We start from the raw sequence: 58,313 nt of genomic DNA, 5'->3' as shown, positions 1-58,313 counted from the left end.
TATTCATAATCTTTTGAACTTCGTATTCATAATTATTGAACTCTATATTCATAATTACATAACTCTATATTCGTAATATTACAATTATGCAATATTACCAATTAATAGATTTTATTTAATTTCCATTTGACATTTACTTACCAAATAAGCTTTACTACAAAAGTTTAGGCGGGAAAATGAAATAGGATGATTTTGTTTTTATATAATAATAATAATAACAATATATAATTCACGGAATTGATTTGTTGTAATATATTAAAAATATTTGGATCGATATATAATTATTTAAATTAGAACATCAAATATTATAGAGTGCAATTGAAGATATAGTTTAGATCATTTATATGTTTTGATGTTATCATTGCTTGAATTTGAGAAATAATTGCTCAAATTAATAGCTAATGTGTAGATGTACGCATGCGGTGCTGTAACTTTGAAGATTTTATTTATCATTGTTTAGTATTTTTATAAATTAGGTAAACGCGCTCGTTCTTTAGCAACTCAGTTATAGGAATGAATTTGTGACACCCCATAATCCAAATTCAATTAAGGGATTAATTAAGTAATTAAACCTAAACCAATTGGTAATTTAATTCCTTAAATTCTTGAAAATTCAATAGTCGGGGACTAGTAATTGACTAGTCAACCCCAAAGTCAAGGTTGTACCTTAGGCTTTGTAAGGAGTTCCCTTTTCCCTTACACCTCTTTGTTAGTAAGGGTATTCATGACTTTTCACCTTGTGTTAGTAATGCAAGCTAACCTAGTAGACAATCCTCATTTCTCTCCTTACACTTTCCAAACTTTAGCTCTACCTTCTCTCTAAAAAGGTATATAGCTTTTCTTCCAAGCCAAGTTGAAGCCTTGTCAAATCTTCAAGAGTTGTCTCCAAGATTCTACCTTTCATACATTTGGGCATCTAGGAGGGTAAGATCTATGTTCATCTTGTGTTTTTAGTGTTTTCTTAGGTGTCTTTTCTTAAAGATAGAATCTTTATGATCTTTTGGTGTGTTCTTGAAGTGGGTTTGGAAGGTGAGCCTTATTAGGAGCTTGGTGAAGTGTTAAGTGAAGGTTTTTGTCTACAAGAGGTAACCCATGCTCTACAAAATCTATTTTGCTTACCTATATGATGATTTCTTGGATTCTACATGTGTTTTGCTATGAAATGTGAGTGTTTATGCATTGTCTTATGAAAATGCATATCTAGAGCTTGTGTTTAGGGTTCTTGTATGCCATTGCTTGGCTATTCCTTTGATTCAAGTCATTTTGTTGTATTTGTGAGATTTGGCATGTTTTGGACTTGAATTTGAGCTTGGTGTTGAAAATCCTCGAAGGGACTATTTTGGGCACAGGTGTGTACCCGGGGGCGGAACGACGGGCAGTGGCCTACCCGCCGCCCACCCGCGGGGAACATATGGCTGGTGGGTGTGTACCCGCGGGCGAACCACGGGTGGGGGTCTACCCGTGGGTCTACCCGCGGGGAACATGCTGTTGTTTTGAGGGATTTGTTCCCCGTGATTCTTTTGACTCGGTATTTGGTCTTTTGACTTCACGATGTTCTTTTGTGGAACTATTTGAGTGTCTTCTTGATGTTTCGTATGTCTAGAACTATATGGTAGGATTCCATGTAAGTTTTGGTGTCTTGAATCGTTCTAAGTGTTCAACATTGTGTTTCGTTGAACCGTGAGGAATCTTGTGTGTTCTTCGGAACTACATGTGGGTTACCCGTTTGATAAGCATGCTAGTTCGGCGTTTAAATGCTAGCGTGTGTGTTGTTTGTACCTTCCTATTGTTGATGATAACTTGTGTTATTCATCGTTGTTGTTGGACTGTGATCCATTCCTTGATTGAGTATGGTTTCATATCTTCATTGTGATCCGTTGATTGATTCCTGTTTGTGGTGTGATGTGTGTGTGTGGCTTTACCTAGATTGCACGATTAGTGGTATGAGACACTAGGCACCAAGGTATTGCAGTGGTCCTCTTGGTGGCCATGACGTGATTATGGAGTTTGTGACATGAGTGATGGGTTCACGGTATTTCTTGGGTGGCATGTGTTGGCCGTGTGTTGTGATCGGTACCTCGTGTACTATGAATTGGTGGTCTTGTTGGTGGTTCGTTGGTGGGGACGACGGTCCCAGGAAGTAAAAGGTTGGACTAAGAAGTACAGGGGTCCTGGAGGTAACGGTTGGAACTAGACATAAGGTTGGGGGTAGCCATAAGGTTGGAACCGGGGCATAAGGAAGGCATATCAACTCGTGATGGGTGATGTCACGAGGGCTTGTGTAGCCGTTGTTGTGACGTGTGTAGTCACAAAGGCATGGGTTGCCTTGGCATGTATTGCCGTTGGGTGTGTCCTTATTCTCTTGAGTTGTGCATGTCAGGTGTTAATCTATTGTGGGATGATAGATTATACCTTGAAGTCGTCCTGTGAGTCGTTGTTGTCTTTTGTGGTATTGGGATGTGTTCCCTTATCTTCTTGTGAGTGCTTCGAGTCTTATGTTGACCTTTGCACTTGGTTTTGAACTTATATATATGTATTCCGTTTCGCAAATGACTTTACAAGCGTATATCTTATCTATGTATGATATTTCACATGTATTGGTGGGTTACCAGCATCATTCGCTAAACCGGGTGTCGTTCCATCTTTTATGTGTTTCTTTCAGGTGATGTTTAGAACGAGAGCGCGGTTTAGTGCCAGCTAGTGTAGCTCCTTCTTGTGTTTTGTGGCCTGTGAGCCCAATTTAAGACTTAGTACTTGAATATGTTGTAAGCACACAATCCACGTAACAATTAATAGATACGTGGCTATTGAAACAGAGTTTAGATTACCAACCTCCAGCCATAGCTTTAGATCTTGATCACCAGGGACTCGTGGTCTGATGAGCAGAAGTTCCTCAGGCTGCTGTAAAATCTCCGTAGGTTTTAGTTATGTTTCTCTCACTTCTCTCAGTGACTTTAGATGGTGTATGATACGTCAACCGAGCAGTGAGAGGACTTGGGAGTCTAAATAACCTACATCCCATCAATGTAGGTAACTAATTACCTAATGCTGACTAAGTTCTAATACTTAGTCAGCCTATTGATTTGCACCACTTAAATATTATTGTTATTATATAATAAACTTAATAATAATAATAATTATAATACATAAGGAAAACGTTACATATGTATGGTTTTAGATGTTGAATTATGAAGATATTAGCCTGTGCGTTCATTCCCTGGATGAGCGTGGCATAGCACCCCTTTGACTTCCAGTTTATATATTCCTCTTTCAGTCTTCCACTGAGTTTAATGTTTTGTTTAAGATATCTGCATGTTTAAGGCTTTAAATAACTTGGTTTTTAGGGGGTGTTACAGTGGGTATCACAGCCTAGGTTTTGAGCCTAGGAGGGTAAAGTACGTCTAGACTTCTAAGTGGCTAAGTATGGTTTGAAACCTTAAAGCGACCTTAAGAATATAAGTGTTAGGCTTAGGACTCTAGGTTGCGCGATGAGCTGAGTGTTGCTTTCAGTTATTTGCTTGTTTGTTGTCTTTTGGTAATCGTGTTGTTGTTATAGAAGTTTGCGATGCCTCCTCGTCCACGAGCACGTACCCCGGAGACCCCGACGAACGAGCGCTTGCTCAGAACCTCCAGCAGTTGACACAGACGATGCAGACTCTTAGTGAGGCTTTGCTGAACAACAACAATCCCGTGCCGCCTCCTCAACCTGCTGGGCATAGGGACATGGGTAGTTTGGTGTCGGGTCACAGGCCGCCGACCTTCGCGGGTGAAGAAGACCCGGTTGTTTTGGAGGAACGGATGAGAGTGTTCGACAAGATCTTCGCGGTTGTGGGTTGTCCCGAGGAGAGAAGGGTAGAACTGGCAACGTTCTACTTCTGTCATGAGGCTGATCTGTGGTGGATTCATGAGGGTCCGACTTTCCCTTGAGGAACTTGAGTTCGATTGGTCCGCGCTTAAGGATAGGATGCGCGAGAGGTTTTACCCGGCACATGTGCGAGCCGCCATGTATGAGGAATTCCTCCACTTGCAGCAAGGATCTCTGTCTGTGGTCAAGTACCACAAGAAGTTTTTGGAGTTGGCGCGCTTTGCTCGGATACTCGTGCCTACGGAGCTCGCTAAGGTCGGGAAATTCGTTGCCGGCTTGAATTATGAGGCACGAAAAGCTTTGACTGTGAGCAGGTCGAGTTCTCTTAAAGATGCTTATGTGAGTGCCGCAGATCTGTACCGTGTTTAGCAGCTTCAGCGAGGATCTTTTGAGCTAGCGAGGAAGAGGACCGAGAGCGGAGGTTCTTCCACCTTTAAGAAGCCACGACCGAGTTTTCAAGCTAAGAATGTGTCATCTTCAAACCATGGACCCAACCGGACGGAGCAAGGGAATCAAGCTAGGACGTTTGTTTGCCGTAGATGTGGGAAGGTGCACGCGAGCCAAGATTTTCATGGCCAAGCGTTTAGGTGCTTTCGTTGCGGAGATAGGGGCCACAAAGTTGCCGAGTGCCCTCACCAAGCCAATCAAAGGGTGCTGCCGCCACCCCCTGGAGCCGGAGGAGCAGCGGGAGGTAGCTCGAGCCGCAGAGCAGCTGGGGCCAGGCTATCAGGGAGAGTCTTTGTGATGGGGCGTTCGCAGGCGGAGACCGAGGGCTTAGTGGAGGAGGAGCTAGCAGGTAATTCTTTTCTAGCCTACCCTTGTCTTTAGAATGCATCTCATTCCTTGTTTGCCTTGTGTTTCTTCATTGTCTACTTGAGTTATTTCCCTATCCTTGACATGTTGTTTCCTTGATAATGATTCCTTTGGAATTAAGTGTAAGTCTTTCTTGATGAATGATTCTCGTAGTTTTATGAGTATGCCTCGTGATGGAGTTAGTTATTCAATCTTAGAACGAGTCATGCTTGGGTTAATTTTTATAACCTTTGCACTTGGATATTCTTGCAACCTTTCTTTTTGAGAACCACCAAAATCTCTCCAAGTATTCTTTGAACTTGGGAATAGAAAAACCCATACCAAAATTCTATCTTGTGTAGCCTAAAAGTCAAGTAAAATGTTTATTTGCAAGCCTTGAGTTTCAAGAACCTAGGTATACTCTTTGCCCACCCAACTCCTAAACCACTTGAGCTAATTATCTTTCTTGAAACCCACTCAATTTTAATTCCATCTAAACCATAAAATTTTCACTTTACCCAAATCCCCAAATTAAATCATCTTTTCCCCAATTTTTCCCCAAAATCCCTAAATTCCCAAACCTTTCTTTCTCTTCCCTTCCCACCCGTGAGCAGCCGAAAAACACCCCCCACCCGTCGCCTCACCTGCAACCCGCCACCACCACCTGCAACCCGTCGACACACCATCTTCCGCACCACCGCCGTCCACCGGTTTAGCCGCCGCCGGAGCTTCGCCGCCGATCTGCTGCGTTGTCGCGACGCCGAGAGAGCAGCGAGAGGGTGAGAGGCAGCGAGAGTGAAGAGGAAAAGAGGAGGAAAGCTGTGGGCTTCTTTTGTTGAGCTTTGGGTCATATCCTACCAAGCCTAGAAGATCAAGTTTGGCTAGGAAAGCGGAATGGGTGGATGCCCATTACCTTGTTCTTTAAGGTAAAGCCTTTGACCCAGAATCTTTTACTAATTCCTTGTTGGATATGCTTAGGTTCCAAGGTTTGTTGGATGGGTTCCTCGCCTTGGGGTTCGTCTTCAATACGGTTTACTTAGTCTCCCATACGGTGCTCCTTAGTCTCTCATACGGTGGTACCTAGTCTCCCATACGGTGCTCCTTAGTCTCCCAAGTAAGGTAAAAATGCTTAACTTGAGATTCGAACTTAAAACTATTTGACATAACTTACACGCATATCATCCAACTCTTCTAAAATGATTCTTAGTGACTTATCCGCATCATAATTCTGTTAAGCCATAATGTGACACCCCAAAAATCCACACTCCAATCCATGAATTAATTGAGTAACTAATTCTATTTCTTTTGAGGAATTGATTCCTAAAATCCTGATTTTTGATACTCAAGGACTAATATTTGACTAGTCAATCTTTAAGTTGTGTTGTACCTTGTGCTTTGAGAGGAGTTCCCTTGTTCCTTACACTTTCTAAGAGTTAGTAAGGGTATCCTTGTCTTTTCACCAAGAGTTAGTTTTGTAACCTAAACCTAGAAGACTTCTTCATTTTCATCCCTTACAATTCCTAGAAAATATCTCTATCTTCTCTCTAGAAAAGAAGAGTAGCTTGTTCTCCAAGCATAGTGAGACCTTTGTCAAGATTCCAAGTTTTGCTTCCCTTACAAGTTTTGCTTCCAAGGTAGGATCTTTATGATCTTTTGGTTTGATCTTGAAGTGGGTTTGGCTAGTGAGCTTAGTGGAGAGCTTGTTGTGGTGTAAGAGGAGTCTTTTGGTCTTCAAGAGGTAACCCATGCTCTACAAAACCTATTTTTCTTACCTATATATGATTTCTTGGCTTCTATTTGTGTTTTGCTAGGAAATGTGAGAGTTTACGCATTTATCTTGTGATATTGCATATCTAGAGCTTCTGTTTAGGGTTCCTTTGTGCCATTGCTTGGCATGTTCCTTGGTTCAAGTCATTTTGTTGTGTTTGGTGAGATTTGGTGTGTTTTGGACTTGAATTTGTGTTTGGAGGAGAAAATCCCCGAAGGGTTTTATTGTGGTACAGGGACGTACCCGCGGGCGGAACGGTGGGTCCACCCACGGGGAACACGGTGGAGTTGGTTCGGGACTTGTTCCCCGTGATTTGTTTATCTCGGTGTGTGATCCTTTTGGCTTCCCGTTGTTCTTTGTGGAACTATTTGAGCGTCTTCTCGATGTTTCGTAGGTCTAGAGCTTTATGGTAGGTATCCATGTAGGATCATTGGTGTCTTGAATCGTGCTAAGTGTTCAACTTTGTGTTTCGTTGAACCGAGTGGTGTCTTGTGTGTTCCTCGGAACTATCTTGAGTTTCCCCGTTGTTAAGCATGCTAGTTCGTTGTCTAAATACTAGCGTGTGTGTTGTTCGTACCTTTCGTTTGGTTGATGATAACTTGTGTTATTCATCGTTATTGTTGTTGGGCTGTGACCCGTTCCTTGTTGAGTGTGTTTCATACCTTCGTTGTAATCCGTTGCTTGACTTTCGTATGAGTGGTGGTGCGTGTGTGGCTCTACCTGGATTGCACGATTAGTGGTATGGGACGCTAGTCACCAAGGTATTGCAGCGGTCCTCGTGGTGGCCATGACGTGATTATGGAGTTGTGGCTGAGTCCACGTGATTGGGGGATAACATTGTGTTATTCAGGCATGTGTTGCCGTGATTGGTGGGTTTTCGTTGGTGGTTATAGGTGGGGGACGACGGTCCCGGCGGAATAAGGTTGGACTTGGCTGTATAGGGGATTTCTAGAGGTAATGGTTGGCTTTGAAGGTACAAGGATGGGGGTAGCCATAAGGTTGGAACAGGGCATAAGGAAGGCATATCAACTCGTGATGGGTGATGTCACGAGGGCTTGTGTAGCCGTTGTGGTGAGTTCTCTTCTCTCGTTACGTGTGTAGTCACGGAGGCTTGTGTTGTTTGGCATGTGTTGCCATTGGGTGAGTCTTTATCCTTGTGTGTGGTTAACCTTTGTGGTTGGGATGTGTTCCCGATGTTATCTTTGTGAGTGGTGAGTCTTGTGTTGTCTTCTGATCTTGGCTTTTGACTTATATATATGTATTCCGTTTCAAAAATGGTTTTTATATCTTATATCTACCTATTTATGATACTTAACGGTATTGGTGGGTTACCAGCATCTTTCGCTGACCGGGCGTCGCCCCGATGTTTATCTTTGTGTTCTTTCAGGTGTTGAGTAGTCGAGCGCGATGTCTAGAGCCGGTAGCTTAGCGCCTGTACCTTTAGATTGTGTTCTTGTGGCCTGCGTGCCAAGGGTTTTAGACTGGTTGTAGTTTGATGTTTTGGATAGTGATACACTTGCAGATTGTTCGCCTTAGCGTTTACCGGGTGTGGTAGACGTGGCATAACACCCCTGTTTTGGATTTCTTTTATCCAGTTTCTGTTTTCTTCCGCTGTGCTAGTGTTTGTGTTAAGGCCTATTTTTTGGTATTGTTTTTGGGGGGTGTTACAGTTGGTATCAGAGCCAGGTTTAGAGCCTAGAAAGAGTTGAGTCTAGACTTTCTAAGTGTTTAAGTGTGTTTTGAGACCTCTAAGCGACCTTAAGAAGCTAACTGTTAGGTTTAGGATTCTAGGTTGCGCGGTGAGATGTGCGTTGCTTTCTGTCTTGCTTGCTTGCTTGTTCTTTTGGTAACCTTGTTGTTATAGCAGAAGTCTGTGATGCCTCCTCGCCAGCGAACCGCAGTGTTTGAAGATGTGGGTGAAGTGGTTAAGTAATCTCGGTTGGCCGAATCTAGAAGTGCTTCTGGGGTAGTTGAGTGGTGGATCCGGAGTGGTACGTCCACAAGGGTAAGTCCTAGTGCAACGGCTTTGCCAGCACACTGTGATGTAAGAGAGTATGGGAGGATAGAGGTTCATCATCCGGCGGTAGGGTCATCTCAAGAGAGGGTGCTTACCTTAAATGAAGTCCGAACAAGTGACAGTGATGTAGTAGTGGGAACCTTCCTTGTGCAATCTGTGCCAGCAACAGTCTTGTTTGATTCGGGGGCGTCTAACTCGTTTATATCATCCGACCTCGTGAGAAAGTTGGGCTTATCTGGGGGCGCTGGAATGAGGTTTAACGTGAAGGTAGCATCGGGAGAAGTTAGGGTGTGTGACCGTCTTTTTGAGGACATCAAGATTTGTATCAAAGGAGAAGAGTTTCCGAGTGATCTAATCCAGTACGACTTGGACGGGATGGATGTGGTCCTGGGTATGGACTGGTTGGGGCGGTTTAGAGCCCAAATTTTGTGCAAGGATCAGAAGGTGGTGCTACGAGGACCCAGCGGGAAAAGAGTGTCATACTGTGGAAAGATGGAAGAACCCGGGATTAAGTTGGTGTCTATGGTAAAGATGAAGAGGTACATGGACAAGGGCAATGATGTGTACTTGTGCTCCGTCGAGAACTTGAAGGCAAAAGGAGAGGTAGCTCAATCTATTCCCGTAGTCCGTGAGTTTCTTGATGTTTTTCCCGAAGAAATACCGGGTATGCCGCCTGCTAGGGAAGTGGAATTTTCAGTGGATCTCATGCCGGGCATTGCACCCATCTCTAAAGCCCCGTATCGTTTGGCTCCGCCTGAAATGCAAGAGTTGAAGGCTCAATTGCAAGAACTTCTTGATAAGGGTTATATCCGGGCAAGTGCATCGCCTTGGGGAGCTCCGGTGTTTTTGTAAAGAAGAAGGACAGGAGTATGAGGTTGTGTATCGACTACCGGGAGCTGAATCAGGTTACCATCAAGAACAAATACCCTCTCCCAAGAATAGATGACTTGTTTGATCAACTCCGTGGCGCGGGAGTGTTTTCCAAAGTTGACTTGAGGTCAGGATACCATCAGATAAGGGTAGCAGACAAGGATATTCCTAAGACTGCGTTTCGGACTCGGTACGGTGACTACGAGTTTACAGTTATGCCATTTGGGATGACTAATGCTCCTGCAGTTTTTATGGATCTGATGAACAAAGTGTTCAAACCCCACCTCGACGATTTTGTGATCGTGTTCATCGACGATATCTTGGTTTATTCGAAAGATAAGAGAGAGCATGTTGGACATCTTCGGACGGTACTTCAAATCTTGCGGGAAAAGCAGTTGCACGCTAAGTTTTCTAAGTGCGAGTTTTGGAAGGACAGTGTGACGTTTCTAGGCCACGTGATTGATAGTAGAGGGATCTCTGTGGATCCGGATAAGATACGGGCAGTGAAGGAATGGACTGTACCTTCATCGGTGTCGGAAGTAAGAAGTTTTCTTGGTTTAGCAGGCTATTATCAAAGGTTTGTTTTGGATTTTGCCAAGGTGGCTCAACCGTTGACTAAGTTGTTAAGAAAAGAAGTGCCTTTCGTTTGGAGTCAAGCTTGTGAATCAGCATTTCGAGATTTGAAGGAGAGGCTCACGTCTGCACCAGTTTTGATTTTGCCATCGGGAACGGAAGGGTTTGAGGTATACAGTGATGCGTCCAAGAAAGGACTAGGTTGTGTGTTGATGCAAAACGGGAGGGTGATTGCTTACGCCTCTCGTCAGCTTAAAGTTTACGAAGAGAACTACCCTACCCACGATTTGGAATTGGCCGTTGTGGTGTTTGCTTTGAAAATTTGGAGGCATTATCTCTATGGGGTGCGTTGCAAGATCTTCACGGATCACAAGAGTCTCAAATATATCTTCACCCAAAAGGATCTCAATATGCGGCAGCGAAGGTGGTTAGAACTCATCAAGGACTATGAGTTAGACATTCAGTATCACGAGGGAAAAGCCAATGTGGTAGCGGATGCCTTAAGTCGGAAATCGAAGCATACCGCTAGTTCTATTTGGGTGGTGGCGGATGAGCTTTGTAAGGAGCTTCAACGGATGAGCTTAGAAGTGATGGAACAGGGAAATGTGGAGGCAGAAGTTCGTTGTTATAACTTAAGGATCGTACCTACATTTCTGGGAGAAATCAAGGAAGAGCAGCAAAAGGATATGTTTTTGACCAAGGTAAGGGATGACCTAGCTAAAGGAAAAGGGGGACCGTTTGAGTTATCCGCGGATGGGGTGTTGAGGTACAAAAGCCGTGTATGCATACCCGCGTCATGTGATCAGTGGAAGCGACGGATTTTGGAAGAAGGTCATAATACACCCTATTCGGTTCACCCCGGAGGGGACAAGCTATACAAGGACGTGAAGGGTTTCTTCTGGTGGCCTAATATGAAGAAGGAAGTTGCAGAGTTTGTAGGGAAGTGCCTTAATTGCCAAAAGGTTAAAGCGGAACGTTGTAAGGTTAAGGGGTTGGTACAACCGTTAGAAGTTCCACAAGGGAAATGGGATTCTATATCTATGGATTTCGTGGGAGGATTACCGACGACCCGTTCGGGTAAGGACAAAATCTGGGTGATAGTTGATCATTTGAACAAGACTGCCCACCTCATCGCAATGAAGGAGACCTGGACAATGACACAGTTGGCTCAAGCTTATGTCAACCAAGTGGTAAAGTATCATGGGGTACCGAGGGATATTGTTTCCGACAGAGATCCAAGGTTCTTGTCTCAGTTTTGGAAATCCTTGCAAGCAGCCCTTGGGACTAAGCTAAGTCTCAGTACGGCTTTCCACCCAGCCACCGATGGACAAACAAAAATGACTATACAGACTATCGAGGATTTGTTTAGAGCTTGTATGTTAGATTTTCAAGGGTCTTGGGAGGACCATCTGGATTTGATAGAGTTTTCTTACAACAACAGTTATCATTCGAGTATCCGCATGGCACCATATGAAGCTCTCTATGGACAGAAGTGTCGCAGTCTGCTTTGTTGGGAGGATCTTGTCAATCCGATAGTGTTGGGACCATAGTACTTGTTGGACACATCCGAGAAAGTTAAACAGATACAGGAAAGGATGAAAGTGGCTCAGAATCGTCAAAAGTCTTATGCTGACTTGACTAGAAGACAGGTGGAGTTTTCAGTTGGGGATAAGGTTTGGTTGAAGGTATCTCCCACCCGGGGAGTAATGCGGTTTGGAAAGAAAGGGAAGTTGAGCCCTAGGTTTATAGGCCTATATGAAATCTTGGAGAGGATTGGGAGTTTGGCTTACCGTTTGGCGTTGCCTTTGGAGTTGGATAGAGTGCATAATTTGTTTCATGTATCGCAGCTCAAGAGATATGTTCATGATCCGGCTCATGTTTTACCACCGGAAGTGTTACCGATAGATGAAGATTTGTCTTATGAAGAGAGGCCGCTCAGAATTTTGGACTTCAAGACTCAGGGACACTCGTAGGAAATCTGTTAAGATGGTAAAGGTTTGGTGGTCTCATCATGGAGTTGAAGAAGCTACTTGGGAGCTGGAGGCATCGATGCGGGAGCGGTATCCTGAGTTGTTTGTGGAAGGTACCTTGTTTTCTTAGGTTGTTGTGTGCTTTGTGTGCTTGCTTGTTCTGTTTGTTACCTTGTTGTTTAGCTAGTTTGTTAGTTGGTGTTTGGGCTAGTTGTTGAGTTCTTGGTTGTTGTCTAGAAGTTGGTTGTTGTGTTGAGGTTAGAGTTCTTGATGCTCAATCTATCTGTTTGTTGACCTCTTGCCAATCCTTGAATTCGTAATGTTTTCTTCTTTGCTTTGGAACCTTGTGAGAACTTTTGGAGTTTTGACCAAAAGGGATATTCTTGAAATTTCTTGTCACAATTTTGTTTCCTTGTTACCTTTCGTTCTTAACTCGTTGTACCCAAGTTTCGGGGACGAAACTTCTTTGAAGGGGGAGAGGATGTGACACCCCAAAAATCCACACTCCAATCCATGAATTAATTGAGTAATTAATTCTATTTCTTTTGAGGAATTGATTCCTAAAATCCTGATTTTTGATATTCAAGGACTAGTATTTGACTAGTCAATCTTTAAGTTGTGTTGTACCTTGTGCTTTGAGAGGAGTTCCCTTGTTCCTTACACTTTCTAAGAGTTAGTAAGGGTATCCTTGTCTTTTCACCAAGAGTTAGTTTTGTAACCTAAACCTAGAAGACTTCTTCATTTTCATCCCTTACAATTCCTAGAAAATATCTCTACCTTCTCTCTAGAAAAGAAGAGTAGCTTGTTCTCCAAGCCTAGTGAGACCTTTGTCAAGATTCCAAGTTTTGCTTCCAAGATTCAATCTTTCCTCTATTTGGGCATCTAGAAGGGTAAGATCTAAGCTTGTCAAGTCTTTTTGGTTCCATCTTAGTTGTCTTTTTCTTAAAGGTAGGATCTTTATGATCTTTTGGTTTGATCTTGAAGTGGGTTTGGCTAGTGAGCTTAGTGGAGAGCTTGTTGTGGTGTAAGAGGAGTCTTTTGGTCTTCAATAGGTAACCCATGCTCTACAAAACCTATTTTTCTTACCTATATATGATTTCTTGGCTTCTATTTGTGTTTTGCTATGAAATGTGAGAGTTTATGCATTTATCTTGTGATATTGCATATCTAGAGCTTGTGTTTAGGGTTCCTTTGTGCCATTGCTTGGCATGTTCCTTGGTTCAAGTCATTTTGTTGTGTTTGGTGAGATTTGGTGTGTTTTGGACTTGAATTTGTGTTTGGAGGAGAAAATCCCCGAAGGGATTTGTTGTGGTACAGGGACGTACCCGCGGGCGGAACGGCGGGCGGGGCACCACCCGCCGGCCTACCCGCGGGGAACGTGTTGCCTTGTGGTTGTTGTACCCGCAGGCGGGACCACGGGTGGGGCACTACCCGTGGGTCCACCCGCGGAGAACACGGTGGAGTTGGTTCGGGATTTGTTCCCCGTGATTTGTTTGTCTCGGTGTGTGATCCTTTTGGCTTCCCGTTGTTCTTTGTGGAACTATTTGAGCGTCTTCTTGATGTTTCGTAGGTCTAGAGCTTTATGGTAGGTATCCATGTAGGATCTTTGGTGTCTTGAATCGTGCAAAGTGTTCAACTTTGTGTTTCGTTGAACTGAGTGGTGTCTTGTGTGTTCCTCGAACTATCTTGAGTTTCCCCGTTGTTAAGCATGCTAGTTCGTTGTCTTAATACTAGCGTGTGTGTTGTTCGTACCTTCCGTTTGGTTGATGATAACTTGTGTTATTCATCGTTGTTGTTGTTGGGCTGTGACCCGTTCCTTGTTGAGTGTGTTTCATATCTTCGTTGTAATCCGTTGCTTGACTTTCGTGTGAGAGGTGCTGCGTGTGTGGCTCTACCTGGATTGCACGATTAGTGGTGTGGGACGCTAGTCACCAAGGTATTGCAGCGGTCCTCGTGGTGGCCGTGACGTGATTATGGAGTTGTGGCTGAGCCCACGTGATTGGGGGATAACATTGTGTTATCCGGGCATGTGTTGCCGTGATTGGTGGGTTTTCGTTGGTGGTTATAGGTGGGGGACGACGGTCCCGGCGGAATAAGGTTGGACTTGGCTGTACAGGGGATTTCTGGAGGTAATGGTTGGCTTTGAAGGTACAAGGATGGGGGTAGCAATAAGGTTGGAACAGGGCATAAGGAAGACATATCAACTCGTGATGGGTGATGTCACGAGGGCTTGTGTAGCCGTTGTGGTGAGTTCTCTTCTCTCGTGACGTGTGTAGTCACGGAGGCTTGTGTTGTTTGGCATGTGTTGCCGTTGGGTGAGTCTTTATCCTTGTGTGTGGTTAACCTTTGTGGTTGGGATGTGTTCCCGGTGGTATCTTTGTGAGTGGTGAGTCTTGTGTTGTCTTCTGATCTTGGCTTTTGACTTATATATATGTATTCCATTTCGAAAATGGTTTTTATATCTTATATCTACCTATTTATGATACTTAACGGTATTGGTGGGTTACCAGCATCTTTCGCTGGCCGGGCGGCGCCCCGATGTTTATCTTTGTGTTCTTTCAGGTGTTGAGTAGTCGAGCGCGGTGTCTAGAGCCGGTAGCTTAGCGCCTGTACCTTTAGACTGTGTTCTTGTGCCCTGCGTGCCAAGGGTTTTAAACTGGTTGTAGTTTGATGTTTTGGATAGTGATACACTTGCAGATTGTTCGCCTTAGCGTTTACCGGGTGTGGTAGACGTGGCATAACACCCCTGTTTTGGATTTCTTTTATCCAGTTTCCGTTTTCTTCCGCTGTGCTAGTGTTTGTGTTAATCTGCATGTGTTAAGGCCTATTTTTAGGTATTGTTTTTGGGGGGTGTTTCACATAATCCCGCTTAACTTCTTCAAATAAATTATGATCTTCCAGATTTGTACATGGGTAGCATGATATAGGTGCACCATACTATGTAGACTTAAACTGACTCAAATAAAATAAAATTGGGGACTATTTGATTTTTCAAAAATACATACGGCTCATCAAAATTTACATTTTATTCCTAACACGTATGTCTAGAACTATATGGTAGGAATCCATGTAGGTTTTGGTGTCTTGAATCGTGCTAAGTGTGACACCCCGAAATCCAAATTCAATTAAGGGATTAATTAAGTAATTAATCCTATTTCAATTTGTAATTTAATTCCTTAAATTCCTGAAATTTAATAGTTGGGGACTAGTAATTGACTAGTCAACCCCAAAGTCAAAGTTGTACATTGAGCTTTGTAAGGAGTTCCCTTGTTCCTTACACTTCCTTATGTTAGTAAGGGTATTCTTGACCTTTCACTTGTTGTTGGTATTGTAACCTAACCTAGTAGACCACCTTCATTCTCTCCTTGCACTTTTCTAAAAATCTAGCTCCACCCTCTCTCTAAAAAGTGAGTAGCTTTTCTTCCAAGCCAAGTTGGAGCCTTGCCAAAACTTCAAGAGTTGCTTCCAAGATTCAACCTTTCTTATATTTGGGCATCTAGGAGGGTAAGATCTAAATTCATCTTGTGTTTTTGGTTTTATCTAAGGTGTCGTTTCTTAAACATAGGATCTTTATGATCTTTTGGTATGTTCTTGAAGTGGGTTTGGAAGGTGAGCCTTGTGAGGAGCTTGTTGAGGTGTAAAGTGAAGTCTTTAGTCTACAAGAGGTAACCCATGCTCTACAAAATCTATTTTGCTTACTTATATGTGATTTCTTGGATTCTACATGTGTTTTGCTATGAAATGTGAGTATTTATGCATTATCTTGTGAAAATGCATATCTAGAGCTTGTGTTTAGGGTTCATTTATGCCATTGCTTGGCATTTCCTTTGATTCAAGTCATTTTGTTGTATTTGGTGAGATTTGGTATGTTCTGGACTTGAATTTGAGTTTGGAGATGAAAATCCGCGAAGTGTTGTATTGTGGTACAGGGATGTACCCGCGGGCGGAACGGTGGGTATGCGTCCAACCAGCCGCCCACCCGCGGGGTACATTGGTCGGGCAACCTGTACCCGCAGGCGGAAACGTGGGTATAGGCCTACCCGTGGGCCTACCCGCGGGGTACGTATTGTGGTGATGGCGGGGATTTGTTCCCCTTGATTCTTTTGACTCGGTATTTGGTCTTTGGACTTCCCGTTGTTCTTTTGTGGAACTATTTGAGTGTCTTCTTGATGTTTCGTATGTCTAGAACTATATGGTAGGAATCCATGTAGGTTTTGGTGTCTTGAATCATGCTAAGTGTTCAACATTGTGTTTCGTTGAACCGTGATGAGTCTTGTGTGTTCTTCGAAACTACCTTTGGTTTACCCGTTTGATGAGCATGCTAGTTCGGTGTTTAAATGCTAGCGTGTTTGTTGTTTGTACCTTCCTATTGGTTGATGATAACTTGTGTTATTCATCGTTGTTATTGTTGGGCTGTGACCCATTCCTTGATTGAGTATGGTTTCATATCTTCGTTGTGATCCGTTGATTGATTCTTGTTGTGGTATGATGTGTGCGTGGATTTACCTGGATTGCACGATTAGTGGTTTGGGACACTAGTCACCAAGGTATTGCAGCGGTCCTCGTGGTGGCCGTGACGTGATTATGGAGTTGTGACCTTTGTGTAAGGTTCACGTGATTCTTGGGTGGCATGTGTTGCCGTGTGTGTGTACGGTACCCTCGTGTACTATCAAATTGGTGGTCTCGTTGGTGGTCGTTGGTGGGGGACGACGGTCCCAGGAGGGAAAACGTTGGACTTGGTTGTACAGGGGTCCTGGAGGTAATGGTTGGAAGAAGATACAAGGTTGGCGGTAGCCATAAAGTTGGAACCGGGGATAAGGAAGGCATATCAACTCGTGATGGGAGATGTTACGAGGGCATGTGTAGCCGTTGTTGTGAATTTTCTTCTTGTGACGTGTGTAGTCACATGGGCATGTGTTGCCGTGGGTGAGTCTTATTACTTTGCGTTATGGATGTCGGGTTTAGATCTATTGTGTGATGATAGATCATGCCTTGAGCCGTTCTTGTGAGTCGTGTTGTTCCTTGTGGTCTTGGGATGCGTTCCCGTGTTCTTGTTGAGAGTGGTGAGTCTTGTGTTAACTATTACTCTTGGTTTTGTACTTATATATATGTATTCCATTTCGAAAATGGCTTTACAACTTATACCATATCTATGTTTGTTATTTCACATGTATTGGTGGGTTACCAGCATTATTCGCTGACCGGGCGTCGTCCCATGTTTTATTGTGTTCTTTCAGGTGATGTCTAGACGAGTGCGCGGTCTAGTACTTGCTGGTTTAGCTTCTACCTCTTGTTTTGTGGCCTGTGTGCCAGTTTAGTTGTAGCTCTTTGAGATTATGGATTAGATGTAAACATTGCAGATGTTGCCGTAGCGTTCATCCTTTTAGTGAACGTGGCATAACACCCTGTGTCTTGGATTTATGTTTATTTAGTTATCTTTCAGTCTTCTGCTGTGTGATGTTTAGCTCGGTTATCTGCTGTTTAAGGCTTTTAAATAGCATGTTTTTAGGGGGGTGTTACAGTTGGTATCAGAGCCTAGGTTTGAGCCTAGGAAGGAGTTAAGTCTAGACTTTCTAAGTGGCTAAGTGTGGTTTGAGACCTTTAAGCGACCTTAAGAATCTAAGTGTTAGGCTTAGGACTCTAGGTTTCACGGTGAGCTGATTGTTGCTTTCTTTTCTTTGCTTGTTTGCTATCTTTTGGTGACCGTGTTATTGTTGTAGAAGTTTGCGATGTCTCCTCGTCCCCGAGCACGCATCCCGGAGACCCCAACAAACGAGCAGCTCGCTCAGAATCTCCACCAATTGACGCAGACAATGCAGACGCTCAGTGAAGCCTTGCTGAACAACAACCACGCTGTGCTGCCTCCTCAACCTGCTAGGCACCGCGATATAGGTCGCTTGGTGTCGGGACATCGGCCGCCCACCTTTGCGGGTGAAGAAGACCCGGTGGTCTTGGAAGAATGGTCAAGAGTGTTCGACAAGATCTTCGTAATTGTGGGTTGCCCCGAAGAGAGAAGAGTGGAACTGGCAACGTTTTACTTTTGCCATGAAGCGGAATCTGTAGTGGGTTCATGAGGGTCCGGCTTACCTTGAAGAGCCCGAGTTCGACTGGTCCGCGCTTAAGGATAGGATGCGCGAGAGGTTTTACCCAGCGCATGTGCGAGCCACCATGTTTGATGAGTTCCTTCACCTGCAGCAAGGATCCCTGTCTGTGGTCGAGTACCACAAGAAGTTTTTGGAGTTTGCGCGCTTTGCTCGGGTGCTTGTGCCTACGGAGCTTGCTAAGGTTGAGAGATTCGTTGCTGGTCTGAATTATGAGGCACGAAAAGCGTTGACGGTGAGTAGGCCAAGTTCCCTTAAGGATGCGTATCTGAGCGCCGCAGATCTGTATCGCGTTCAGCAGCTTCAGAAAGGATCTTACGAGCTAGCTAGGAAAAGGGTTGAGAGCGGAGGTTCTTCTACCTTCAAGAAGCCACGACCGGGTTTTCAAGCCAAGAATGTGTCATCCTCATCTCAAGGACCTAATCGGATGGAGCTACGGGATCAAGCTAAGACGGTGGTTTGCCGTAGATGTGGGAAGGTGCACGCGGGCAAAGATTGTCATGGCCAAGTGCTTCGGTGTTTCCGATGTGGAGATCGTGGTCACAAGGTCGTGGAGTGTCCCGATGAGAACTGATTGTATTATATTTTCTGAACTTGATTACAATGAGATCAGATGATGTGAATATATAGAATAGAGAGTCACAGTGTGACAATGATAAAAAGTAGAGAGTCACAGTGTGACAAGGATAAGAAGTTCTAAACAGACTCATATACATAGAGTCCTAATACTCCCCCTCAAGCACAGTGTATACTAGTAACCTGTAGCTTGTCCCTTAAGGAAGAAAATCTAGGTCCAGGCAGAGCTTTGGTGAAGATATCAGCAAGTTGATCCTTTGTGGAGATGAAGTTAACTTGGATATCGCCCGAAGCTACTCGATCACGAACAACATGATAATCAATCTCCACATGCTTGGTGCGCGCATGAAAGATTGGATTGGCACTCATATATGTAGCTCCTAGATTATCACACCATAATTTTGGAATGGAAATACCCGGAATCTGTATCTCACGCAATAATGACATAATCCATAGAACCTCAGCACAAACATCTGCAAGAGCTTTGTATTCAGCCTCAGTGAATGACCTGGCAACAGTTCTCTGTTTCTTGCAAACCCATGATATAAGATTACTCCCCAAGAAAACAGCAAAACCACTCGTGGATTTTCGATCGTCAGGACAACCAGCCCAATCAGAATCAGAGAAAGCATGAATGTCTCTAGATGAGCACCGTCGTATACGTAAACCATGATCAACTGTTCCCTTAACATACCTGAGTACCCGTTTGAGCTGCTCCCAGTGTGATATGGTGGGGGCATGCATATGCTGGCATAATGGATTAACTGCAAAGGATAGGTCAGGTCGTGTGACAGTGAGATATTGCAGTGCTCCAGCTAGACTCCTGTACTGTGTGAGATCATCATATAGATCTGAATTGAAGGGGACAGTTTTCGAGACAGAGATAGGTGTAGAAAGGGGTTTGCATTCAGACATTCCAGCCCGTTTTAAAATATCATTCATATACCGTTGTTGAGATAAAATAATCCCATTGTCACTCTTAACTGTTTCAATACCCAGAAAAAAATTTGGTTCACCAAGATCTCTGATTTTGAATGTAGCAGACAGTTTGGACAAGAGCTGAGACATAATACCTTGATCACTTCCCATTACAAGAATGTCATCCACGTACACCAATAGATAAACCAAAGCAGAGTCTTTAGAGTAATAGAACAGAGAGACATCTGTCTTGGATGCTTGAAAGCCAACCGATAGTAAGAACGTATGTAGTCGATTAAACCAAGCTCTGGGAGCTTGTTTTAACCCATACAGAGATCTTTTTAACAAACAAACATGATTCGGGAAGTTAGCATCAATATAACCAGGGGGTTGCTTCATATAAACTGTTTCAGCCAGATTACCATTCAGAAAAGCATTATGAACATCTAGCTGTTTGATAGACCACCAGATGATAAAGCTAGAGATAGAAGGAGTCTTACAGTCGTAGGCTTTACCACTGGACTAAAAGTGTCGAAGAAGTCCTGACCTGGAACTTGATTAAAACCTTTCGCAACCAGCCTCGCTTTATGCCTTTCAATAGCACCATCAGCCTTTCTCTTCGTACGAAACACCCATTTACAGCCAATAATATTCATACCTGCAGTGGGTGGAACTAGAGACCATGTGTGGTTATGCAGGAGAGCATTGAATTCTTGGTCCATGGCTTCACGCCACTCAGGATATTTGACAGCTTGAGAGTAACATGTGGGTTCCGTGGGATGCACTTGAGCTACTAGAGCAAAAAGAGGAGCATCTGCGTTGCTGCGAGTGGCCATAGAGTGAGTACGGACATTGGGCCTGATGGACCGCCCACGTGGACGGCCTCGCCGGCGAGCAACAGGCTCCACAGGATCACCCGACGAGGCAGCCTGTCCAGGAACCACGGCTGGTTCGAATGAAGCAGGTAGCGGCGGTTCTGGCAGCTCATCATTGGACACGGCAGGAATAGGTGTGTTGTGACTGAGAACAGATTCCGCCCAAGGTCCAGAAAACGGAGTAGATAGATCCTGCAAAGAAGTTTTAGTAGCAAAGGGGAAAACTTCTTCATCAAATCTGACATGCCTGCATGTGTAAATCTTATTAGTATGTAAGTCCATGCATCTGTACCCCCTAAAGGACTTAGGATAACCTAGGAAGACACATGGAGAAGACCTGTTTGACATCTTATGACGATTATAAGGTCGAAGATGAGGGTAGCATAAACACCCAAAGACACGAAGAAAAAGATAGGAAGGAGGGGATTTATGTAACAGGAGATGAGGACTGGAGTTATTTAATACAGAAGATGGCATTCTGTTAATTAAATAGACAACAGTCTCAAAGGCAAAATCCCAAAATTTCAAAGGAACAGAGGCATGAGCTAGAAGAGCCAGACCAGTTTCAACAATGTGACGATGTTTTCGTTTAACACGACCATTCTGTTCATGTGTATAGGCACAGGATTGTCTATGTTGAATTCCTAATTGAACAAACAAAGAATGCAACTTTTTGTACTCAGCACCTAAATCAGACTGAATGGCCTTTATTTTGCAATTAAAGGACCGTTCAACAAGAGTACGAAATTTATCAAAGATGACATAAAGATCAGACTTTAATTTCATAGGAAAGAACCATGTATAACGGGAATAGTCATCCACAAAGATCACAAAATAACGGAAGCCAGAAGTAGATAAAGTGGGCGCAGGACCCCAAATGTCTGTGTAAATAAGATCTAGGACTTGAGAACTAGAGGAAGCAACACGGGGGAGGGGAAAACGGGCAGATTTGCCTAATTGACACGCATTGCATAAAGAATTATGACAACGAATATTATCACGAGACCCACTAACCAAACAAGAACGAAGTATATGGCTAAGAACACGGTTATGAGGATGACCTAGACGATTGTGCCAAGTGGAAGCCGAGGCACGAGCGGAAATAAACGCTGACGGAGACGAACTAGGTAATGAAAGTGTGTATAGTCCCCCCGAACTATTGCCCCGAAGAAGTATTTCCTTGGTATTGATATCTTTTACAACAAAAAATGAGGGGTGAAACTCAAAAAAGACTTTATTATCGGATGCAAACTTCTGAACAGATAATAAAGAATTAGACAAACGCGGAACGTGAAGTATATCAGACAATGTAAATGATCTAGAAGGGGTATTAAAAGAGGCATGGCCAACATGACTAATAGATAAACCCATACCGTCACCGACACGTAAAGTGTCATTACCAGTGTACTTCTCCGATGTAGAAAGAGCAGCGACGTTCGGAGTTGCATGATTTGTGGCTCCAGTGTCCGGAACCCAAGTATGAGAATTTGATGAGGTTTTAGCAACTAAACCATTCTGAAACACCAAATTAGCCTGAGAACCCGGAGCCCCTGAATATCGCCGAAAACAGTTGACTCCCGTGTGACCGAAACTTTTGCAGATTTGACACGGATCATTATAGCGCCAAAAACAATTGGCTCCCGTGTGACCAAAACGTTTACAAATTTGACACGGATCGTCATAGCGCCAAAAACAATTGGCTCCCGTGTGACCAAAACGTTTACAAATTTGACACGGATCATCATAGCGCCAAAAACAATTGACTCCTGTGTGGTTGAAACCTTTACAGATTTGACACGGATCATCGAAGCCACGTTGCTGACCTCCACGGTAATTAAGGTTGCCATCGCAGCGCTGCATCTTCTTAATTTTATGAATCACAAAACCCTAGCTAACTGATACCAGATGAGAACTGATTGTATTATATTTTCTGAACTTGATTACAATGAGATCAGATGATGTGAATATATAGAATAGAGAGTCACAGTGTGACAATGATAAGAAGTAGAGAGTCACAGTGTGACAAGGATAAGAAGTTCTAAACATACTCATATACATAGAGTCCTAATAGGACCCAACAAGCCGGTGTTTTCACGAATATCGTGCTTGTGTTTCGGTGTAACCTCTTCTTGTCACCTATTCTTGTTAAGTGACTTCTTTAGGTTGGCCTATAAGTTTCGTTGGGGAGTTAGCTATCCATCTTTAGAAAGATTGTCATGGCCAAGTGCTTCGGTGTCGTGGTCACAAGGTCGCGGAGTGTCCCAGCAAGCCGGTTTTTTCACGAATATCGTGCTTGTGTTTCGGTGTAACCTCTTCTTGTTAAGTGACTTCTTTAGGTTGTGTTTCGGTGTAACCTCTTCTTGTTAAGTGACTTCATGGCCAAGTGCTTCGGTGTTTCCGATGTGGAGATCGTGGTCACAAGGTCGCGGAGTGTCCCTAGCAAGCCGGTGTTTTCACGAATATCGTGCTTGTGTTTCGGTGTAACCTCTTCTAGAACGAGTTGTGCTTGGGTTAATTTTACAATCCTTATATTTAGTCATTCTTGCAACTTTCCTTAGCCCTTGAGTTTCGAACCCAGGCCTGTTCCTTGCCAACCCAACCTCTAAACCACTTGAGCTAATTGTCTTCCTTGGAACCTACTCAATTTTAATTCCATTTAAAACTATAAAATCCTCACTTTACCCAAATCCCCAAATTAAATCATCTTTACCCCAATTTTTCCCACAATCCCTAATTTCCCAAATTCCCTTCTTCCTTCTTCTACCCTACCTGTAAACCACCGAGCACCCACCCCCACCCGTCGCCACCAGCAACCTGCCACCCCACCGCCAGCGCAGCAGCCTGCCGACGCACCACCGCCGTCGTTCACCATCTGCCGGAGCTTCGCCGCCGTTCTGCTTCGTTGCCGCAACGCCGAGAGAGCAGCGGGATATCGAGAGGCAGCGAGAAGAGAGAAAGAAGAAGAAAAAGATGAGGAAAAGTCTTGGGTCTTTTTTGTTGAGCTTTGGGTCATCTTCAATCATGCCTAGAAGGTCAAGTTTGGCAAGAAAAGCGGAATGGGTGGACACCCATTACCTCGTTCTTGAAGGTAAAGCTTTTGATCCGGAATCTTTTCCTGATTCTTTGTTGGATATGCTTAGATTCCAAGGTTTGTTGGATGGGTTTCTTGCCATAAGGACCGAGACTTACCCGAGTTTAGTAAAGGAATTTTATCGTCACATGGTTGTGACAAAGGAGGGTGATAAGCTTGAGATCACTTCTAAAGTGAAAGGTGTGAAGGTTGTGCTTTCTGAAAAGAGGCTGGCTCAGCTTTTGAGTTTAACTGCTTCAGGAGTTGCTCAGTATAGTGGTCATGCATGGATTAGTACGGATACCATGGGGTACCGGGACTATTTGAGTTATCTGTTGGGCCGTACGAGTGGTTTCACTCAAGCTTCAAGGCCGGAGAAAAAGTGGTTGTCCGCGGAGCAACGGATTTTGGTTATGTTGGTATCGGATTGTTTGTTGCCTAATAACAACAAAAGCAAGTTGTTGGGAAAGTTGGAGTGCACCTTTGCCTTTTGCCTCAAGAATATGGTTAAGTTCAACTTGCCGGCTTTGATGTTACAGCATATGGTTTTCTGTCGGGATCATAACCGGAAAAGTCTAGCGTACGGGATGGTGTTGAGCTGGATTTTGGTTAGAGAGGGTGTAAGTGTGGATGGTTGTCTCCCGAAGGCCGTGGGAATGTTGGTGTTGGACGCCACCAATCTTCGGAGTTGTAATTTGTTTCAGTTGGAAGATGGTGATTACATCACGCTTGAAGAAGTGACAAGGAAAGCACCAGGAGAAAGGGCAGCGTTAGCAATGGAGCTTGGGATTCACGCCGGGAAGTTGAGCCTCGCAGTCCAGAGTTTGGGAGGCGATGAAGAAGTTGAAGATGAGGCCGATCGTGAGGATGAGGTGGAAGCACCGGAAGCTGTTGAGGCCGAAGAAAGTGACTCGGAAAGTGAAGAGAAACAACGAAGAAGAGAAGCCCGTACCAAGAGGGAACACGACTCCATGACGCATGAGGAGCATGTTGTCGCCTTGCTTCGTCAGCAGAACCGCCTGATTGGGGAGGGCTTCGCCTACATGAAGAAACAGTTTGTCGCAGTGAACCAGAGGCTAGACCAGATTGAAGCCAGTTCAAGCCGCGAAAGAGAAGATGAAGAAGAATCTGAGGAGGCCGAGGAGTCGGAGAGTGAGAAGTTCTAGCTTGTGTTGTGGTTGTTTGTGTTCGCCTTTGTGCTTGTTTTGCTTGTTGCTTTGTTGTTTAGCTAGCTTAGTAGTTGGTGTTTGGAGTTGGTTGACTAGCTCTCAGTTGTTGTCTAGAAGTCGGTGTTTGTGTTGAGGCTAGAGTTCTTGATGCTCAATTTATCCGTTTGTTAAACTCTTGTCAATCCTTGATTTGATATGCCTACTTTCTTGCTTTGAAATTCTTTGAAATTCTTTTGAGTTTTGACAAAAAGAGTTTGTTCTTGAACCTCTTGTCACAATGTTGTTTCCTATCATCGTTTTCCTTTAATTCGTCGTACCCAAGCTTCGGGGACGAAGCTTCTTTGAAGAGGGAGAGGATGTGACACCCCGAAATCCAAATTCAATTAAGGGATTAATTAAGTAATTAATCCTATTTCAATTTGTAATTTAATTCCTTAAATTCCTGAAATTTAATAGTTGGGGACTAGTAATTGACTAGTCAACCCCAAAGTCAAAGTTGTACATTGAGCTTTATAAGGAGTTCTCTTGTTCCTTACACTTCCTTATGTTAGTAAGGGTATTCTTGACCTTTCACTTGTTGTTGGTATTGTAACCTAACCTAGTAGACCACCTTCATTCTCTCCTTACACTTTTCTAAAAATCTAGCTCCACCCTCTCTCTAAAAAGTGAGTAGCTTTTCTTCCAAGCCAAGTTGGAGCCTAGCCAAAACTTCAAGAATTGCTTCCAAGATTCAACCTTTCTTATATTTGGGCATCTAGGAAGGTAAGATCTAAGTTCATCTTGTGTTTTTGGTTTTATCTAAGGTGTCTTTTCTTAAAGATAGGATCTTTATGATCTTTTGGTAGGTTATTGAAGTGGGTTTGGAAGGTGACCCTTGTGAGGAGCTTGTTGAGGTGTAAAGTGAAGTCTTTAGTCCACAAGAGGTAACACATGCTCTACAAAATCTATTTTGTTTACCTATATGTGATTTCTTGGATTCTACATGTGTTTTGCTATGGAATGTGAGTGTTTATGCATTATCTTGTGAAAATGCATATCTAGAGCTTGTGTTTAGGGTTCATTTGTGCCATTTCTTGGCATTTCATTTGATTCAAGTCATTTTGTTGTATTTGGTGAGATTTGGTATGTTTTGGACTTGAATTTGAGTTTGGGGATAAAAATTCACGAAGTGTTGTATTATGGTACAGGGATGTACCCGCGGGCGGAGCGGCGGGTATGCGTCCAACCCGCCGCCCACCCGCGGGGTACATTGGTCGGGCAGCCTGTACCCGCCGGCGAAACAGCGGGTAGAGGCCTACCCGTGGGCCTACCCGCGGGGTACGTATTGTGGTGATGGCGGGGATTTGTTCCCCGTGATTCTTTTGACTCGGTATTTGGTCTTTGGACTTCCCGTTGTTCTTTTGTGAAACTATTTGAGTGTCTTCTTGATGTTTCGTATGTCTAGAACTATATGGTAGGAATCCATGTAGGTTTTGGTGTCTTGAATCGTGCTAAGTGTTCAACATTGTGTTTCGTTGAACCGTGATGAGTCTTGTGTGTTCTTCGAAACTACCTTTGGTTTACCCGTTTGATGAGCATGCTAGTTCGGTGTTTAAATGCTAGCGTGTGTGTTGTTTGTACCTTCCTATTGGTTGATGATAACTTGTGTTATTCATCGTTGTTGTTGTTGGGCTGTGGCCCATTCCTTGATTGAGTATGGTTTCATATCTTCGTTGTGATCCGTTGATTGATTCCTGTTGTGGTATGAAGTGTGCGCGGCTTTACCTGGATTGCACGATAAGTGGTATGGGACACTAGTCACCAAGGTATTGCAGCGGTCCTCGTGGTGGCCGTGACGTGATTATGGAGTTGTGACCTTTGTGTAAGGTTCACGTGATTCTTGGGTGGCATGTGTTGCCATGTGTGTGTACGGTACCCTCGTGTACTATGAAATTGGTGGTCTCGTTGGTGGTCGTTGGTGGAGGACGACGGTCCCAGGAGGGAAAAGGTTGGACTTGGTTGTACAGGGGTCCTGGAGGTAATGGTTGGAAGAAGATACATGGTTGGGGGTAGCCATAAGGTTGGAACCGGGCATAAGGAAGGCATATCAACTCGTGATGGGTGATGTAAGGAGGGCTTGTGTAGCCGTTGTTGCGAATTCTCTTCTTGTGATGTGTGTAGTCACATGGGCATGTGTTGCCGTAGGTGAGTGTTATTACTTTGCGTTATGCATGTCGGGTTTTGATCTATTGTGTGATGATAGATCATGCCTTGAGTCGTGTTGTTCCTTGTGGTCTTGGGATGTGTTCCTGTGTTCTTGTTGAGAGTGGTGAGTTTTGTGTTGACTATTACTCTTGGTTTTGTACTTATATATATCTATTCCGTTTCGAAAATGGCTTTACAACTTATACCATATCTATGTATGTTATTTCACATGTATTGGTGGGTTACCAGCATTATTCACTAACCGGGCGTTGTCCCATGTTTTATTGTGTTCTTTCAGGTGATGTCTAGACGAGTGCGCGGTCTAGTGCTTGCTAGTGTAGCTTCTACCTCTTGTTTTGTGGCCTATGTGCCAGTTTAGTTGTAGCCCTTTGAGACTATGAATTAGATGTAAACATTGCAGATGTTGCCGTAGCGTTCATCTTTTTGGTGAACGTGGCATAACACCCCATGTCTTGGATTTATGTTTATTTAGTTATCTTTCAGTCTTCCGATGTGTGATGTTTAGCTCGGTTATCTGCATGTTTAAGGCTATTAAATATCATGTTTTTAGGGGGTGTTACACTAAGTGTTCAACATTGTGATTCGTTGAACCGTGATGAGTCTTGTGTGTTCTTCGGAACTATGTTTGGTTTACCCGTTTGATAAGCATGCTAGTTCTGTGTTTAAATGCTAGCGTGTGTGTTGTTTGTCCTTTCCTATTGAGGATAATGACTTGTGTTAATCATCGTTGTTGTTGGACTGTGATCCATTCCTTGTTAAGTATGGTTTAATATCTTCGTTGTGATCCGTAGATTGATTCATGTTGTGGTGTTGTAACACCCCCTTAATTTCCAAGCAGAATTAAATCTTAAACATGTAGATAACTAACCAAAACATCGAACACAGCGGAAGACTGAACAAGGATTATATAAATAGGAAATGAAATGGGTGCTATGCCACGCCCACCCAGAGGTGAACGCACAGGCTAACATCTGCATAATCCACAAACTAAATCCATACATAACAAAAGTACTAATGTCTATCCTTGGCACACAGGCCACAACAACTCAAACAACGGGATCTACACTAACAGGTTCTAGACCGCGCTCTCGTCTACACATCACCTGAAAGAAACACATAAAAGATGGGACGACGCCCGGTCAACGAATAATGCTGGTAACCCACCAATACATGTGAAATATCATACATAGGTAGAATATATATAGGTAAAACCATTTGCGAAACGGAATATATATACATATATATATATATATATATATATATATATATATATATATATGTGTGTGTGTGTGTGTGTGTGTGTGTGTGTGTGTGTGTGTGTGTGTGTGTGTGTGTATGTATGTTTAAAACCAAGAGCTGAAGTCAACACAAGACTCTATGCACTCACAACAAGAATACGGGAACACATCCCGAGACCACAAGAAGTAAGAACAACTCACAAAAACAGCTCAAGGCATAATCTACCATCACACAGTAGATTAACACCTGACATGCATGATACAAGAGAAAGGACACAACCATTGGCAACATATTGCCTTTGTGACAACACATGCCACAAATAGAGGAATACACAAGCACGACTACACAAGCCTTCGTAACCTCACTCATCACGAATTGATATGCCTTCCTTATGCCCGGTTCCAACCTTATGGCTACCCCCAACCTTATATCTAGTTCCAACCTTTACCTCCAGGACCCCTGTACACCAAGTCCAACCTTATTCCCCCAGGAACCGTCGTTCCCCCTCCAACAGTCCCTCCAACAGAACCACTGATTTCATAGTACATGAGGGTACCGATCACACACGGCAACACATGCCCTGGATAACACATGTTATCCCAGAATAAATACGTGAACCTTACACAAAGGTCACAACCTCCATAATCACGTCATGGCCACCACGAGGACCACTGTGGTACCTTGGTGACTAATGTCCCATACCATTAATCGTGCAATCCAGGTACAGCCACACACACCACACCACAACAGGAATCAATCAACGGATCACAACGAAGATATGAACCCATACTCAATCAAGGAATGGGTCACAGCCCAACAACAACGATGATTAACACAAGTCATCATCAACAATAGAAAGGTACAAACAACACACACGCTAGCATTTAAACACCGAACTAGCATGCCCATCAAACGTGTAAACCAAACATAGTTCCGAAGAACACACAAGACTCATCACAGTTCAACGAAACACAATGTTGAACACTTAGCACGATTCAAGACACCAAAACCTACATGGATTCCTACCATATAGTTCTAGACATACGAAACATCAAGAAGACGCTCAAATAGTTCCATAAAAGAACATCGGGAAATCAAAAGACCAAATACCGAGGCAAAAGAATCACGGGGAACAAATCCCCGCCAAGCCAACATATGTTCCCCGCGGGTGGACCCCCACCCGTGGTTCCGCCCGCGGGTACCAACACCCACAAGACACGTTCCCCGTGGGTGGGGCGGCGAGTAGGTCATTGCCCGCCGTTCCACCCGCAGGTACACCAACCTGTACCAAAATATCCCTTCGGGGATTTTCAACACCAAGTTCAAATTCAAGTCCAAAACATGCCAAATCTCACCAAATACAACAAAATGACTTGAATCAAAGGAATAGCCAAGCAATGGCATACAAGAACCCTAATAACAAGCTCTAGATATGCATTTTCACAAGACAATGCATAAACACTCACATTTCATAGCAAAACACATGTAGAATCCAAGAAATCATCATATAGGTGGACAAAATAGATTTTGTAGAGCATGGGTTACCTCTTGTAGACAAAAACCTTCACTTAATACTTCACCAAGCTCCTAATAAGGCTCACCTTCCAAACCCACTTCAAGAACACACCAAAAGATCATAAAGATTCTATCTTTAAGGAAAGACACCTTAGAAAACACTAAAACACAAGATAAACATAGATCTTACCCTCCTAGATGCTCAAATGTATGAAAGGTAGAATCTTGGAGACAAACTTTGAAGATTTGACAAAGCTCCAACTTGGCTTGGAAGAAAAGCTATCTAACTTTTAGAGCGAAGGAGGAGTTCAAGTTTGGAAAGGGTAAGGAGAAAGAATGAGGAGTGTCTTCTAGGTGAGCTTGCATTACTATCATATGGTGAAATATCTTGAATACCCTTACTAAAATGAAGAGGTGTAAGGGAACAAGGGAACTATTCACAAAGCTTTAGGTACAACCTTGACTTTGGGTTGACTAGTCAATTACTAGTCCCCAACTATTAAATTTTCAGGAATTTAAGGAATTAAATTACCAATTGAATTAGGATTAATTACTTAATTAATCCCTTAATCGAATTTGGATTACGGGGTGTCACAGGTGTGGTGTGTGTGGTTGTACCTGGATTGCACGATTAATGGTGTGGGACATTAGTTACCAAGGTACGACAGTGGTCCTCGTGGTGGCCATGACGCGATTATGGAGTTTGTGACCTGAGTGATGGGTTCACGTATTTCTTGGGTGGCATGTGTTGCCGTGTGTGTGATCGGTACCCTCGTGTACTATGAATCGGTGGTCGTTGGTGGGGGACGACGGTCCCAGGAGGGAAAAGGTTGGACTTGGTTGTACAGGGGTCCTGGAGGTAATGGTTAGAACTAGACATAAGGTTGGGGGTATCCATAAGGTTGAAACCGAGCATAAGGAAGGCATCTCAATTCGTGATGGGTGGTGTCACGAAGGCTTGTGTAGCCGTTGTTGTGTGTTTCTCTATTCGTGACATGTGTTGTCACAAAGGCATGTGTTGCCAATGGTTGTGTCCTTATTCTCTTGTGTTATGCATGTCGGGTGTTAATCTACTGTGTGATGGTAGATTATGCCTTGAGCCTTTCTTGTGAGTCGTTATTACTTCTTGTGGTCTTGGGATGTGTTCCCTTATCTTCATTGTGAGTGCATAGAGTCTTGTGTTTGACTTCTATCTTGGCTTTGAAATTGATATAAACTATTTCCTGTTTTGCAAATGATTTTGTATACATATAAACTATCTACATATGATATTTCACATGTATTGGTGGGTTACCAGCTTCATTCGCTGACCGGGCGTCGTCTCATATATATATTTGTGTTCTTTCAGGTGCTGAGTAGATGATAGTGCGGTCTAGAGGCAGTTAGTGTAGGCCCCTTTCCCTTGTGATGGTTTGGGCCTGCGTGTCTTTGATTAAACTCAAGACTTTATGTTGTTGACTTTGCTTTTGGGATTGATAGATTATGTTGCAGATGTTTACGCCTGTGCGTTCACCGTTGTGTGAGCGTGGCATAACACTCTACGTTTTCCATCTATTTCATGTTTAAGTCTTCTGCTGTGTATGCTTTTATGGTTAGAATTATCTACATGTTTAAGGTTTAATTTGGTATATGGAAATCGGGGGTGTTACAACTACATTGTCCTAACGTTTATTTTCACTAATTATTTAATTAAAAATATATTACTAATATAATTATTCCTAATAAAATTGGGTATAAAAAAGGTAATAACATTATTATTATTATTATTATTATTATTATTATTATTATTATTATTATTATTATTATTAGATTACAGAAATGCCCCTAAGTTTTGGGGGGAAAACTTGGCTATGAGGATTTTACTTATATATATATATATATATATATATATATATATATATATATATATATATATATACATATATATATATATATATATATATATATATATATATATATTAAATATATGTATACCATTAGGTCATTCTACATGTTAATCTAAACAGCTAATTGTTTCAAATATCTTTTACCAGTCGTTGATATAATTTGCGGGTCAAATCTGCTAACGCTAATCGCTAACTGCTGATTGTCAAACAAGGACATTGCGAGGTAGTTGTATGATTTGAATACTCTCTTTGTCAACAAATTCCTCAAATAGTTAATATGATTGGCTTTATTAATTATATTTTTTTTAATTTTTTCACGGTATTAATAAAATACTTGGTAAATAAATATATAGCATTATTTTGTATTATAACTTTGATATTTAATTAAAAAATAGTGCTCAAAAAAAGATTATAGACAATGTAGTGAATATAATCAATTAATTAATTTGAATGTAAAGAATTTTTACATTGGACAAATATAAAAGACAATATAACTAATAAAATTATTTATCTTAATTAATTTATTGATAATGATTTATTTTATAAAGACATTGTAGGAACATTGTAGCGAATATAATCAATTGATGAATTTGAATGTACAGAATTTTTATATTGGAGAAAAATAGAGAAATATAACTAATGAAATTATTTCTCTTATTTAATTTATTGATAATGAATAATTTTTTTTGAATAAAGACATTGTAGACACATAATTCTAAATCAAAGAAATGCATATGTATTATTTTTTGTTGTAGCTATTAAATTATTATTTTATACCGGAGTAATCTACATCTACAAATCTACAAATCTAACAAGAGCCAATAATATTAGACCTTTAACATGAACAAAAAAAAATGTCGGTGTAATATTATTTCTTAAAATGAATGTTTCATATTATTTTGATTTTAGTATTATTTAATAATTTTCATTATTTACGCTCTATTATATTATTTTCTTCCCTTAAATAATCATAAATTCTGTTAGTATAAACTTTAGCAACGGAATATTCCGTTAACTATTTATTATTCTTAACTTACTCATTAATTTTTATAAAAAGGTCTTAGTTTCGAACCACATCCCAATTAGAGTTTGACATAATTGTTAAACATATACTACGAATACGTTAAAACGTATTAAAATTAAAATATATATATATATATATATATATATATATATATATATATATATATATAATTTAACATAAACTTTGGTCAAATAATTAGCCCGACTAAATGCATAGCATTCAAAGTTGAGCATCAAAGATTATAAATTAGGAACTTTAAAAATTATTTGATTTTCTTGCATTTTTCTTTATAAAAAAAAAATAAATTTAGGTTAAGTTTTTTGTTTTGTTTTTTTTTTTTTGTTTAATTAATGTTCTTTTGATTATTTAGAACAAAATTTAATATTTCAATTATGCTTTTGCATTATTGGAATGATTTAGGTCATCATGGTATTAATATTTTTTGTATGTATTTTTATAATGGTACAATTGTACATTATTTTACAAATATTATACTATTATTTTTTTATCGGACAAAATTGTTCTTAAATCATTGTTAGACATGCGCGACCTAACTACAAAGTTGTTGATCATAAATACAATTACAACCGGACTCTAAAACGGTACAACCATTTTTCAAAGAATTAACAATGTTGACATCCCACTGGTCCCAATTGAATAAGTTTACACATAAAAATATTATCAATGCAAGAAAACTTCTAAATAAATTTGTAAGTTAATTTAATTTTTACTATATCATTATAACAATATCTATTGTGACAATATATTTTGAATTATTTATTAGCAATTGTAGCAATTGTCATTGACAAATTCTCAAAACAATTTGTCTAAACAACGAATGGAAATTAAAAAAATCAATGATTTTATTATTGTTGATGAAAAGTATGTACGTCACTTTATAACTCTCATTAAATTAAATAAATTAGTAGCTAAAACAAAAAATAATACATATGCATTTAATTACTTTAGAATTAGATGTTTATAATGTCTTTATTTTTTTAAAAAATATTCATTATAAAAAATTTAAAAAGAGATATAATTTCATTAGTTATAATTTTCTACAATTCAAAGATCCATTATATTCACTACATTGTCCATTGTCTTCTTTTTACATTATATTGTAATTAAATATCAAAGATATAATACAAAATATGTTATATATATATATATATATATATATATATATATATATATATATATATATATATATATATATATTTATTTATTTATTTATTTATTTATTTACCAAGTATTTATACAAATATAATAAATATTAATATTTTGTTCAATAATAACCTACGAGACACATCTCACAACGCATGAAACATGTAGGAGAAAAACTACCACTACCAAATATTAATAGGTGCTTGTAAGATAAAGAGTTCATAGTACAACTAAGATCACAGTCATATATATATATATATCAAGGCAAATCTAAAGCTTCTTACACTATAATCTCATTTCACAATTTATCCCTCTATGCTAGGCAAATTATGCTGCACAGTTCCAAAACGGTTCATAATTATGAATATATAGTTCAAAAATTATGAACATATAGTTCTATAATTCAAAAGTAGTATTTATTTAGATTATCGCTTTTAGACTAAGTATTTAGACTATCATTATTACAAAGTCGCAAACATTTATTTTAGTGACAATTATAATCAATTTCTCATATATTATCTTGAATTTATAGACTTTAAATTACCGATTTAAATAAATAAATTCAACATTTATTTACCTATGTATGAACATCTCCTATATAATATTACATTGATATACATTGAAATACTTCTTTAAAAATAATTATTGGGCATTATATTATTCGCGCGCGTTAAAAAATTATATAATTTAATAAGACTAAAATATAGTACTAATTATGCCAAATTTGATTGGGAAGGGTTCGAACCTCAGACATTTCTTATTAAAATCAATGAGTAAGTTAACGGTGAACTAACAAAAATTAACGGAAAAGATAATTGTTAATGGAAAAGTTAACGGATAATCATATTCATTAGGGATAAATTAAGAAATCTTAAAGAAAAATTAAAATATGATCAATTGAGTCATTCATTTGATTAAAAAGTTTGACCATTATTATTTTTACCCATTATAAGTCTAACTTTTCTCGGCTCTTATATATATACTAGTTTTTTACGCGCATTGCGCGATTGGGATAATGCCCAATTTTTTTTTTTTTTAAATAAGTACTTTAAAGTATATTAAGGCAGGATTATATTGAAATTGTTCATGCATAGATAATTGAAGGTTGAATTTGCGTATTTAAATAGGTAATTTTTCTCCCAAAGGTTGAGTATCCAACCCAAGGGCCCCCCACACTCCGACCCGACAGAGCATTGCGGGAGGTTGTAAATGCTGATACGCACAAGGAATCTGCCCACTTTGGACATAATTCCCGCACTGCCGCCGCCGAGGTTCAAACCTTGGTCTCTTCTCCCAAATACTATCCACTAAACCATTGAGCTAAGCCGGTGCGGGTTAAATAGGTAATTCTAAGTTTACAAATGCAAGATAATATAGTCAAGATTGATTATAATTGTCAATAAAATAATTGTATAGGTATGGTTGAAACCAAATACGGAACATAAGGGAGAACAAATAAAAATTAGGGCATAAAATATTAAATATATACTAATATTGTTTGAGGAGATTCCGACATTATGATTTGTGGTTAAGTTCTATTAAGACTTTAATATTAGAATTAGATTAATGGTATAGTTATAATTCTATATTAGACTTTAATATTAGAATTAGACTAACGGTGAATTAACGGAAAAATTAAATGGATAATCATATAATTAAGGATAAATTAGAAAATCTTAAAAGAAAAAAGTTAAAACCTGAACAATATGAACCATTCATTTGATTTAATAATTTGGCGGTCATTTTTTCTACCCAATGTTAATAATTAAATAAATTCGCTGGTCAAATCCGCTAGTATAATCCGCTAACGCTAACCCCTAACTGCTGATTGTCAAATGTGGACATTGCGAGGTAGTTCTCACTTCAATTTGTTGTGTGATTTGAATACTCCCTTTGTCACAAAATCTCTCAAGTAGTTAATATGGTTGGCTTTATTAATTATATTTTTTTTAATTTTTTCATGGTATTAATAAAATACTTGGTAAATAAATATATAGCATTATTTTGTATTATAACTTTAATATTTAATTAGAAAAATAGTGCACAAAAAAAGATAATAGATAATGTAGTGAATATAATCAATTGATGAATTTGAATGTAAAAATTTTTACATTTGAGAAAAATAAAGACAATATAACTAATGAAAATATTTCTTTTAATTAATTTATTGATAATTAATAATTTTTTTTCACTGAATAAAGACATTGTAAGGATAATGTAGCGAATATAATCAATTAATAAATTTGAATATAAAAAATTTTTGTATTGAAGAAAAATAAAGACAATATAACTAATAAAATTATTTCTCTTAGTTAATTTATTGATAATGAATAATTTTTTTTTTTGAATAAAGGCATCGTGGACACATAATTATAAATAAAAGAAATGCATATGTATTATTTTTTGTTGTAACTACTAAATTATTATTTATATAATTTAATAAGAGTAAAATAGAGTACTAATTATGCCAACTTTGATTGGGATGAGATTCGAACCTAAGACCTTTTTCTATTGAAATCAATGAGTAAGTTAACGGTGAACTAATGGCAATTCTTAAAATTTTAACGGAATTAGTAACAGTGCGTGGGTATTTTAGGAAATTTTAGTGTAAAATTTAAATCCGATCAATCAATCTGAGCCATTCATTTGATTAAAATCTGTGACCGCCATTTTTTCTACCCATTATAGGCCTAACTCTCTTGGGCTCTTATTAGTATAGTAGATATATATATATATATATATATATATATATATATATATATATATATATATATATATATATATATATATATATATATATATATATATATATATATAGAATAAAGTTCAAATGCAGCGGGGTCTTCCCATGCGGCGGTGCGGCGGAATTCCAGAATACACCAACAGTGTTAACAATATGCACCAACAGTGTTAGAAAAACACACCGCAATGAAATGCAATAAAACATCACAGAATACACAACAGACTCAAAAAAATACACCATATAACTCACCACCCCCAATGGTGTATTTCTGAACAGTGTATGGTGTTTTTACTCACACCTAATGGTGTGTGTTTGGTGACGCAGGGCTTTGTTTACTCTGTTTTTTTGTGGTGTATTTTCCTAACGTTGATGGTGCATATTTGGTGAACTATTGGTGTTGCTGCACCGTAAGAAATCGCCGCACCGTAAGACACTACCGCACCTGAACTCGCCTCTATATATATATATATATATATATATATATAGGGAAGGGCTCCCGTGCATTTACTCCTTCCCGTGAATAATGAGGTTGTATCTAAGCCCCACGTAGCTCTTGATCGAACGAATCAGATTAACAGCAAAAATTAAGCGCGAATTGCTCATTAAGGGCATTTTTGTCCTTTTGATTATATTAAAAAAAAAATAAAAAATCTGTTCTTCTTCTTCTTCGAGCGTTTTCAAAATTCACCATTGATTCCTAATCTTCGATATTTCCTAATCTCAGACGAATTTACGATCTCTACGGAATTGGCAATAAGATCTATTCTCTTCGTCGTTCAAAATCATATTCGTCAAAATAAACCCTAAACCCATCAAAAACGTCAACCGAAGAACAATGGAAGAATTCGATCGAGGTATTACCCAAATTCTATCTCTTTTCTGGAATTAATTTTATCTGCACTTGTATTGGCATCATTCTTGTCTTAATTACACGCACATTAAGCACTACATACATGCAACTTAACCACCGAATTACTGAGCTACTTTAATTAATCCGAGCCTAGAGCCTTACGCACGTAGATCATTAGGTAGCCAGATGATAATTTTTAAAAATGCACATATTACTGTTTGCCTCACACATGTTATCCGTTGAGCACACGCATATTAATTCCTTTCCAGACGTATGTTATGTTACTGGACTCTCTGACGCACGTTAAGTAATGACATAATATTTTAACAAACACTCACGCATGTTAACTTTCAACATGCGCACATTAACTATTACCCTGAAGCACGTTAGTTTCTCACTTGCCGCACATACTCTAGTATTTTATAAATCTGCCATATTGACAATGATCTGATTAACTTAACGCATATTATGTGTTCACATTACGCACGTAGAGGCTTGCAACAACACAATCATAACTTCATGCTTATATGTTACAGTTCCCATTGACATTCAATCTACCAACAACCCCAGTTTGAGTCCCAGCAGCAGCAGCAATGGTCATACATTGACCATATCTCCTGGAATGACACAGTATTGGACTCCTCACTATGAAGATGAAATTAAACTAGCAGTAGACATGATTTTTAAAACATTGGATGCTGGTATTGAATTCTACAATCATTATGCTGCCAAAGTCGGGTTTGACACGAGGTCTAGTTCCGACGTTACAGCACGTGACGGGACAAAAACTCAAAAGCAAATCGTTTGCAATAGAGAAGGATTTAAGAATACAGGAGCTCAACATTGTCACTCGCAGTCAAGTGCAGATGCAGGGGAAGGTCCTTCCCGTCCAAAGCGGCGAAGGGTTTCAAACAGAACTGGCTGCAGAGCTAGGATTATATTTAAGTACATTGGAGCAGCTGGGTACCAAGTTACAACTTTTATTGAAAAACATAATCACAGCATGTCTTCGGTTCTGGAAAGGCAGTTTCTAAAGGGAAATAGAAACATCTCCAGTGTTCACCAGAAGTTTATACTTGATTGCGCTAAAGCAAATATTGGAGCATCAAAATCACACGGTTTATACAGTCATATTGTGGGGGATTACTCTGAAGTTGGGGTGACTGTAGTTGACTTTAAGAATGTTAGAAGGGATCTCAGAGCATACATATTAGGAGCTGATGCACAAATAGTGGTGCATAATATTATTAAGAAACAAGAGATGTGCCCTGCATTTGCTTTTGACTACGAAGTTAATGAAGATGAGCAGATGAGCAGACTGTTTTGGGCAGATCCAATGTCAAAAAAGAATTTTGCAGCATTTGGAGATGTTGTCTCTTTTGATGCCACATACTCAACAAACAGGTATATACTATTCTATTCACATTCTTGCTTACGTTTCATTAATTAATACACATTTAGCATTGCCTGATCTGTTGAGCCATGTTAAGATTTAGACACGTTCACTGTTTTATTGAAAAAGAGTTGAAATAAAAATAAGCGCACATTGTCGTTTTATACCACGCATTTTAAACGCTACTGTCTCGCATATTAATGCGGAATTTCCAGAATTAGACCTCAATTACATATGTGTGCTATTTTAATACTTAATGTGCATTACTCTAATTCTCTAAGTGCGGCAGTTTGACACCTGCATACTGTGATGACGCTTTTTGTCTTGTAGGTACGATCTGGTTTTTACACCCTTCACCGGAGTTGATAACCATAAAAATGTATAACATTCGGTGCTGGACTACTGCTGAAAGAAGAGATTGAGTCTTATGTTTGGCTCTTTGAAAAATTTAAAAAGGCAATGGGTATGGAACCAAGAATAATTGTCACCGATCATGATCCAGCTATGAATGTGGCGATTCCAACAGTTTTCAAGCAAGCCAGGCATCGTTATTGCATGTGGCACATCATGTGTAAAGTTGGGGAAAAGGTGGGTCCTACGCTGAACAAGGATGAGGAATTCAGGAACAAACTGAACTCAATTGTTTGGACGTCATCTTTGGAACCTCCTTATTTTGAGAAGCAGTGGAGAGAGCTCATGGAAAAGTACAACTTAGTCGAGCACAATTGGTTACAACTATGTTTGAGGCTAGAAAGCATTGGATCCTAGCGTATTTTAGAGATAGCTTTATGGGGGGTCTACTCAGGACAACTTCTCGTTCCGAAAGTGAGAACTACACGTACAGCCGTTTTACTGGTCCTCAATCAAGCCTAGTTGAATTCATGATGAACTTTGACAGTGCTCTTAAATCACAACGTAACACAAATGCAAAGCTAAACAGTGACAACGAAGGCTACAATCCAGATATGAAGACGCCTCTGAGGATTGAAAAGCACGCTTCAATCGTCTACACCATTATTGTTTTCTATCAAGTTCCGGAAGAAATATGTGCCTCCTGTTTCAAATGTATGGTGTTGAGTGTTAGAGAAGACGGTGGAATGTTGCACTATGATATTATGGATGGAAAGAACAAAAGATTTACTGTGGTGCACAATGTAAATGATCATGAGGCCAAATGCAGTTGCAAGATGTTTGAGATGGTTGGACTGTTGTGTAGACACATATTTGTGGTCTTTAGAGACCTTGAAAGGATCCCTCTGAAGTACGTGGTTAATCTGTGGACTAAGGATGCATCTTTAAAAGCTACATTTGAAATAGATGGTGTCATTTATGATCAGAATGGACCAAAGGATGAAAAGAAGATGTTGCTGAACAAAGTGTGGTCTGATATACACTGCTGTATGGATCTGGCAGGTTCAAACATGGAGCAATTGACTGCATTTTCCCAAGTGATTAATGAACAGAAACAGCTGCTACTGTCAGGAAAGGAGAAATTGTCCCCTCAGCACAGCAGGAGGACAGTTATAGAATCATATTGTGGATCAACAGAAATTTCAGAGATCAACATACTTCCACCGAAACAGGCAAGGAACAAGGGCAGCGGCAAGCGTATCAAAAGCAGCAAGGAGTTGGCAATGGAAAAACAAAAGGGCAGGAAGTGTAAATTTTGTGGTGTTAGAGGAGATCACCTTGACACCAGGACTTGCCCACTTAACCCCAAAAATAAGGACAAGCAAAAGGGTAAGAAAAAGGCATAGCAGACTTTTTTTTTTCAATGCCTTTACAGTCGAGAACGAAAATGGATAGCAAATATGAAACACATATACTTAGTTAACTCATTTCAGAACGTTTTTTACAGTTGAGATACTTGAATTTAATGTCCAGCTATTACTAGTTTTTGTTTTTATCACTAATTTGTGTTTAACAATCACTGCTACTAGCTTAATGTGTGTGTTATTACTACTTTACCTGCGTGCAGTTAATTCTTAATATGCGTTGATTACACTTTTAACGTGCGCTACATTAAACTTTAATATGCATAGTACAGAAACAGAATGTGCGTTGGTTTATGTATAGAAACTTTGGTCCGTGGTAAACGCCAACGTCTTTACATGCGTCGATTAACATTTAACTTGCGCGACATTAAAGCTTAATATGCGTTCAAAGGCAATATTCAATGATAACATAATATATCACATAATAGACATAAAATGATAACATATAAATTTTATTCATTAATAAATTGTATGACGAAAATAACAACAAATAATGACATAATACGCATAAAAATCTTGATATTTTCGTCGTTATTCATCGTTATTACGCAGCCTCCTCATTGATTAAATCCTCATTAGCCAAGTTTCCAACAGGAGCGTCAGGCACCTGTTCATCCATCAAATCGTGAAAGTTACTATACTGTAAATACATCAATAAAATTATATAAAAAAAAAAAACAATGTAAGTATGCAGTAGATCACCTCTTGATCGAAATTATAATCTTCTCGGTCATAAGCATATGTTGGGAACTCAGCATCTTCTTTCAATAATATTGCACCAGTTCTCTCACAGAACATCAGCATATACCAGAGAGTAGAGGTCTTGTTTCTGTAGGTATTATAGACCATGTCAAATCTACTGAGCAGATAAGCTTTTCCTTCCACAAATCTGTTGAGGCGACTTTGCGCAAACAATTATGGAATGTGCATATGAATAAAAGTCCCCTGAAATTATTTTTAAAAAAAAAACATATGCATCAACAGTAAAATTTATAAATATAAAATATTAAGATTTATATGACACTAAAAAAAATAATACCTCTACATCGTGAAGTACACACTCTATTGATCGGATTCTTTCAGAACCTTTTGTTTCTGGCAAACGAACAACTCGAAGCACTCGAACCCTAATGAAATTCCAGCGCAGTCCTATGCGAAGTTGGTTTCCAACTATTTCGGAGTGGGGTTCGGCTGCCATTGAAACTCTCTTTACAAGGTAGAGTAGAAAAGCAAAAATGTGTTTGAAGGTGACAGGTTTAAGTTGAGAATAATGGTGGATTTAAATAGCAAATTCTTAAACGAATGCGACTGTTCGTATGTTACAACTTTGAGTCTAGCAGAATGCGACTGTTGATATGAAAACGTTCGATCGGGTATTATTAAACGAATATGCGTCAATTTATTCACTAATATGCGCACCTTAAACACGTTATAAACGTGTTATTACTACTTTACCTGCGTGCAGTTAATTCTTAATATTCGTTGATTACACTTTTAAAGTGCGCTACATTAAACCTTAATATGCGTAATATAGAAACAGAATGTGCGTTGGTTTATGTATAGAAACTTTAGTCCGTGGTAAATGCCAACGTCTTTAAATGCGTCGATTAACATTTGACTTGCGCGACATTAAAGGTTAATATGCGTACAAAGGCAATATTTAACACTTTCTTTCTCTAATATGCGTTTAATTATTAGTTAATATACGACGCGTTAAAGATAAGTATAATATGCGCGACTGCAAAACTTAAAGTGCGTTTGTTGGATTATGAAATAATTTGCAGACAAAATGATACATACATAAACGATTGCACATATTTATTTCTTCTAGTACTTTGAAGACATTTCTTCTGGTTCCGGCAGCATCCGACACATCACCAGCCACCCACAAATGCTCAACTCTCAGCCTTTGGATGTTGTTTGAAAACTAGACGATGAGCTTGAAGAAGAGAATGATGAATGATGCTTCAGGTTTAGAATGTGTTGTTTTTGTAGTTAGTTACAGTCACAACAAGCTGGAGGGCGAGGAAGATGAAAATGACAAATAAGATGAGGAATAAATGAAGAGGATTCTTCTGTACGTGCGGAAAAGTGAGAGATAGCCATTTCAATAACCTGATGCTCAGTTGTGTGTTGTTCCTTCTAATTTATATATAGGTGAATAACTTGGTCACATGCACTGATTTGAGATTTGAATGTTGCGTGATTTACAGACACATTAGATTTTTCAAGATTTCCTTTAATGGGTGCGTTTTTTAAGGCATTGAATGACCATTCAATGTTATCCGTTTCCCCAACCAACTACAAATGCCTTAAAGTTCTGCCATCAAATATCTTTGAATATTACGTGGATTGGTATAAAAGACTTAATGTGCTTTGCTTTGCTCTGTTACATGCGCGAGCTACAAGAACAACATGCGTGTAAATATAAATTTAATTAATTTGCATCGAAATAAATGATTTTTTAAAGCCAAAAGTTTAATGTGCGTCGTGAAACCAATTAAAGTGCGCGAAATATCAGTGTAATATGCGATAATTATATATTATTAATAAATCCAAAAGTTTAATGTGCATCGGGAAACCAATTAAAGTACGCGAAATATCATTATAAGATGCGTTTATTATATTTTATTAATAAATACAAAAGTTTAATGTGCGTTGGGAAACCAATTAAAGTGCGCGGAATATCATTCTAAGATGAGTTTATTATATTTTATTAAAAAAAAGTAAGTAAAATATAATTTTTATTTTTTTTTCCGTTTTTAATTTATCTTTGATATCTTTGAAAGAATATGCGTCAATGATAACATAATAAATCACATAATAGATATAAAATGATAATATATAAATTTTATTAATTCATAAATTTTATGACGAAAATAACAACAAATAGTCACATAATAAGCATAAAAATCTTGATATTTTCGTCATTATTCATCCTTATTACGCAGCCTCCTCATTGATTACATCCTCATTAGCCAAGTTTCCAACAGGAGCGTCAGGCACCTGTTCATCCATCAAATCGTGAAAGTTACTAAACTGTAAATACATCAATAAAATTATATAAAAAAAAAAGGAAAAACAATGTAAGTATGCAGTAAAACACCTCTTGATCGAAATTATAATCTTCTCGGTCATAAGCATATGTTGGGAACTCAGCATCTTCTTTCAATAATAGTGCACCAGTTCTCTCACAGAACATCAGCATATACCAGAGAGTAGATGTCTTGTTTCGGTAGGTATTATAGGTCACGTCAAATCTATTTAGAAGATAAGTTTTTCCTTCCACAAATCTGTTGAGGCACCTTTGCACAAACAACTGTGGAATGTGCATATGAATAAAAGTCCCCTGAAATTATTTTTTAAAAAAAAACATATGCATCAAAAGTAAATTTTATAAATATAAAATATTAAGATTTATATTACACTAAAAAAAATAATACCTTTACATTGTGAAGTACACACTCTATAGATCTGATTCTTTCAGAACCTTTTGTTTCAGGCAAACGAACGACTCGAAGCACTCGAACCCTCATCGTATTCCAGTGCAATGCTATGCGAAGTTGGTTTCCAACTATTTCGGAGTGGAGTTCGGCTGCCATTGAAACACTCTGTACAAGGTAGAGTACAAAAGAAAAAATGTGTTTGGAGGTGACAGGTTTGAGTCGAGCATAATGATGGATTTAAATACCAAATTCTTAAACGAATGCGACTGTTCGTAGTTGACAACTTTTAGTCTACCAGAATGCAACTGTTAATATGAAAATGTGTTAGAAATAAAGTGTAATGGTTTTGATATGCCAAATTTGTATTTGTAGATCCCCCAATTTTGTTTATAGGTCTAGTAGAGTCTTAGACCATGATCGGGAAATTATTTAAATATGAAAAGAGAAAAACAGAGGAAGATGGATGAAAATAGAAGAAGAAGATATAAAGCCTAAAATCAAGAATTTGTCTGGAGAAAATGACAAATTAAAGAAGAAGATGAATGATATGAAATCACGTCAATGCTACTCAAAGAAGATATCCCAGAAGATTTTTTGTGAAGAAAATTAATATTGGAAGAATGCATGAAATTGACTTGGAGATCAAGCATCTATGGAAAGAAAGGAGTACATCAAATGTGATTGGAGATTTAATCAAAATCTGTACCGACGAAGTGGATGATGCTTGATATGCCATGTGAAATGGCTCAAGTTTGAAATTCGCCATCAACAATTTTACAAGGTAAAATTTGAGAAGCCAAATTATATTAATCTGATGGTTTCAGAGAAAATTGAAATCAATTGAAATCAATTGAAATTGGGAGCAAGTTTCACATGGGAATCAATTCAAGATGGGAGCAAATGTAGAATTGAAATTGGGATCGGGAGCCAATGTAGAATTGAAATGGGATGCAATTTCAAGTTGGGGACCGATTCAAAGAAGACATGGAGATCAAATTGAATTGAGATGAAATTCAATACCAGGAGACATGGAGATCAAATTGAATTGAGATGAAATTCAATACCAGGAGAAGTCTGTGAGCCAATTTCGAAGTCAAAGTCAACAATTCAAATTGGGAAGCAATTGAAAGCAGAAGTCCAACTCCAAATTGCCAATTACAAGCCAATTGAAATTGGGTGTCAATTACAAATGAGAAAATTCAAATTGCCAATTACAAGCCAATTGAAATTGGGTGTCAATTACAAAGGAGAAAATTCAAATTGGGTGGAAGTTCAAAGCCAGTTTGAAGTCTGAGAACACCCAGACGTGAGAATGAAGAAGATGAAGATGAACTTACAGTGAAAATATTCTCACAAGGAAAAATACTAGTTTTAACTAGTATGGGATTAAATTAATGAATATTTTTAAATCCCAAAGATACAAGGACCACTCCAGAGCTGATCAGAGAAACCATTCTACACCAAAACTGAGACCCAGATATTCTCACTCAACGTTGAACCAGAGGAATATCATATGAAGTTTGGGAGCTCATTTACATGGAGATGAAGATCCATCAACGGCTAGCTTATCCTTTCTGACATCTTCGCAGAAGATAAGATAAGATCTCTGACAAAAAGATACAAGATTTCATAAATGAGAGCGTCTCTTTCAAACGGACAGATTCTCATTACCAGCTATAAAATGATGAAGATATGAAGACTTGAAGATGGGGAACTCACGAACAAAAGAGCAGAAAATTAGAAACTCATCAAGGAGATCGAATAGAGCAATTAAGCTTGAAAGAGCATAGAGCAAAAATCTCATTTGGTATAGAGCATACCAAAAATCTTCAAGTGAGAAGTGAGAAAAGAAAAAGAACTCAGAGAGCTTCAAAGAAAATATTCAGAGAGTTCAAAAAGCAGAGCAAAGCAGAGCAAAAATATCAAGTGCTTTACTTGATATATTCAAAGAGAGAAAACACTCAAAGCTATCAAGAGAAATCATTCCAGAGTGTTTATCTTCATTAAAGAGACCTGCGCATCATTGAAGATCATCTACAGAGTCTCAGAAGTTGGAAGCAAGACAACACTTGTTTCGGAGCAAAACAAGAGAATGGAGGAAAGTAGCACGGAGCTGTGAAATCCTGGATTGTCACACGGAGCTGTGAGATCCGAAGCAGCAGTGTCGGAGGCACTGGGCGTGATTAGTGCGGGCTTTGTGATCAAAGCACTAGATCACGGGATACGTTTCTACCGGAGTGTGGAAGACGGGGGGAAAGTAACGCAGAGTCGTGAAATCCTAGGATAGTAGCGCGACGACGTGAAACCTGAAGCAGCAGTGTGGTGTCACTGGGCGTGATTAGTGTGGGCTTTGTGATCAAAGCACTAGATCACGGAAATTCATTGTATCGTGGAACCAAGGAGTGGTAGATATAGTGAATTGCTCTTGGAGATAAGAGCAAGTGGAGTAGGAGGATTACACCACCTCGCGAACCACTATAACTGTCTTGTGTTCTTTACTGCTTTCTTTACTTACCGCTCTTTACATATTCGCTCTACACGAGATATACTGCTCACACAATCTCACACACACTTTATGTTTATTTATTTCCGCTGTGCACCATACTCTAACAATCTAGTTAAGAGTTTTGGTTTATCTCTGGCTTAGCAATTGTTGTGCTGTGCGAAAAAGTTTGAAAGTCTATTCACCCCCCTCCCCCCTCTAGACTTTCACCTTACCTCTTTTTGGGACCAACAATTGGTATCAGAGCCTGTAGCCTATTTGAGTCAGTTTATACCAACCTTTGGTATTAAAACACGTTGCCCAACTGGGTTAACTGTTTTTGATTGCTAGGCTGATCCATTCTACAAAGTGTGTAAATTGGATTAATCTTTCATATCTCTCGTGATGATGATGAAGAAAGATTTAGCTCAAAATCTATTATTCTCACTTGATAGATTTGATGATTGGAAAGTTCGTATGCAGGTACACTTATCGGCCTTACACGATGAAATGTGGGAAGTTATTTCCACTGGCCCTATAGAAATATTTAAAGTCAATACGGCGTTTGTCCTATCCCCGGATGCTCCACAGTACATACAAAAGCCAAAACCGGAATGGACATCGGACGATAGAACGCGGAATAATCTTGACAATATTGCCAAGGATATTCTATTCAAAGCCGTTGATGATACAATATTTCCGAAGATCCGAAAGTGTGCCACTGCCAAAGAAATATGGGAAACTCTCATCAAGATTGACGAAGGAGATGAGCAAGAAAAAGACAATAAGCTCACAATCGCCATGAAGAAGTTTGATGATTTCAAAATGCTCTCAAATGAAAATGTTGCAGACATGGAAGCTCGAATGATCAAAGTTCTTGGAGAGATTAGTGATCTTGGCAAAAATATTAGCCAAAAAGAAATTAATCTCAAAATCCTACGAGGCTTACCATCTGCATGGGATATGAAGGTTACGGCTATGCGCGATCATCGAGATCTAAGAATGTTGTCAACAGACAAATTATTTAGTGATCTAAAAGCATATGAGTTCGAAATGAAGGCCAAAGATGATGATGTTCATGAAGCTCGAAATGCTGCTCTAATGGCCGAACAACCGTCAACCTCCAGGTCAGTAGAAAATAATGTTGAATTTATGACCGACGAACAATTTGCTCTTTTTGTCAAAAAGTTTAGAAGGTCTATGCGAAAAGGAGACAACAAAAATTCTGCTCGTGGAAAATTCATCTCTCGCATAACACAAGAAGAAAAAGCCGAAGAAAATAAGGATTTGTGCTACAATTGCCGCAAACCCGGACATTTTAAAATAAATTATCCGTATCCGATCGTTAGCAAGTATCAAGGCAAAAATGTTGAATCTACGCCGAACAAATCCGAAAGCAAAAGGTTCAAGCGCGACAAAAGAAAAGCTCTCGTTAGCAACGAACCAAACGAAAATGATGATTCGGAGGATTCATCATCAAGCAATGAAAGTTCATGTTCGGATGATGATACGGCGCTAATATGCAAGTCAATTGAGTTGAGTACAAGTGAAGATTGACTTATGGCTCTTGACGCAGAGGAAGAAGAGGTAACATCTAATTCTTTCAATTCTATTAATTCTTCTTTTTCTCGTGAATCTATTGACAATCTAATGCGAGAATGTCAAGAGATTATGCTCACTCATCCTCAACTCAAGAAGCGCAATAATATTCTAATTCTTGAAAAAGAAGAAATGAATAAAAAATTGCAAGATGCTTTACTTGAAGTGAGTAAATTGAAGAATGAAAATATTCATCTTCAAGAAGAGTGTAAAGCAAGAGAGGTTAGAGAACATAATCTTAGAGCTACTATTGCTACGTTCACTAATTCGTCTAAAATTATGGATAAAATGGTGAGCATGCAAAAGCCATCAGGAGATAGAACCGAAATTGGTTATGACTCAACATGTTCTCAAACCCCTCAAAATCTGACTAATTCTACTACTACTTTAAATAATAAAGTCCAAGTGGTAAAATTTGTTAAAAGTCATAATAGCACGATGAGACAAGGACTTGGCTATCAAACAAATGCAAAGTTGAAAGGCCGAAACAATTCTATGATACGGCAAAGCAAAAAAAATTCATCAAGCAAAGATATGCCAAAGAGTCAAGTGCAAAAAGATTTCATAGAAAAGAGGGAAGCTTTTCTAGAAATAAAGTTGGGAGATTTTATCCCACTCAAAAAGCTTGGTTGTGCAATAGATGTAATACTTTTTATAGACCAAAGCAACCATTCTCTTCCCAGGTGCCAAAATATAAAAATAATTTTCAAAACTCAGCGCCAAAAATATTTTCTAAAGTGAGTTATGATTATCGTGTCTCAAATGGTTACCAATCGCCTCATCTTAATTCAATAAGATCAAGGTGGGTTTGGCTACCAAAAATCACTAACAGTAAAGGACCCAAGCAAGTATGGGTACCTAAAGTTAATTAATCTTTTTTGCAGGATGTTTGGTACATCGATAGTGGTTGCTCACGCCACATGACTAGAAATAAATCATATCTAGTAAATTTCAAAGAAATCGATGGACCAAAAGTTATATTCGGAGGAAATCAAAATTATGGAATTACAAAAGGAGTTGGCACGATCAAGAAAAATGGTTTGAAGATTGAAGATGTTTCTTTCGTTGAAGGCTTAAAATTTAATTTGTTGAGCACTAGTCAATTTTGTGATAAAGGCTATCTTGTAGAATTTTCTAAAGATAATTGCCTAATAAAAAATGAGCTCACAAATGAGATTGTTCTCTCTGGAAAAGGACGAAAGAATATGTATGTTGTTGATTGGAGTACAAGCAAAGATTCAGTGTGCTTAATGGCCAGAAATTCGAATGAAGCTAATTGGGAATGGCACAGAAAGCTCAATCATTTAAACTTCAAGACTATCAATCAGCTTGCAAAGAAAAATCTAGTAGAAGGCTTGCCAGATATTATCTTCAAGAAGGACCAAGTGTGTGATGCATGTCAACGCGGAAAGCAAATCAAATCATCATTCAAATCAAAGACACACAAGTCAACGTCAAGACCGCTAAGCTTACTACATATAGACTTATTTGGACCGGTTGATCCAATAAGTGTAAGTGGTAAGAAATATACTCTCGTTGTTGATGATGATTTTTCCAGGTACACTTGGACCGTGTTTCTCAAGAAGAAAAATGAAGTTGAGCAAGTTCTACCGAAGCTGTTGAAGCAACTACAAAATGAGAAAGAATTGCAAATATCAAAAATACGAACGGATCGCGGAACCGAGTTCGTGAATGGAGTTATACAAGCCTTTTGCAATTCACATGGAATTTCTCATCAATTATCTGCCGCAAGAACACCACAACAAAACGGTGTTGCCGAAAGAAGAAACCGGACGCTCAAAGAAGCCGCACGAGTGATGATTAGTGATGCCGGTCTCCCGAAACGATATTGGGCGGAAGCTATCAAGACTGCTTGTTACACGCAAAATCGAAGCATGATCCATAAGCAGTACAAGAAGACGCCATACGAGCTATATAAAGGGAGAAAACCAAATATTGGTTATTTTCATATTTTTGGATGCAAATGTTTTATTCATATTAATGATAAATTGCATCTAAAAGCTTTTGATGAGCGTGCAGATGAAGGAATTTTTCTAGGATATTCGACTACCAGCAAGGCGTTCAGAGTTTTGAATAAAAGATCAATGGTGGTTGAAGAATCCATACACGTGGTATTTGATGAAAAATCACAGATAAAAAATGATGCACTGGACGAAGAAATTGCACAAAATGGTAACAAGTGTCATATTGATTTTTGTGATACTAATGATACGTGTGAAGATGATGTTTTGCATGGAATGGATGAGTTGGAAATTAATTCTCTAGAAAATCTCATCCCTCATCTAGAAGAAGTTGGAAACTCTTTTAATAATAATTTTGGGAGTGATGCCTCACGTGGGAATGAGGATGCAGTACGGGTTCCAATTAGTGATCAAGTTACTGGTGAAGTTGGTGGTCAATTACAAAATGAATTAAATAATGAAATTCGAACCAACTCTCCCAGTACACAACAAATGGATCCACCCAGTACCATGCACCCATTTGAACCAGATTTAAGATGGCTCAAAAATCACCCTCCAGAATTAATTATTAAGAATATCCATGAAGGCGTGAAAACAAGATCGTCTACCATGGAAGCATTGTTCACGTGTTATCTATCTCAGATTGAACCAAAAGAAATTGACGAAGCTCTCAATGATCCGGATTGGATAAATGCTATGCAAGAAGAGCTCGATCAATTCAAAAGAAATGATGTTTGGGAACTTGTTCCAAGACCGGCAAACCACAATGTTGTAGGAACCAAATGGGTCTTCCGGAACAAAGCAAACGAAGAAGGCGTGATTGTTAGGAATAAAGCAAGGCTCGTTGCAAAAAGATACTCTCAAGAAGAAGGAATAGATTTTGATGAAACTTTTGCACCAGTAGCCCGTCTTGAAGCAATCAGAATTTTCCTAGCCTACGCCGCACACAAAGATTTCACCGTTTATCAAATGGACGTGAAAAGCGCATTCTTGAATGGTCTACTCGAAGAAGAAGTTTATGTCGAACAACCCCCAGGTTTTGAGGTAAAAGGCGAAGGTGATAAAGTCTACAAACTTAAAAAGGGATTGTATGGGTTGAAACAAGCACATAGAGCTTGGTATGATACTTTGTCAATGTTCTTAATAAGCTGTGGATTCACCAAAGGACTTGTTGACAAAACTCTATTTAGAATTCAAGATGGTGATCATATTTTATTAGTGCAAATATATGTTGATGATATTATTTTTGGAAGCACTAACAATTCTTTATGTGAGAAATTTTCGAAGCTTATGCAGAATAAATTCGAAATGAGCATGATGGGTGAATTGAATTACTTCTTGGGCTTACAAGTCAAACAACTGAAAGAATGAGTATTCATCAATCAAGCAAAGTACACCCGCGACTTGATAAAGAAGTTTGGCCTTGATGGAAAATCATCGATCAAAATTCCAATGAGCACATCAATAAGGCTAGAGAAAGATGAAGATGGAAAGGATGTCGATCAAACAAAATATAGAGGAATGATTGGTTCACTACTATATCTTACTGCAAGCAGGCGGGACATTTCTTATGCTGTGGGAGTGTGTGCAAGATTCCAAGCAAATCCAAAAGAAAGCCACCTCGCCGCAACAAAGAAGATCATACGATATTTGAAAGGCACAATCAATGTTGGATTATGGTATCCAAAAGTTACAGATTTTACTCTAACAGGTTTTTCAGATGCGGATTTTGCAGGTTGCAAAATAGACAGAAAAAACACTTCCGGGGCATGCCAGTTCTTGGGGGGAAGGCATGTTTCTTGGTTCAGCAAAAAGCAAAATTCCATCGCAACTAGTACCGCCGGGGCCGAATATATTGCTGCAGGAAGTTGTTGTGCGCAAATTTTGTGGATGAAGCAACAATTGAAGGATTACGGAGTTAATTGTGATGACGTTAGTATTTATTGTGATAATACTAGTGCAATTGCTATCACTCACAATCCGGTGCTTCACTCAAGAACCAAACATATCGACATTCGACATCATTTCATAAGGGATCACGTTGAAAAGAAAAATCTGAAGATCGAATATATCCCTACGGAAAACCAAGTTGCTGATATTCTCACGAAGCCTTTATGCGAAACGAGATTTTCTACCTTAAGGCACGAGTTGGGAATGATCGAAATGAGCTAAGTATCACTGGACTTAATCTCTCTATTTAAATTGATACTTGTGCTCAAAATAAATTGTTCTATATGAATAAATTGTTTTATGTGTTTATATGCATGTTTTTATTCGAAATTTTTATGTGATAAAATTGCAATATGTGTTAGGAATTTAATTGTGAATTTGCATGTGTTATTAAACGTGAGATCATATGCCATGCAAATTAATTTGATAAAATTTGCAATTCGTGATTTATTTGTTGTTTTGTATAAAATTACATGTTTTAATGTGTTAATCAGTTTTTGAGTATGTGTTCATGTTTCTGTAAATTAACTAACTTGTTTGCATGAACAATTTGCTCTAAAAATGATTTACCGTGTTTGTTTAATAATATATATGTGTTATGTGCATAATGTGATTTAATGTGTTTATTGCATTATATATATGTGTTTCGTGTATATGCAGTATATGTGATATAATTCGCAATAAAATGTTTTAGAAATCTAGAAGTTAATATTTTTGTTAGTTTCTAAAATATTTTGGAATATGATTAATGTGCTTTTTATATAAAGTTGTTTCTAATTATAATTTAGGAATATGTGTGTTAATTTTGTTAGTTTCCAAAATGTGTTTAATTTTTGATTGGAAATTGCCGTGTATGAGTTTGATATAATTGGTATGTGTGATTAATTATTTGTGAAGTAATTTTTGCTACTAACGAGATGTTGAGTGTTATTATGTTTGTGGTACACGATTTTGAGAAGGAAATCAGGAGATAAAGAGGAAAATTAGAGTTTAATTGGGCATCAAACCTCCACCCATAAACTCCTACCCTTTCTAAACCTCCACCCAACCTAAACCTCCCCCCATAATCCTCTCCTAGATCAAATCTTTCCAAACTGATATTCTCTCTCTCTCAAATCGGCACCCCATACCTTCTCTCAGCTTAATAATATCAATCGTCTCCCACAGAGCAATTAAAACCTAACCCCTCATTAAACTCTCCCCTCTAAACCGTTGCCCATCAAATCTCTTCCCATCCACCGCCATCTTAGCCAATGAGAAGTCTTGCCGCTATCCATCACATCCGTAAACTCTAAACGACGGCAAGAAGAATTAACTCTCCATCGGCAAGTGAACCGATTACACTCCTGACCGCCCTATATATTGGGAGATAGCCGAGACATACCTGTTGTGGAAGATTTTGTTGTTTGAATTTTTGCAGGTGCAAGATGGTGTCCAGCGAGTCTCAGGAAAACGAGATAAGGAAGCAAAGTCAGAGAACCTGGGAGAAAGTTCTCAAACAACCCCGAAGGGCAACACGCACGGATGGACGAAAAATGGCAGGAGAAACACCAAGCAACCCTCTGGTGTTAATATCTGATGAAAGGGAGCAAGAAAAGGAGTCGCCACAAATTCAAGCAGTTGCAGAATCACCACCGCGTGAACCGGGCTTTATCTATGAAGAAGATGATGGTGCCAAGAAACCATTGGCAGAACAAGACCGAGTGGAAGGGTCTGACCTCCATTCATGAAATTCTCTCCAGTTGTTCAACCTGATATATATGCTGAAATTTGAATATGAGCAATTCAGAATATCTCCAGTATTTAAAACAAGCTGACTTTTGGGACCGGTTCTACCTCCTCCCGGTTTCAGGTTTTGATGGGCTCTATCAACCTCCTCCTCCACCAGAGCCTCTCCCGAAGTTTCCACCAAGTCTGCCAGTTCTTGCACCACTGCCACAAGAAATCCCTGCTCCTCCACCGCCTCCTTCAGCAGATGCCACTCAACCCGTTCATCCGATCCTCGAGTGGACTTTACTAGGTTTTTTAATCAAACCTATTCATCTTCAAGCTCAAACGGATCGATGTTCGAGGAAAGTGAGTCCAGTGGTGACTCAGGACCGGGATATGCTCCTTCACCACCAGGAGGCTATGACTCAGAAGACTGCATGAGTACTGGCTTCTCTGCTTGTTGAAGAAATGATATGCTATCTCTCTCTCTCTCTCTCTCCTTCTCTGTACGAAGGAGATAAATAAATTTATGGATGTTTTTGCTACTGGTTTTGTCTATCTCTATTTTCTCTCTGTCTCTCTCTCCTACAAAATGAAAATCCCTACGTATATAAAAAGAACAAGTTTCGTAGCCAAAAAGACACACAAAAAATATATATATAAATAAAAAAAAAAATAAAAAAATAAAAAAATTTTATGGCTACAAAAGGGATAAAAGAAGAAAAAATTAAGAGGAGAAGTGTCAGTACGAGAAGAAATAAGAGAACAAGTGTCAGAAGAAAGAAGAAGAGATATACCAGTGGAAGTTGCAGTAGAAGTTGCTACTGAGAGTAGACTGCAAATCACAGAGGATTTATCCAGTGTATTGCCGGTACACCATACCGAGTCTACCATGCCTACCATGGACCCTGTTCTAGAAAATGAAGAATTATTTGCAGACAACTACACAAGAACAGAAGTCTTAGAAGAACAAGTTGGTGATCTCAATCAAGAAGCCGAATCACCTGAAGAAGAAGGGATGCAACTTATTGATACAGTTGTTCTCACAGATCCGAATAGAAGTCCATTCGGATCCCTCAAAACTTTGTGCAGATGAATGATCAAGATGATGGCATATTTTCATCCTTATTTGCCAAAGTGGCCGAATCCAGTGATGTTGTTTGTCAAACAATTGGAGAAAAGTTGGTTGAACAAAATCAAAAGATGGATCAACAACACACGGATACACGAGTCAATCTGAAGGAATTAATGGAGCATCAAAATATTTTGAAGACCCAGATTGACAAAGCAGAAAGAATTTTGAAAGGAGAATTGAAAAAAGGCTTACTTGAAGTGATTCAGCTCATGAAGAAGGAACGAGAAGCAGCTGAAAAGATTAACAACGAACGTCACTTGAGACAGATCAAAGCAATTCAAGACAAGAAAGCCGAATCAACAAACTTGAAGCTGAACTCGCAGTTACAACAAACAAGCTGGACAACGTGCAAACCGTTTCCATTGAAACACACAACAGTGTTGAAACTGTGAAGGCAAACCAAGACCGAGATTTTAAGACCCTTGCATTTTTGGTTGATAACGCCAAAAGGGGGGAAGAAATTCTCAGTCACTTGGCTTTGCAACAACAAGAATTTATTCTTGGAAGCAACAACAGCCAGTAATGTCTACTCAAGGTAGAGGCCGAAGCCGCGGACAATCCTCACAAGGACCATCTCAGATTGGTTTTGCTCAGTTCGCGAATCCTAGTCTTGGTACGAGTACATCGAAGGTTGCTGAACAGCGTGGCTGGTTTGAATGCTCTAAGGTACCGCCACTCAGACAACAATATGGACTAAGGAAAATTTACCAAGCATGATCAAGAAATGGCCTGCAGCCGATCAAGCCCAATGGATCTCGGAGAAGAATAAAGAAGAAGAAGGCAAAAGGAAAAGAACCGAGATGTGGTATGAACTAAGAGATTTCACTGGAAATATGGGCATGAATCTTGGAGAAGAAAGAAGCTTCGAAGAATGTGTCTTATGGTGGGAAAACGGAGTTCTTCCGGGCAACAATATCAAAGAAGCTTTGGACACTATATGGCCGGACAGCTTACAAAGAAATTTCAGAATGCAAAGTTCAAAGATGATTTCTTCAAGCTCAGAGAACATGTCAAGGAAATTTTGAAGAAAGACTCTGGTGTGAAGAAACCCAGAAGGTAATCTGAAAATTCTCTTAAGCTGATATTTCTCTATTTTCGAACCTCTGTTGCGTTTTTCTCTATAAATTCGAAATATATCAATAATAATTTCCCATGGTCTATTTTGAGTCTTTAATTTTATTTGTTTAATGTAATTAGACTTTCGTGAATTAAAAGACAAGAAATATGTCAAACGCACGACAAAATTAAAAATTGATGATGATCAAAATAAAAATAATTCAAGATGCGTTTAGGAGCTTGTCTAAAAATTTAATTCACAAGTTTCTTTTGATTGTGTCTAGAAAACCATTTGTTAAACTCATCTTGGCTTTGTCAAATAAAATTGAGCAAAAAGATTATTTTTCAAAGACTTAAAGCCAATGACTGAGTATAGGTTTTGGCATTATCAAAAGGGGGGAAATTGTTAGGAATAAAGTGTAATGGTTTTGATATGCCAAATTTGTATTTGTAGATCCCCCAATTTTATTTCTAGGTCTAGTAGAGTCTTAGACCATGATCGGGAAATTATTTAATTGGAAAAGAGAAAAACAGAGGAAGATGCATGAAAATAGAAGAAGAAGATATAAAGCCTAAAATCAAGAATTTGTCTGGAGAAAATGACAAATTGAAGAAGAAGATGAATGATATGAAATCACGTCAATGCTACTCAAAGAAGATATCCCAGAAGAATTTTCGTGAAGAAAATTAATATTGGAAGAATGCATGAAATTGACTTGGAGATCAAGCATCTATGGAAAGAAAGGAGTACATCAAATGTGATTGGAGATTTAATCAAAAGCTGTACGGACGAAGTGGATGATGCTTGATATATTATGTGAAATGGCTCAGTTTGAAACTCACCATCAGCAATTTTACAAGGTTGAAATTGGGAGCAAGTTTCAATGAAATTGGGAGCCAGTTTCAGAGAAATTGAAATTGGGAGCAAGTTTCACATGGGAATCAATTCAAGATGGGAGCCAATGCAGGGAATCAATTCAAATTGGGAGCCAATCGCTTCAAACATGGGAATCAATTCAAGATGGAAAGCCAATTTCAAAGTCAACAATTCAACAAGCAAAGAATTGGGAGCCAATTACAATGGAGAAATTCAAATTGGGCCAATTACAAGCCAATTGAAATTGGGTGTCAATTACAAAGGAGAAATTCAAATTGGGTGGAAGTTCAAAGCCAGTTTGAAGTCTGAGAAACCCAGACGTGAGAATGAAGAAGATGAAGATGAACTTACAGTGAAAATATTCTCACAAGGAAAAATACTAGTTTAACTAGTATGGGATTAAATTATGAATATTTTTAAATCCCAAAGATACAAGGACCACTTCAGAGCTAATCAGAGAAGCCGTTCTACACCCAGATATTTCCACTCAACGTAAAACCAGAGGAAATATCAGATGAAGTTTGAACCCATTTACATGGAGATGAAGCTCTAACAACGGCTAGCTTATCCTTTCTGACATCTTTGCAGAAGATAAGATAAGATCTCTGACAAAAAGATACAAGATTTCAAAAATGAGCGTCTCTTTCCAACGGACAGATTCTCATTACCAGCTATAAAATGATGAAGATATGAAGACTTGAGATTAACACGAGAAAAGAGATAGAGCAGAGAAAATTCGAATCCATCAAAGGATCGAATAGAGCAATTAAGCTTGAAAGAGCATAGAGCAAAAATCTCATTTGGTACAGAGCATACCAAAAATCTTCAAGTGAGAAGTGAGAAAAGAAAAAGAACTCAGAGAGCTTCAAAAAGAAATATTCTGAGAGTTCTTAAACAGAGCAAAGCAGAGCAAAAATATCAAGTGCTTTACTTGATATATTCAAAGAGAGAAAACACTCAGAGCTATCAAGAGAAATCATTCCAGAGTGTTTATCTTCATCAAAGAGACCTGCGCATCATTGAAGATCATCTACAGAGTCTCAGAAGTTGGAAGCAAGACAACACTTGTTTTGGAGCAAAACAAGAGAAGGGAGGAAAGTAGCACGGAGCTGTGAAATCCTGGATTGTCACACGGAGCTGTGAGATCCGAAGCAGCAGTGTCGGAGGCACTGGGCGTGATTGGTGTGGGCTTGGTGATCAAAGCACCAGATCACGGGATACGTTTCTACCGGAGTGTGGAAGACGGGGGGAAAGTAACGCGGAGTCGTGAAATCCTGGGATAGTAGCGCGGCGACGTGAAACCCGAAGCAGCAGTGTGGTGTCACTGGGCGTGATTAGTGCGGGCTTTGTGATCAAAGCACTAGATCACGGAAATTCATTGTATCTTGGAACCAAGAAGTGGTAGATATAGTGAATTGCTCTTGGAGATAAGAGCAAGTGGAGTAGGAGGATTACACCACCTCGCGAACCACTATAATTGTCTTGTGTTCTTTACTGCTTTCTTTACTTACCGCTCTTTACATATTCGCTCTACACGAGATATACTGCTCACACAATCTCACACACACTTTATGTTTATTTATTTCCGCTGTGCACCATACTCTAACAATCTAGTTAAGAGTTTTGGTTTATCTCTGGCTTAGCAATTGTTGTGCTGTGCGAAAAAGTTTGAAAGTCTATTCACCCCCCCCCCCCCCCCCCTCTCTAGACTTTCACCT

The 58,313-nt window shown here is 39.3% G+C and overlaps 1 protein-coding gene across 1 annotated transcript; it reads left to right on the top strand.

Annotated features, from left to right (window-relative positions):
* Positions 1-11,871: 11,871 nt before the first annotated feature.
* LOC109168248 (protein FAR1-RELATED SEQUENCE 5-like) lies at positions 11,872-40,340 on the top strand. The gene is made up of 5 exons (XM_019317285.1): positions 11,872-11,968; positions 37,727-38,594; positions 38,914-38,923; positions 39,040-39,287; positions 39,389-40,340. Exons 1-5 carry the CDS (start codon positions 11,872-11,874, stop codon positions 40,338-40,340), a joined length of 2,175 nt encoding a protein of 724 aa, XP_019172830.1.
* The last annotated feature ends 17,973 nt before the right edge of the window (positions 40,341-58,313 follow it).

The sequence above is a fragment of the Ipomoea nil genome, unplaced genomic scaffold (genome assembly GCF_001879475.1).
Source record: "Ipomoea nil cultivar Tokyo-kokei standard unplaced genomic scaffold, Asagao_1.1 scaffold3195, whole genome shotgun sequence".
Lineage (NCBI taxonomy): Eukaryota > Viridiplantae > Streptophyta > Magnoliopsida > Solanales > Convolvulaceae > Ipomoea > Ipomoea nil.
This window is presented reverse-complemented; position numbering and strand designations above follow the sequence as displayed.

Bases quoted from the DNA above. Each gene is read 5' to 3' on its own strand.
- LOC109168248 (XM_019317285.1), top strand. From the start codon at position 11,872: ATGGTAAAGGTTTGGTGGTCTCATCATGGAGTTGAAGAAGCTACTTGG. The intron at 11,969-37,726 runs GTACCTTGTTTT...TATATGTTACAG, and splicing joins TCCTGAGTTGTTTGTGGAAG to TTCCCATTGACATTCAATCT. The intron at 39,288-39,388 runs GTACAACTTAGT...GGGTCTACTCAG, and splicing joins TGGAGAGAGCTCATGGAAAA to GACAACTTCTCGTTCCGAAA.